Consider the following 72,089-nt stretch of genomic DNA (forward strand, 5'->3'; position numbering starts at 1 on the left):
TATTTCCCTCTCAACAATCCTCTGTCTCAAGGTCTGTACTGGAAATCTTCCTCTATTTTTAACTTCTTTGGACTCAGAACACAATGGAAGAGGAGAAAACATTTGCCAAGAATCTGGAAATTTTTTCCTGGACAAAAAACCATCAAAGCTGGGAGCGTAACACATATTAGCATTTTGGAATAAGGCTGATGCAAATAAACAAACAAACCAATCCCCCCCTAAACAAACAAACAAAGCTGTTTCCTGAAGGAGATGAATCTGGGGAAAAAAAGAAAAGTAGTTGCTGGTAGCATCCTACAGTTTTTTTGTATCCTGAGAGAAAGGAAACTTGTCTTGTAATAAAAAATATGGCAAAGCAAGAAACTGCCTTTGCAGAAAAGGCTGGTGATATCACAGAGTGGTCTGGAGGATTCCTCACAAAGGAAAAGCTGGGAACAAGGCCTCTTTTGTCAGATTTTGCAGGTCTTGTTAGTGGTAGAGAAAAATATTTATACTCAGACATGTTCACTGAAAGAAGAGTCCTTAGCTTACATTTGTCAACTCTATGTAGTACTCTTCAGAGAGAGATTAAAGTCTGCTTACTTGAACGTCATGAATTATTACACTGTTCCAAAACACATGAATGCAGAAATCAAAGCAGAATCATCAGGAGAAGACGATGTACCATTATCTGTAGGGAAACCTGAAATGTAATCAGAACAAGATAACTAAAAAGAGCTAAAGTTGGATTGGGAATAGCCAGCCACTGAGGACTCTAAAAAATGAAATAGAACTATATAAAATAGAAGTTCAATATGGCACTTCAACATTAAGGGATAATTTATTTTTGCTACATGACAGTATGAGATTTCCAGATTACTTGTTTCACAAATAGACATAAAGTTGGAACATTTGTCCCTTTTTTTACTTTCTTGTTCCCTAGTTTGAATCACAGAATCAGAGATTAATTTATGAGGAAAGGGACCTTTGTGGATCAATTAGTCCAACCTGTTGCTCAGGGCCTTGTTGAGTTGATTTTCAAGTGTCACTAAGGTTTGAGACTCCACAGCCTCTCTAAGCACCTATTTATGGGTTTGGCCACTCTCACACTGAAAAGGTGTTTCTTTATATCTTATTCGAAATTCCCATGACATGACTTGTGTGCATTGTTTCTTGCCCTATCACAATGCTTCTTGTTCAAGTGAACACACAGGGTCACAAGACAGATGACCATGTGCATTTTTAAATGAAGAGACTACAGATCAGAATTGAGTCTCTGCAGGAGCTGGAGTCTGCTGCTGATCCTGTTCTGCTGCAGAAGGTAAAAGACTGATTTTAGAGTTTTTTGAGTCCCGAACACAGGAAATTAAAAGGAGGGAACAAAATTTCTAGAATAGGTGTATTTCTTCTTTGAACTATGTGACTGCTGGAAGATATCTTCAATAGTTGTCTGCACTTCTATATATGTATTAGCTGATGTGCAAGGAAAGCTGCTCGTTACTAATCTTAACCATCATGCTGCAAGATTTCACTAAGACCGTGGAACTTTTGATTAACCAATGATACCAGTTTTAAAAGTCTGATTTGATTAAAATACAGGAAAATGCCATACAAAAGGAGATATGTGTACTTTTTTTCCAAGTTTCTCTACAACAGACATGCTGACTGGCAATTTAGTCCTGATAAATATGTTTACACAGCAAACCACTACAGCTTAAATAGCTCATTTTACAGACTCTGTGTGTGGAATCATGTAGGATGCATATAAGTGGTTTTAATAAAATTACAAAAACACAAAATAAACTGCCAACACAAATGCAATTTCAGAGGAGCAGTTTATCTCCTGGATTTGTCTTTTTCCACATGCAAAGCAAATGAGATAAAGCTTGCTGATATTGATCTCAGGGCCCAATCATAAAAAATTAAAAGTAAACTGTCAGAAAAGAAAAAGGAATGTTTTCCATTTTGCTTAGAGAGCTCTTGAGTGCTTGTGTGAATGCAATTTACAGCATTAATAAAATTCTCTTGCAAATATAATTTTATTTTTATTGTTTCTTTTTCTTCTCTGATTAAATAAAATAGTCTGCAGTGCTTGGTTGACTTTCCTGTCCTTAGATGTGCTGGAATATTTAACTACAAGTTTGCATATACATGTCACCAAGTCCAGGACACCTGTACCCCAACTGGTTTTGGTCTACAAGAAAGTGGACTCAGTGGAAGTTTCTCCTTTCCTTCAGTGTCCTTTGAAAGAGAAGGAACGGGAAATAGCACTCCATAAGTGTGTCAACCGGGACTTGGGCAGATCTCTGAGAAGGCTACTGAGTCAGGTAAGATTTACTTCTCTGGGTTTTTTTTAAACATCTCAATTTAGGAAATGTCTCTTTCAATGAAAATACTCCTTCACACATGGTGAGGAAGACAGCTGTCTAGAAGGTGATGCTGTTTCCAAGAAAGACAGAGACAGTTATGCATTGATCTTCATTAGGTTAATCCCTATACTTTATGTCCTATGATCCATGATAATGAAATCTGAAACCACTGACACTGAAGCTGGAAAAAAATTGTAACAAATCATGCCTACTGATGGTAAAATCATCTTTTTCAGAGGAGCAAGCAGGTTTCAAATACCCTCTAGGAGGGGCCTCAAGAAGCCCTCACTTCACACTATATGCATAAACACATCACTTACACAATACACAAATAGACCAAGGAGATAAACCTTTTGTGAAAGAAAGCACTGTGATACTGCTTTGACAGATATGTAAACACAGCTTACATGGGGTGATAGGAACAAAACAGGAGCTCTCTGGGAAACTCTCATTCCTCAAAAGCCTAGTCTTGCCTCACAAACCTAACCTCCCTTTCAGGGTCATTCAGGCATAGTACATATTACCTGAGGGTAATATGAAGAGCAAACCTTATAAGTTGATCTGCTTCTTCTTTGCTTCCCATTCTGGACTTACATATCCAGTGCTTGTTCTCCTGTGCATTTTGTTATCTCCTCCCTCTCCAATAAAATAACCCCAAGGTAGCCTAAGAAGTCGATGTGCTGTCAGATATTGTCATTTATATTTAATAAGGATCAATTGTCTCCCTGGCACAGTAGTTCTGCCTCCAGAAGTCTAACTGTAATGGCAGTATGCCCTTCGCCTATGAATCCAGAAAGTGTTATTAATCCTCATTGGTCATGTTTTATTTCAGAAACATGATTTAAAACTCTTTAATCACCAGACCACTGATTTAGTGTAAATACCTAGAAAAGCACAAAAAGTTGTGCAACTGTGGGGGTTCACACTGCTGGAGGGGTCATGGACACACCATGTAAGAGTAAGTCAGAGCCACAGTTGTAGCTGGAGGCTGAAAATTGCTGATGCAACTTGGTATAAGTAGATATTGGAAGACTTTGACAGACAGACAAAAGCACCTGCAGTACAGACCTGCAGGCTGGATGAGAATGTCTATCAGAAGACGGTACAATTACGTTTCTACTCTTGTCACATCACGGAACCAGCAGATCACAGAATTACAGAATGTTCTGAGTTGGAAGGGACCCACAAAGGTCATCGATTCCAACTTTTAAGTGAATTCAGGGATCAAACCCACAACCTTTTCATTATTAGCACCATGCTCTAACCAATTGAGCCAATCTCAGGGTCACAGCTACAATTGCAGCACAGGGAATGGACCTTGAAAATATTGGGGAGCCTATTTGCCCGTGGACACTATAATTTGCTTTAATGAGCACATAAAATTACCTGAGATTCCCTACCCTAACTCAGTGTGTTCATGCTACCATGAGCACTAAGAAGCAGTGTTGGTTGTGCTGATTTGTCAGACCAGTGGATGTTTTATCCTGTTGCAGATGCAAAAAAACTTATTGCTGTGCTCAGGTAGACTTTGTGTCTTAGTGATCACATTGTAACTCCTCCAGGTGAGATAATTTGCTCTTGCTAGTTTTGCCTTTCCAGTCTCTCAAGATTATCTTATTTTTGTCAAGTTCAGTTAAACCTAACTTTCCTAAATATGATGAATTTGCTAAATATTTCCTTTAGCTGCCAATATGTAGCTGAAGTGGTGTAGAAATCAAGCTGATTGCAGTTTTTGGGGAGACAGCTTACTAAATGTAGGTTACAATGCCATTCTGAACTCCAGCACTAATTAAAAAATGAACTATGGTTCAAATAATCAGCCGATGTGAACCTGTTGGGGACTTTTTGATGTGCAATCTGATGAACAGCAGGGGCACACTGTAGAATGAACAAGCAAATATGGTGGCATAACCTCTGTATTATTTCATTCTCTTTAATATGCAAGCCCAAGAAACTTTACCTTACTTTGTATGTATGTAAACACACTACAAAATGGTTTTGTCTTTTTACAGTTTAAATCTTCTACCTGTTGTCTTTTATTAAATATTTTATTAAAGCAAAAAGGCTAGCATACAAAAAAGTAGATATGTATTACTGCTTTACAAATTTATCACCAAAGTCTCATTACAGCAGTACACATATAAAGTACCTCACAGTTCAAGACGAAGTTCTGAAAGCCCACAAACTGGCATCTCAGTTGGCTGGCAATTCCAGCTAAGCTGATTAGCTTCTGACTGTTTCTGACAGCATCATCCTTATTCTCCAGCAATGTTATTTGCAAGAGATCTAGTCTGATTTGTCAGACATTCAAAACTATCTGGCAAAGTCCCAGGAAACCTGTGCAAACTGTTCTAAGTCAGCATTCAGATTCACTGACTAAGGGTGGGAAGGAGGACAGTAATTGCAGAAGCTGTCAGATCATTGTTGTTTTGGTAGGTTCTTTTTTTCCCAAAGAGCCAAATATAGAGCAGTGCCCTCTATTTAGGGGCAGCGTTGACAATCCACGCTTGTATTTTACCAGCTGTAAAATTTTACCAGCCTTGCACAGACTTGGAATTTTATCATTATGGTAAAATACCTTATTTGCTCAGCACTGCAAGAACTTGAGAGAAAACACACACAATATAGTTAAAATCCAGTAGAATGCCAGCTTTCTGTTGTCTTTAAAGTCATTACCCTGGGCAGCTGTATGATATACTGAACAGTGAGTCAGCTTGCTTTGGGGGAGGAATCTTTCCATGGAAATTAAATGCTGCTCAGAGATTTAGTTGGTATGAAGGTACTTTGGTTGCTGTTTATGAGACTGGTAGTAGTAGTGGGTGGGTGACATGCTACCCTGGCAGCAACTAGAGGCCAGAGGAGTATCTCAAATATCCCAAGAATCATTGTGCTTAGGTAACTGAAAGTCGTCACCTTGATATTCCTATGTCTTTGTAACCATAACTTCCTACATTAACTTCTGTATCACTGGCAAACTTTTAATGCTGTGGATCAGCCACAAGATAAAGTAAAATTTGTGTCACTAATTTCTCTTTCCAGGCTAGTGTAGTAGTTAGCCATCTCTCCTTGAAACTGCCGGGCTAGTGCCTTCAAAGGGCCATAAAGATAGACCTCTAATATCAAACAGGAACCCAACCAGACTAATTTGGAATTCAGATGGATTATTTCCTGAGAGCCACAGTAAATCAATCCTTATTTTGCTTTTACAGAACACTTATACTGAGACCATATGACTCGATGCCAAACCTGTTTAGGTTTCATGTGTTTTGTCTTGTACCCCATTGCTACCCATCAAGAACAGCTTGGAGCAGTCTTAATGCAGTTTTGCTGGCAACTGTAGACAAATAAGAAAGTATTGCAGTGCCAAAGTCATTCACTCTTTTCCTTGCTGCATCTTCTCAAAAAGCTTAATTGTTCAAGTGCACTCATAAGCCACCTGCCTACTGGGGCTTAGCAGAGGACTAACAAGTTCAGAGCTTTTACCCTGGCTGGATGTCTCACGCACTCACTCAGTCTCTCCCTCAGACAAGACACACAAATAATCTGCTGCCAGTCAGCACTCACAACTTAATTTTTTTGTTGTTGTAGTTGTTTTACTTACCATAGTTGTTTTTCTGTTTACATCATTATGATTTTCACTTGCATCACAATAAGGTCTAGAAATCCCCCACAGAGTAGGATAGGACAGCTCTTAATGGTACATTTTGTTCTTTACATCTTCAAAAGCTCAGGATGTAAATACGCATTAGAGGATCAGAAGAAAGGAGGAGCTGAGGCAGTGGTTTTCAGGACTGTGAACTTACATACAAAGTCTGTGTTTAACAGGAAATCAAAACCATTTCTGGTTTCAACAACGGGTTTACCTACAAGCAACGTATTTACTGTGTTCCCACATTTACATTGAAAGTCACATTATATATGAATGAATTTTTAATTGCCATATAAATTCCTGAGGGCCACAAATAAATTCATATATGTAACAATTTCTACCATGATAGACATTCACACATTTGCCTTTCAAATTGTTTCTTCTGTGTTTCTCATTTTCAGGTGAAGAAGCACCATAATTTAAAAAGTCAAAATCTGTAATATGAATGATATAATTACAGTCAATCTGCTCTACAAAAGGCCTAATGCAGAAATCAACATTGTTTCTTATCCTGTAGACTGTAACTAAAGAAGGAATCACTGAACATCATTACTAAGTCATGGGGAGCTCCAAATTTGCCTACAGCTTCTTGTAGTAAAGGAAACAATGATAACATCTACAACTTGACTAAATAGTAACAAAACAAGGACAAAACATGAGACAAACAAAAAAAATTTCTAAAATATTATATTATTTTGTATTATTTTAGATTGCATTAGATGAAATAATCTTTCAATATAATATGAAAATAAAAGCTTACATAGCTCAACATTTTCTCCAAATTTTAAAAGGACTCAAACTAAGCAGAAACAGCATTTTAAAAACTGCATATTTTCATTCAATCTTGGACGAGTCAGTTAAGGAGTTAAAACTAAACTTACCAAAACGACATAAACTCTTTCTTATAAAAGAGATCATGAAATCTAGCTACCTTGTGATGAACTATAAAACATATTTTCTACCTGCTTTTATCCTGTCAATTTTATTTGAATGACAATAAGTGCGATAATTGAGGTTTTTATTATGCAACGTAACTTCAGCACAGAAGCAAAATCAATCTGGGTTTGAAGAAATTATAACCCTTCTTAATATAACAGATGATCCATCAAAACTAAACAAGGAGTGGTAGAGGAGCTCGGGATGATTATAAATGCTTGAAATATGTGATGATGCTTCATTGACCGAGCAGTTCATCCATATGACTGAAAGCAGTTTGGTTTTTCATACCTGTAGATACACATTAACACACTGTCGTGTGATTGTGCTCTGTATCACTACAGACTTGCTCTAGAAAGATTATGAGTCTTTACAATAGAAGAGGAAAAAAATATGACAAAGCCTTCTTAATGTTCTGAGAATAGCATCATTTGACTAAAAATGGTAAGTTAAACTACTGCAACTTAGTGATAAATGCATAAAGGAAAGCATACACTCCAGGTGACCCACACCCTAAGGAATCCCAGAGGTCAAGAAGTGAGAGAGTAGACTTGGGTGGAGATTATTGTGATGCAGTGGAAGGAACAAAGGGAAGAAAGTGGAAAAATGCCATGGGCATGCCTGAAGCAGTTTTGCATGAATTGTATCTGCAAACCATTTCTATGAGAAAGACTTTTAAAGCATGAAGTGGAAGATTTAAACTGTAATAATGTCTGTCTAGGCCATTTCACTCTGTTTTAAATATGCTTGAGGTAAGAGATTGTGCTAGTGCAAGATAAAAGTGCCCTTAAGGACCTGGAGAGAAAAGGTCAGAGCATAGGAAGGCAAAAGGCAGTCAAGGGATCATTTTAACCCCTAAGTGTTGTATGTGTTTTTCACCACATTGTCCCAACACCACAACTACATTTTTCCTCTCAGTAGCTCAAGCTTAGAGTTTGGATGAGCCTTCAGGGAACAAAGCCAACTCTTCTTCATCAACTGTCCTTGGAAAGGTTAGTTTGCAACAAGTGAAAAGAAGGCAAAAAAGATTTCAGGAACTGTATGCTATATAAGCCTTCTTAAAAATGCTGGGAATTTTAATTTGGAAACTGTGATGGAGATATCACAAGACAGTTCATAAGTTCATAGGCACAAGACAGTTCATACAATGGTTTGTGTTGGAAGGGACTTTAAAGATAGAATTCTAGAATCATACAATGTCAAGGGTTGGAAGAGTTTTTAACGCCATCCAACTCAAACCCCACTGCTATGGATAGGGATGTCCTCCACTAGACCAGGATACACAGAGCCAGAGTCAACCTGACTTTGAACACTTCCAGGGATGGGACTCCCACAGCCTCTCCGGGGTGTGCCTCTCTGTGCCAGTGGCTCACCACCATCACAGTAAAGAAATTTTTCTTAATATCTAAACCTCCTCTCTTTCAATTTGAATCCATTCTCCTGTCACTACATGCTCTTGTGAATAGTCTTGCCCCATCTTTCCTGAAAGTTCCTTTCAGGTACTGGAAGGCCACAGTCAGGTCACCCCTAAGCTTTCTCTTTTCCAGGCTGAACAATCCCAATTCTCTCAGCCTTTCCTCATAGGAGAGGTGCTCCAGCCCTCCAATCATTTTGGTGGTCTCCTCTGGACTCGTTCTAACTAGTCCATATCCCTCCTATGGTGCAGATGCCAGGGCTGGATGCAGTCTTACAGGTGGGCTTTCACAAGAGCAGAGTAGGGGGGTAGAATCCCCACCCTCACGCTGCTGGCCATGCTTCTTTTGATGCAGCCCAGGATACAATTGACTTGCTGGTCTTCAAGTGCACATTGCCAAGTCATGTCAAGACTCTCATCCACCAGCACTCCTCAGTCCTTCTTGGCAGAGCTGCTCTGGATCTGTTCATACCCCAGCTTTTGCTGAACCCAGGGAAGTTGCCCTGACCCAGGTGCAGCACCTTGAACTTGGTGTCATTAAATATCACAAGATTCCCATGGGGCCACTTCTCATCCTTCATGTATGTCAACTGCAGCGCTCAGCGTGGTGTCATTTGCAAACTTACTGAGGGTACATTCAATTTTTTTGTCTATGTCATTAATGAAGATATTAAATAGCATTAGTCCCTGTGAGGACCCTTGAGGGACACCACTTGTCGTTGATGTAATTGCCGAGTACATTTTGATCAAATGAAGCCTGAAGAATGTGAACACAGGGCAAACCAGGGAGGGAGGAGAAAAGAACATATGTGTCTTTAACCACTTTTTTTTTTTTTTGTGAAGCTGAATGCTCTCTGCATTTTGTTAGGGGAAACAGGGCCAGTTTCAGCAACCTGAAAGAGGCAAGGCTGCTGCAGCTCCACAACTCCAGGTCTGACCAGCAACCAGACTGAGCATGTGTTACCAACGGGTACATGCACACAAGCCCAAGTATACACCACAAGTGTACGCAGCCAGCCACATGGATCAGCAGAGGCAAACGCACAGAGCAGTCATATATATTTGGGTGGTTCCACTGACCTCATTGGGTGAACAGGATGCACATCTACTAATGGGGAAACGTGCATGTGTGTATATAAACATAAGGTGGGTCCGCCCAGCAGCTGGGCTCAGATCTGTGTTTACCCTGTAGCTACCCTTTTATTTCAGTCTTGATAAACTTCATGTCTGAATGATGGAGCTGAGGCTGGTTGAGGCCCAGAGAGGTTGCTCTTTCCTCTGAGTCCGTAGTTTGGGTTGCTGGTAGCTATAACACTTTGCTGTAGGCATGCAAAGATCTTTTGTCACATAAGCTGATAGGTTATGCCACATTCAAAAAGATACAGCATTCACATCTAAAATAAGTAACAGTTGGGTTTGGGTTTGGGTTTTCATTTTTTTTTTCCCAACAAGAAGCACAGGCTGAAAACACACTCTCAGAGTGAAGCAATAGAAAGTGAACAGTGTATTTTCTGTTGTTGCTGAATCGTTCAGCTTTGATTAAATCTTTGGGTTTGCTTGCAGATTTGGGCATCTGCTCTCCAGTGATTGGGAATGGGGCTTTAAACTGAATAAAGTGGGATGGATTGCAAAAGATTAGTTGTCCAGAAACTTATTATAATCTTTTGTGCATCAGGTGCTGCTCCAAAGCTAGCCCAGAATGATAACTGCTGATAGCAAGTCAATCAAAGCTCTCTGTGATAAAAATTGGAAGCTGCAGTCTGTTTCTGGGCAGAAATTTACCTCAGCGGTTGCCCAGCACTATCAGACCTTGCTGGCACATGTGTGCTTCACAGATGTGTGATCAGCCTCTTGTTTCTGCAGACAGGAGTCTCTGTGGGTGTGCACAAGCCTTGAAAAGAAGCAGCCTTGCAATAAATGACTGGAGCTCTCCAGGCTGTCATGACTGTGCCCAGCACATTCACAGTTGTAAAAGCTGAAAATGCAACAGACTAAAAGAAGCAGTAGAAGTGTACTGCTTGCTAAGCTCTGAAAGCATACTTATGGCTTGGTAGATGAATCAGCAAAGGGACCGGAGTGTTTCTGTTTTTGCGGAAAAGAACAAGGATGAAATTCAAAGATAATGAAATGCTGGGAATGAAAGAGGAGAAATGTCACTGTACTGAGGGAGGCAATAATGGAAAACATTAATTATTGATTGTTCAAATATTTGAATGAACAATTGTCAGAAATTATTTCCTGAATCTCAAGATTTCGTCTCAAGATGAAAGCCAGCTTTCATCATGGCACAACACGTGTAGGGTTTTTTTCATGCTTTTTCTAGCTGATCTTCTCTGATCTCTTTACTAACTCAACACAATAAGTGTTGCAGTCCTTAACACTCGTACTTTTGCATATCTCTCTTAACCAATAGTGCCTCAGTTTTAGTAATTTACCAAAACAGTTGAGGAAAACCTGCCCTGTGCATAATTGCATGGAAGAGCCTTTGGGCATATCTTTTCAGTTTGTCATATTTCAGAATAACTGTAAAACAGATGTTATTTAGCAGCAACTAATTCAAATAGCTGGTAGCTACGGGGGTGAATTAGCCATTATAATGGATTCAACAACAAGAAATATAAATTGAAACTTTCTTCATCAGCCACCTGTTCAGGTGAGCTTTCAAAAAAATATTTGTATTATCATTTTTCTGGTTTGGGCTGGGGTACAGTTAATTTTCTCCACAGTAACTAGTATAGGGCTGTGTTTGGATTTGTGCTGAGAATGATGTTGATAATACATTAGTTGATGTATACATTAGTGTTGAGCAGTGCATAAATAGCATCAAAGCCTTTGCTGCTCGTTGTGCTGCCTCATAGCATGGAGCTCCCCAAGGAGTTCGGAGGGGACACTAATTTGGGACAGTTGACCCAAACTGACCCAAGAGATATGTGACATCATGCTCAGCACATAAAGCTGGGGGGATAAGAAGGAATGCTGGACATTCAGAGGCCTTTTTCTGCCCAATTCACCATTAGGTATGATGAAACCCAACTTTCCTGGGCATGGGTGAACACCTGCCTGCCCACAGGCAGCAGTGACTGAATTCTTTGTTTTGCTTTGCTTGCATGTGCAGTGTTTACTCACCTATTAAACCATCTTTATCTCAGCTCACGAGTTTTTTCACTCTTACTCCTCCAAGTCTCTCCCCAGCCCTGCCGGTGGAGGCATTAGTGTGGTGTTCAGCCGCCAGCTGGAGTTAAACCATGACAATCACAGGTAACAACAGCTTTGAACTGCTTACCACACCTCCTTGTCCAAATAAAGCCACATTGCTAAAAAATTTTGTCCCAAACAAACAAGGGAATAGCACACAACAGAGGAGTTTACAAGAGTTTCTGTGGAGTTGTGCAATTTCAAAAGAGAGAGAAATTATCAAGATGCTGGTTATGAGATGTTCAGAGCTTGGCCACCTGCTCTAGCTGCTTTAGCCTGGGGGTGCAGCCATTGGAGCCCAGCCTAGTGCCCTAGAGACCTGGGCCTCTGCCTGTGCTGAGGAAATGGGTACTGCTTTCCCGTTTGCAGGCTCAAATGTAGCAACTTGGCAGCCTGTCCAGCTACCAGCGAGTACACGTGGCTCCCACATGCACACTAGGACTGAGGAAGATACCGATGGTTCCCCTCCATGATCCTGACCCATGATCTTGCTCCAGTCACCGGCACTGTTTCGCACTCACCTCATCTGTGCCATTTCCCACCCAATAGCGGTTTTCGGGACACGCACCTTTCCTGCCCTGTGGCTGCAGGGTAAAGACCCCGACTCAGTCCAGTGACTGACACTGAGACCCCATAACTGACACCATGGGCTGGGGCACCTGCAGACTGACCCTAGGAGCTGGCACCCTATCCTGTCACACACAAGGATCTCACCAGCACTGATCATACTCATTCTACAACCAGCCCCCTTTTTACCTTTTCTGCCTATCTCTACTCTGTCCCTCCTTTTTTCCCTTCCCTGGCATGTCCTCTCTGGGTTTGTACAACTCTGTCAATCCCCTCCCCCTCCCAGACCTGTTTAACGGCCTTTTCCACTGCAATGTCTGGGCTGATCATCCTGTAATGGTACCTGTAGTTCCTTGATAGCTTCTTGTGAGTGGCAGGATTTGCCTGTTGTGATTTTCTCCGTGTTTATTTTACCACATCTCTGTCTCTGCGTATGTTGTCTCTGTCTTCCTCCTTCTTACTATCCCTTGTTGTATTTGCTTTGTCCAGATATTCTCAAAGGAGCTGGCACTCTCCTGGCACCGACATACACTTCCAGTGTCCTCCTTAAACAAGGGAAAAGTACTGATATACTCTGCTCATTAAAGAATTTCAGTAATTATGTGAAAAAATAATTTATTTTCCTTCTGTAATCCTTCAAAGCATATTCTTATCAGTGATAATCCCCCTTTTCTCTGTCAGATCTAGCCTTTACCTATGAAAAAAACCCATGTGATAGAACTTCTGTTAAGCTAAATAACTATGAAAAACATCAGTTAATGCTACCTACAATGTGAATGCAGAATAGGCACAAAAAGTCTACCTTTTATTTGGAGTTTGGGGATAAGGGGTAGGCAAGACAGTATCCCAATGCACTCTTTGAAACGATATAAATTACCACTTTGCAGATTTTAAGTGCAGATAGGTATTTGGTTTTAACTACCTTTGGTTTTGCCCAAGCAAGCATATCTCCTTTCTTTCTGATTTCTTCCTTGTTAGCAGAGTATTGCTTTGGTTTTTTTCCATCGCTTGAAGGCATGATGGCAAATAAGATCAATCCAATAAAGAAAAAGGAGGAGCTCTACATCAACCAAGTCTGCTGGTTGTTTTAACTGGAGTTACCTTTATGCTGCCACTGAAGCATGACTTTCTCCCAGTCCCAGTGATCCAATATTGGGCAGAGGATTTCTATCTTCTCTGTTACATTACCTGAAAACCATGCATCTGCAGAACTATATATAAAAGTTAATCCACACATGGAGTCCAAAAATGTAATGAAGTAGAGAAAATAATGAAAAATAAATGTGCTCCCTGTCACACAAAATAAATATTTTTTATTACATAGGGAGTTCAGTGTTTTGTATGTTTTGCAAGCTTACCCACTGAAGAGGGAGGGAGAGATGGATGGAGAGAGGTTGCTTATTTCTACATTGAAACAGTGAGGGGAATAACAAAAAATAGTTAACATACTGAAATAATTTCCCTAGATTTCCTACTACACCTTCATCTCTCTCCAATTAGCAACTTTACAGTGAAAAGACAGAAAGTTGACATCTGTTTTCATTTTAAAAAAAAAAAAGGTAAGCAGCTGAGCACCTTATTGATAACTGTGAATGTCTCAACTTCCACTGAACTGGTAACATACAGTCAGTGTGCTCTGTGGTGCTTTCTTTACTTCGGCGGTCAGGCAGATATATTCAAGAAATTGAATTTAAAAGTGCTTCAGATTCAAGTTAGTAATTTCTTTATCACAACTGGCAGAAATAAATTTTAAATCCTCATTTTTTTAATGCAATACCTAAATGTAGAAGCACACAAGCCATCTCAGAAGTCAAAACCAGCTCAGTATAATCCTGTTGCATTATTGTAGTTGCACCTGAAATATTCTAGATAATAATGAAAGAAGTTTGTAGGAAGAGATAATAAATCAATTTCAATAGCTGAGAAATAAAAAAATCCCAGCAATAACAACCTCTCAGAACAGGAAATTTTGAGGAAGAATTAACTACATAGCTGCAGAATGCAGAAGGAACCAGTTCTTCTGCTGGTAGATGAACCTTCACTACATCCCAAGGCACCTACATCCCAAAGTATTTCCTTTATGGGAATCAGCTGTGACACTTAAAAATTCATAACCTAGCTCATGCCTCACAAGCGTACCCATGTAGATAAGCCCTGAGGTTACTTCAACAAAGCCAGAGTAAATTCTTTGTTTAGAAAAAGGCCTTAAGCCTACAAATGAAAGACCAGATTTTTAAGCATCCAGCTGCTCCTGTTATAAAGAAAAAAAAATACTGTTTTTTTCCAAATCCAGGCAATGAGAGTTTCAAAGCCTCACAATAACTTTGTGTTCTTTCAGCAGCATCTGGTCTCATCTGATCTACATTAATCTTAACAAAAACATCCTTTTTACTTGCCTATGCAGTATGAAGTTATTTGTAAAATGTCCACAGGCCATGGAAGTATGAAAATTGAACAGTAATAACCATATTAGGGAAAAATAACATTTTTTCTTTAAAATAAAGATGTAGGAAGTACAAATATTCTTGAAGATTAAACAGAGAATACTTCATTTGTAGTGTACTTAACCCACTGTATTGTATTTAACCCGACAGATTACAACTGTGATTACTCTGTCTGTCCTTGTAGAATAAAACTGCTCAGGTCAGATAAAAATACTGGATATGAAAATGATGGATTAGAAAAACATCCCGTGGTAATTTTTTGTGGTTTTTTTTCCCAAGTTTGTTCACATTTTTGCTATTAACAGAGCTGCAGAAGAAATTATCAGAAATCTTATATAAAAGTTATTATGACAATTTTTACTCCAATATTAAATTGAAGTGCACTGCAAAAAGTTGGACACAGAAAGCTTGGTAAAAAACTTTCAGGAAAAGTTTCAATAAGGAAAGGGGTAAATGCTTAGTTTCCAAGAGTAATGGGCCACCTTATACAGTGAACATGGCTCTGATTTCTTCTAGGAAAGAGAAGGAAGACTGGCAAACTCAGAATAGGTGTCAACAGCATTTATTGTTTAAGACTGTATAGCAAGTGCCTTATGATAGTAAATGTTTTATTCCTCCCCAAAAGAAATTTTAGTATTAATTTTTTGCTTCAGATATCAAGCTGGAGCCACTGTATCAAGTAGAATATTTGTTCAAGGCAATGTGCACATGCTTGAGGTCACTAATGCCCTGACTAGCCACAGCTTTACCCCATTCTTAAGCAGTTCTCTTACTCAGAACACCTCCAGCACTTGGGTGATAAAAGGATTTCTGTCTAGCACATTCTTACTGCTTTAGTACAAGTAAACCTACAGATCTTGCTTTGCACTTCTGAACCATTAATCTTATTGTATAACTTGCGTCATGATTCAATTCCATCTTTTTTTGAAAATTTTGCTACATATATAATTGGGCATTTATTACAACAGTCTAACATCTCAACTCTAAAAAAAAATAGTCTCAAACTGCTAGAGAAAGTTAAAGCTCTAATAGTAATGTCACCCAGCAAATAAAAAGCTAGCACAGCATATAAATTAAAAGAGTTATTTAAATTGTGTTCTGGGTGTGTAATTATCCATGGCAAAATTGAAGTGCAGGACAAGAGAATTCAATTATATCAAAACAAATGTGGTTTCTAGTACAATGCTGATAACCATTGTTGTTTGACAGCATATTCTGACAGCACCATACACTCACCACTTCACACTAATGAAACAGTGTTTATAGCCAATGTTCTATGGAAACATTCTTTTTAAGTGCTATGTCTAAATATAAAATTAAGGTTTTGTTGAACAAAAGACAATTTAGTGAGACTAGCTTCTTGTCCTGACATTGGCCTCAGGGTGAACTAGGGTAATATAATGTAGTTTAGTCTAATCTACAGAAAATGATAAATTAATCCTATTCTAAGCAATGTGAAGATGTTCTAGTTAATGTTTGTTGTTATTATATTCAGCAGAAAGCAATAGAACATCAAAAGGAGAGATGAGAGGTGTGAAGATCTGAATGTGGAAAAGTCAGTTTTTAGGAGGTGAAATCTGAGAGAAGTCTCTGGGCTCCAGGGACCTTGCACTGAGGCAATGAACCTGTTTATTCCCTATCCTTGGGGAATTCTACCAATATTTGTGCTTCATTTTCCCAACCTTAAAAATAAGAACACTGATTATATTTTTATTATTTCCAAGACGCTTTTTTTTTTCTAGCCAAAAATATTCAGAAGAAGATTTGCACATTGTTTAAGATGTTTCAGAGCTGTTGATTCCTCTGATAAATGAAAAATAATTTCATAGGAATGAGAAGAGCTAGATAAGACAAATTCTTGTATATTGTCTTAGAGCAGCTGTCCATAAATGCTTGAGCACATATTCAACATAAGCAGTGTGACTAATTTAATTTATATCTACAGAATTATACACTGTAGAAAAGTTGAGCTCAGAGTAAATAAATATGAGACTAAACACAGAAATTTCCAGAGAAAGTATTCTCTTGCAGTGGGAAACCTGAACAGCCTTCCACAAAGCATGAGGGAGGGGAAAAATGCAAGGAGAATTCAATTTATTTTTTTCTTTGAAAACTTACCTTTTTTGTACGTTTTTCCTCACAAGTGTTACTACTCACTCCAGAGACGTCTCTGCATTGAAAAATCTTCAATCCTTCTCATGCTTAGTTTGAAGTCTTGCATTGCAGAAAAGAGATGGTTTAAGAAGTTTGTGGGTGAATTACAACATTTCTCCCTAAAAGCTAGATCCACACAGGCACCTAACTATCTTATTTGCCTGATAAATATATAATTTTGAATTAATTCTGAATGCCAAAGCTCCTCTAATCCCAAAAGACATGCATTCATTTAGCAAATAAGGCATCTATAACTAAATTACACATACAGAAGTTACATAGATACTTTTCAAATAGTATCCATCTGCTTCCTGTACCACTAGCAGGTTGTGGTATAGTACAGAAGAGTGTGCCCTGATATCTGTAATATCAGTGTAGAAGAACAGAAAAGAAAGTATCTCAAAAAAACCAATGATCACATGTCGAAGTGAAATCATACAAGACATGTAGGTGACTAAATCACACATCTACCAACTTATTATATCTAGGGATTTTGAGCAGGCACAATAATCTATTTTTCTGGATGTATACAACTAGGATCATAAACTTAATGGAATTGAAGAGACAGCTGCAGAGAAGAGATAAAGACATGTTACCACTTTAATATGGTATTACCTACCCACATACAATAGTGTGACAAAATTATACGGGATTATTGAAAACAATCAGTCATCAGCAACAGCTGTGTATCTACACTGGTACCTTAGTAGCTAACAGTGTCAGATGAAGCTTATAAGAAGGACAGGCCTTGTTTCTTGTTGAAACATTGTGCAGATTGTCATGGTTTTAGTAAGGCCCAAAATCCAATTCTGATTCCTAGCCCCCCACCCACATCTCAACCCCATGTGAGATGGGTTTTCCAGACAAAAACACGAGACTCAATATGGGGGAAGGAATATATTACAAAGACTATACACATAAATAAATACTATAATATATTACAAACAATCTTAACTTTATATCTATCTCTACCATGACAATAATATTTACAGTGGGCCAAATCTCTTCTCTCTCCAAATAAAAGTCCAGGAGAGAAGAAGAAGAAAAGACCCCTTCCAGTCTCTGAGCAACAGGTCTCTCTCTAGGCAGTAGGCTTTCTTCTTCTCTTTCAGGCAGCAGTTGCAGCTGGATCCTTGCCAATACACACGAGGGGGGTCTCCAAGCCCCTCTCGGCCCCTCGACGCCAAACGAAGGGTCTTTCCGTGGACTACGTAACCCCAGACAAGGTCGTTCCACCACGGTCATATCACGAAGCACGGGGGTCTTCGTGACAGTCTGGTATCTTCAGGGGAAATCAAGCCCCTTCACAGAGCTTCTGTGCTCTGCTTCAAAGATGGCTGCCAGCTTCTCTGAAGCTGCAGCAAAGGGGGGGGGAAAGCCCAAGGTCACCCCCTCCACACACATTCCTTTGGCCATCCTGGCTGAGCTCTCAGGAGGCCGGAGCTTCTTAGCTCCTCTCTGTAGTGCATACTGCACTTTAGGACTCCACTCAGTCCACCACCTCCTCCTCTTTCTCAGAGGGGTCTCTATCGAGTTTGGGGGTTTTGGTTTAAGCCAGTTCTTACCCTCCGAAACTCTCTTCCTGCTGCTGGCTCGGGTCTCTTGTCTTGTTGCTGCTTTTCCTTCTCCTCAGACACCTCTGTGTCTGCCTTAGCTGCATACCGGCTTGTGTTGCTCCTTTTGGTCCTTATCAGTTGGCTCTTTGCCACTGCTCTTCGGACGCTGCTGTCTCCGCTGCTGCTCTGTCGCTGCTCCCAGCGTCTCCCACTTCTACTTACAGGGGAGAAAACTCCCCCAGTTCCTAGCCGCAGGCACTCAGCCCAGCTTCAACACCATTCCGAGTCCCTGCAGCCCCCCAACCGGGGGCTGGGGGGGGGCAAAGCCCCCTAAGGGGCCGGAGCCCCTTCTCCTCGTGGCCTCTACAACATGGCCACCTCTTCTTCCCACAAAAAGTACCACTGCTTCTTTTCCGGTCTCCAGAGATATGTTTATATTTTGCAGGAGCATTGATTGGTCAAGCCCCAAGGGTCACCACCCCCTGAAATTACCACTTTCTTAGTTTCAGGGGGAAAACCTGGTTCAAACCACTACACAGATAAACAGATTTAAAACAGAAGCATGACTGGCAAAATATGCGTGAGATATTTGAAATGTGGCTCTGCAGCTGACACTCAGACACAGGGACTGAAGAATTCCTGTTTACTCCCTTGAATCAGCCAACACTAGTCTTCTCCATTTTAAACTCAAAAATCACTCAAATCCAAGAGTTGTGATATCTGATATTTTGCCATTTCCAACAAAAGACAGTTGCTTTACTCAGACAAAAAGGAAAGGACATAGTCTAGACTATTGAATAAAAATAAATGCCTGGATTACAGTGTAGACATTATCTGTGTCTGTATAGCCCCAACCACTGTCCAGAAATTTTAGGGAGGAGCAATAATAGTGCTGAATGTACAGCAGTTGAATGCATTTATTTAAGATACCTTTTACAGTTGAGACAAAGAAAAAAGCATAAAGAGGCAAAACATTAATAGCATTATTGTGGTACAATTTAAAGACTTAGTTGATAGGTTTTGGTTTGACTGTTCATATAGCAAAATCTTTAGGGCAAAAGAAAAAAGATATTCATACTTCCCCAAATATGCCCCAGTGCATCACCCAGCATTGTACTGCAAATATTCTCAGTTTAATTTTTTATGGGCTTTGAATACTGGGCTTTTTAAGCATTGCTTAAAATGCAGTGTTGTATGTGAGGAAATAGATAAAGAATACATTACAGAAGTTTTTGTTCTTAAACAGCATCCTTCAGAGGTAGTAACACAAAAGGCTTTATACCAAGAGAGTCTGTCATGAACTGAAGACAAAAGGAAAACTTCAAGGCAAGGTCTGGGAAGGATAAAATTACTTGGACAAGGACAGGTTTCTCTGCAAAGAGTTAAGAAGTTCAGATTGTTAATGTTAAACCTCTGGGGCTGCCATCAAAATCAGTGCAAGTTCATGCTGTCACATAGCCTCTCAGACTATGCATCTCACAGCTGTTAGACAATTGACAATAATGATACCTGAGATTATTAGCCTCAATCCATCGATTTTTACCATTAATTTTCAAGTACTTAACTCAGTCCAACCTGGGATGACGCCAAGACTCAGGGCTTTATAACAACACCAGCTTTGATATGGCTGGTGGATCTGATCCAAATCCAAGAAATTTCCAGGTAAGAGCTGAGAAACAAAGAAGCTGAATGACACCTCTCATAAGAAATATCTGAATCAAGCTCTGAATCAAGAAATCCTGGTACTCAGATGAAGTTTCTTGAGGCTCTAAACAGCTGACAGATGAAAAACTCTGCAATTTTCTGCAAGAGTATATTTGCTCTAGGGGAAAACAATACAAAGTAGGAACTCTATGATTACTTCATGGTCTGTGTCTTTTTAAGTCATTTTTGTTGCTGGTTGCATAGCAGGAATTTCACAGCTCCGTGACAATCCATGATGCCCCACATTGGAATCATCCTCCCACTCCTCCCACGTGTTTCTGAATGCTTGGGACTGCATGCAGGGTTCATCAGTCTAAGAGGTCATGTCTTAACATCATGTAAGAACCTTTTGTCTTGAGTCTGGAACTGACTCATCTTCAAGGTAAGCTCTTTTCTACAGAGATCCTTCATTCCTTTGCATCTAGCTAAACAAGCTTCAAAAATTGACACCTGAATAAAGATCAAACCCGCATCCACCTTCTTAAATCACTTTATACTGACTTCAGCATACACGAACTCAGAAAACCTGATCATTCAATTCCACTTTTTCTAAAATCAGACCTCTCCCACCTTCAGTGGTCAGGGTTCTGACAGTTCCTCTTGTAGATTTGCACCAACATTTGTTACAGAGCAAAGAAAAGGGAAGGATGTGGAGCTTCTGACTGAGAGAGCATGGAGTTGGTTAGGTAGCACAGAAAGAGATAGCAAGGTCCCTGCAAAGGATGTAACATTTCTGTCTAATTTGACTGAGACATTCAAGACCTTCAGTTTCAGTCAGATTATTCACACTGAGAATCTGAATGTTTACAAGCAAAACCACTTCCTTTTACCACTATCCATAGGTTTATTATTAGCACTGTATCTCATCCAATGACTGATTTTTAGCAATGGCTAGTTGCGGTTTATGAAAAATAAGAAACATTCTTTGTTCCCCTTCTCACTGTCAAAGAACTGATCTAGTGTTTAAGGGTCTTTCTGAACAAGTTATGCAAACTGGCCTCACTGAGGAGGAGAAAAAAATGCTATTGCTGCCTGGTGTAAAGTGGAGTAGATTACCGAGGGCAAACATTTCACAGAATATCCTGAGTTGGATCGTCGAGTCCAGCTCTTAAGTGAATGACCCATACAGGGATCGAATGCACAATTTTGGCATTATTAGCACCAGGTTCTAATCAACTGAGCTAATCTCAGGGTCACTCTGCAAGCTATTTTGCAGAATATTGGGGCTATTATAATCATAAAAAGCCAGGAGTATACACAGAGACAGATGGCAAGGTGGCTTGGAGGGGAGGCAGGCATAGTTTAGGTGTCAGAAATTAGAAAGCCACTGAAATAAAAGCTTAGAAGTAGGTAAGGGATTCATGGTAGCAATTCTAAGCCATGTAAGGAAAGCTCGAATAGCAGCATGCAGGAAGTAATGTTAGAAATACATGCATATTGAAAGAGTCAGAAAGGGAAAAATATTACAGAACATAAAGCCTCCTAGCATAACAGAAAAACGGTCCACATTATATTGAAAAAATATGTATTAATATCCCAGCAAGCTACAGAGAACCACTGTTTAATCCTCCTCCATGCACTTCTTATAATTATCTATACTCTTCACAGTTGATGTGTCTCTGTAATAAAATGATTTGGGGGGGGAGGAGTGTTTTGAAATAGCTAATCAAAGTGTTTGAAGGTAAAAGGCAATTTAAAAAATGAAGAAGGTGAAGAAATTAAACATTTGGTGTATAATATCACCTTTATTTTAGAGATGGGAACACAAAGGCATAGAGAAGTAAAAATGAGTGTCTGCAATCCCATATTTAGTCCATGGAATAAACTGGAAAAAATATTACCTGTTAAGTTTTTGTAGGCGCATGGGGTGGCTGAACAAGAAGCCTGCCATGAGCAGATTTTTTTTCATATTTATCATTTCTTAAGATATGCTAAGTAAGTACTCCATTAATTCAATATCACATCCATTTGGAATCACCTTCTGGGAAACAGGGACCTTAGCAACCAAAATAACCTCTCTGCTTTGTAAATAATTTTTTCTAGTTAAGGAATTAAGGCTGTACATCTAGGTGCTTGCTTTAAAAACAGACATTGAAAAGATAGTATAAGCCTGTTCAGTCCTTCACTTTACCAAGTTCTGTTTCTTGACATATGTCTAGTAATGTGTACATTTGGGGTTATACTGTCCTGAACTATAGCTTCCTGCAGTTTCCATTGGACCATTTTTCTATAGACAATGAAACACAACATTAAAAATGTATAGTACACCTTGCCCAAATTATCTTATTGCTCTGGCATTATAGAAAATGTGAAGCACGCATTTCGAAAGTAACTTTCTTCCTTCTCCTGGTATAACTATCCTTTATACCTAATGTAAGTTAGTTTGTGTGAAAGAAGAAGATTTCTACAGAAACACAAACAGTACTCTGGATGTACATAAAAGTCTCTCTGGAGAGACCTGAACTCATTTTTGTCTCCTCCTAAAATAAAGGCTTGTGTTTTTCAGCCCCATATTCAACTAAATGTTTTAAAGCAAACAATCAAAATCAACATGAAAGTGCCATCATATATTATTGTCAGTTGATGGATTGATTTTTGAATGTACAGAGCAGAACTAGTATTCCAATCCTATTGAAAGTCAATGAGCACTGAGGGTCAAATTCCAGTCTGAGTATTTCCTCCAAATTGCACACAATTACCACTTCCTAAGTTTTTCTTCCTCTTGCTAGAGTATAGTATCAGCAAGATTTTTTTCCCCAAGATAGATTTGTTTGTATTTTCCATCTTAGAATCTCATTTAATCTTCCACTCAGATATCTTATTTCATTATGTTGTCTTTTTATTATTTCTTTATTCTTATTGATGTTCATAAGTTTTACCCATTTATTATGTCCTGTGGGTTTCATTAGCATGTTGTTTGCCCCAAGCGAGAAAATAAGCTTGTGTAAATAAACGGTATTTCTCTCCTCACTTCAGTGCAGCTATGCTGATCCACACCAGTGAAGGCTCTATCTGACTGTCCCTAGAAACTAGAAGTAAGCCATTGATTGCATTATGCACTGCACAGAATCCCTACAATTATACCCTGATCATAATCTTTCAAATCCAGCTCTCAATCCCCATAAAATGCTCATGTACTGTCTCTTGAGAATTACACTGCATTAGTATTCTCTGCAAGAAGTCCTCATTTGGGATAAATTGATAGGATTTTAATATGTTTGAGTGAAGCTGTATCAGAAGACATTTCGGTTTGGTCAATCATATGCTATTCTAAACTGCATGCATCAGTGAATCATGTTAAAGGGATGACTAGCTTTAAGAATATAAATCTTTTGATGCACAGGAAAAAAATTGTAGGACCAAAATGACGTTTATTTTTACACATGAAATGAGTTCACAACTATCTGGATTGAAAGTAATATCTGGCTCTTATAATATTTTCCACCTAGATCTAAAGTTTTGTTCCACTAAAATGTTAAAAATTCAAAATAAGGAAGAAAGAAATAAGTAATATTCATGATCTTAATATTAAGACCAATACTGTTGTCTCAGCATCACAAATATCAGACAAATAGTTAATGAGCTGGCATATGAATAGTTTTAGATTCCACAGCTTGGAATTCACAAGATGAAATCCATGTATTTAATCAGTTAGCTACAGTGAACAGCAAAGCAAGAACGAAAGAGAAACTAGCTTTGACATAAAGTAAAAAACCAAACCAAACCAACAAACAAAAAAACCAAACAAAGGAAAAATTATTTTTACGCATGAATAGTCATTTAACCGACTTAGAGTGACTAACATGCAGTAAGCTGAGCCAGCACATTTTCTGTTTGAGTAAGGGCTGTAAGGACTGCCAAAACTACCCTCAGAATCACATCTTGTGAAGCATCCCATCTGATTCTGCAAGACTTGGTTGATTTAGTTTCCTCACAAGCCAATAATATCCACTCCAGGAGCAAAAAACAGAATGCAGAGTTCAAGTACATATTTCACATACAGAAACAAGACTGCAGGATGTTAAAATTTAACATGTATCAGGGCAATAATCTATCACAGGCATTTTTAGAAGAGATTCTCTATTCTTTAAATACGCAAAGAAATAATAAGGGTACTTTTTTTTCAGATAGCAGACAAATTGATGAGATAAGTCTCAGTTTCAAAACAGCTACTTTTAAGACTGCAGTTTCCTCTCTGTTAAATATAAGGAATGAGGTGAGTAGAAAGACATATGGTCAGCATGCCCTACAACAAACAGTGAGGAGTGCTTTAAAAGAGAAGATGGTTACAGGGAAGTGTATTTGGAAACACTATTTGCATCCCTTCTGTTTCTTCAGCCCTCAGAGAGCCCTCTTGATCTCGGTGTATCAATCAACCTCGAAAATACTTCCCGGGGAGGGGGGAGGGAAGAATTCTCCAGAGTGCTGTTTCCAGAGCTAGTTAATCCTATGGGTTAGCCATGGAGAGTGAAAGACCTTAGCACCAAGAAACATGAGTGTCCCCTGCCTCAAGGCGCAATGATCAGGAAGGACATTTAACTGTTACTCTGCTAGTAGCAGATGCTGAAGGCAGGGGAAGAGCTCTGGACATGAAGGGAAAAGGAAAGTGGAAAGGGAATGCTATGTGTGATTCTCAGCAATCACTACTGGGCCAATATAAACCAGAATTATGGTGCATGCTATTCAATATATCCCCTTACAATATGCTTAAGGCTACAATAAGATAACCCATCTACTTATGCCAGAGGTATAGGGTAACCTTTAGCTCTTATCTCAACATGTGTGCAAATAATAGTTTTTCTCTGCCAGACTTTATTTACTATTTTGGCAAGTTCAGGGCTAAAGACTTATTTTTTTTTTTTAAGATACTCTTTATTTGTGACTCATCAAGTTTTACATGACAGGGAAGAAGAAAATCTTGAGAAAGTTCAGGAAATCCAAACATCTCCCATGTGGTGCTGCTTCATACCAGCACCTCCAGATGGCTGGTTCTGAGAATGTGAGCAAGCTGTGCATTAACATTGAGCTTGGAATTGTACAATCATGGAATATCCTGAGTTAGAAGGGACCTACAAAGATCATCAAAATCCAGCTCCTGGACCTGCACAGGACAGTCCCAAGAATTATACCATGTACATGAGACATTGTTGAAACTCTTTTTGAATTCTTTCAGTCTTGGTGCTGTGACCACTGCCCTGGGGAGACTGGGGAAAGTCTTAAGATCCCCTTACCATAAGTAACAGAATACACAAATAAATTTTGATTACTGATTGTTCACACATGAAAACCTGCATGTATAAGAATGATGGGACTTCCACTCCCTCTCCATATGATTCCCTAGAGAAGCAGAGTTGTATATTTATGTATGCATATACGGTGAAGTACAACACTAAGATGGGCTGGGGGGTGGGAAAAGGCTGAGAGACAGCAAAGACTTTAACTTAGGTAAATAGACAAGATTATAGTATATATCCTGTGTGTATGTATCTTTACATACTATAGTATCAGGTTGCTTATGATTCAGAGACTGTGGAAGGCCAACACTATTACAGACACTTAATTTCATCAGCTAAGACTTGCTTTTAGATATATGAGGGTTTTGGAAAAAAAATCCTTCCAAAAGAACATTTTAGTAATAATCCTATTTAGAAACCACTGGATTTTTATTTTTTTATGTTTTGTAATTAATACATTAGAGTTCCATTATAGCTGATTGCACAACTAAAATAGGGAGAAATGAAATAACGATATGCATATGTTAAATACATTCTCCCAAGGGTAAAATAGTCCATGTTAGAGATGTGATAGGTTTTAATGTAGAAATAGTAATTTTATGAGCACTTTGGCTGCAAAAGTTTACCAATATTATTGATGACTGAAATATGACATTTTTTATTTTCAACTGGGACCAAATAACACAGAAAAAAAGTGAGCGAAGCCATTTGCCAGTAGTGTTTATTAAAATAAACATGGCAAAGGATATATTTCTGTACAGCTCTGAACTATGTGCATGCATAAATTCGCTGTTCAAAAACAGGTCATTTTTTCACAGCTGAATTTCAGTTTTATTTAGGAGGAATCTACTGCCTTTCAGAAAAGAGGAGAAAATTCCTTTCCTAAGGGATTTCATAATGCACATGGGATGAGTATGCTTATAAATAGAATTTTGCAGTGCAGTGTGAATGGTGTTCCAAGGGGTCAGCCTGTGGAGGCCATGGAGCACCCACTTCCCCTTTCTGCACCTGAAAGAACCTTCATCTCTTCTGGTCAAAGAACTGTTCCCATTTGGCACATTATCCTATCAAAGTTCACACCAGCATGGCATGGGGAAACAGAAATGAAAACATCTGTTTTGTGAGTAGGAGTGCATCTTTTTGAGATACAAGCCCACCCACAAAAGCTCTGTCTAGAGTAGTTTGCATCCACAATAAAGTCTGCTAAATTCCTCGGTTAGATTGTAATCACTGCTTCCATCAGGAAGTTTATATTGGACCCTGGACATTGTTACACAGAATAAGCATTTCTCTACCTAAATACAGAAGCTCTGGCCATTTGTGGCACAATGGCAATAAAAGTTTAAAGAGAAGAACACAGAAATTACAATTTGGGTATCATATGTGGTTAAACCCTGCTTTTCAGAAAGATTAAACTGCCATTTATTTCAGGTAGGGTTGTGGTGCTTCATCGTCTTTATTACCAAAATTGCAAAGCTGAAACTGTTAGAGTAGCTAACTAAAGTTAGGGCTTTGAATTCAGGCTTATTTAAAGCCAGGTGTTGCTGTGAGATGATTTGTAAGTGCTCTTGAAAATATTCTCCAAGTTAGCTGAGAGACCAAGCAAGAGCTTCCTAACTGAAATAGCAGAACAAAACAAATGAAACAAACCTCATCTAATGAATTCAAGTCCAAAAAGATTTTCTGACTTGAGAATTTACAGCACCAGGGTTGCCACTGTCAATAAGATATAGTGGTAGTGTTTTGGCAGAAAATACACAAAGCTGTATCAAAATTTCAGCACCGGTTCTTTGTCAATATCCTGACCAAAAAGCTTTATAGTGGCTTGTCCATTGCAGCTGTGTCATTGCAAATTACAGCGTAAGATTGTGCTCAGATAGTTACTGATCAGCCAACAAAAACACAAGTGTTTTACTGCTGTCGGTGGGTTAAAAGGATTCTGTTACTTATGGAGCTTTTTAGGCAATACAGCTGTCAAATAAGTCATCTGGTTTTATTCACAGACCTTGCAGAATTGCACTGAATTAATTTGTCTATTTAGTTTTTTTCAACATGTTGTTGCAGGATTACACAATCCACATCATACAGCATTTGGGCCATTGCCTGTGAGCAACGTTTTTGGATATAAAAGACAGAATTCATATCAAAGTGCAGCACAGATTTTTCAGTAAAACTGCCACCAATTAAGTCACTGCTCTCAGTAGAAATCATATTGTCTATCTCCCTCACACAGCAAGCCAGTGAGAAATTTACTGTTAACAGCTACACAACTACTGCGGAATCTGCACATGAAGATGTAGGTGATTTTAAAGAGTTAACAATGAGATGGAAAAATTAGGACTTACGGATACAAAAACAGGAAAAGAAAATTTCAGTGGAGACAGACTGAAAATACAGACTGCTGTGAAAGGGTGAGTGGTACAGTGAAAGGTCTTTTCAAATTATGATGGCTTTATCAGTGTTTTGCATGCAAGGGAAAGTCAATCTGACTGAAATCACCAAAGGTTGCCACTGTGTTTTGGGTAGCTGTGAAGGAGGGAAATGCTGCATTGGAAATTCATTATTATAGTGTAAACTTCAAACTCTGGAAGTAGAAGATGTGGTCCTCCAGTTGAACATAGTAATAAGGTAGTGTCCTCAAATAACCCAGATATGATAGTGGGACATATCAAGGCATGTTATTCATGAGAAAGGACTATAGGCATCAAGATGGACAGGAAAACCTCAAAGTTGAGCAGAAATAGTAATTTGGTGGCTGTCATGTTCTTGGGATGAAGAGTCACAAACAGTGTAAACTATTGTAAGACTCAGGTTTACCAGAGCCCAAGTATAAAATTTTAAAGATCAGGTTATATACCATGCTGACCCCAAGGCTCAGGCCAAGTCCCCCAGCTGCACTAAGGCAGCAATGTGAGTACCCAGATGAAAGAAAACCCTATACACATGCAAGGACAAGTACATTGTGACTAGTACATTGGCCTTTCAACAGCACATTACATAAAAAAAAAAAAAAGGCAAAACCTCCAAAACAGTAAATAAACAGCCAAACCAAACAAATCCTAGATTTATGTAACTACTTTTCATCTCCACCAAATGCAACTAAATAATATTAAAAGAAATTATAAGGCTCCTAAAGAGACATAGTACAAACATTCAGGTAGTGTAGAAATTAAGTCTGCATGAGCAAATTTGTTCTTTTTATACTGCTGTCTTACAATATATCAAACAGTTCTTTAATTTGTATGCTCACTAGTTTTGCTGAATTAGTTCAGAATCAGTTCTGAAGAGAGTTCTTGGGACTTTATGACTTTCTCTAAGCACAATGGCATCACCCCTTTAGATCTTGATTTTGAATGAAAGTGAACCAATTAAACAATGTGTCTGGATATTAGTGAAAATATTTTTTATGTGAGAGTCATCATGTAAGTGCAAATGGTTTGGGATTTTTTTAATAAAATCAACATAGGAAATTATGCCCATTGATTTGTGTCACATGGTGACTACTAACCTAATTACCACTTATACAAGCCAGTCAGTCGCATCTTAAGCCCTTCCCAAGTAAAAGGTATTTCTATATAGTACACGTACCTGTTTATGTTCTTCTGAGAGTATTACTTGTCTTCTTACTGAATCTCTTTCTAGTCATCACCTCTGTTTCTTAGAATCCAAAAAATCGAGACTCGAAAATTGCTTTTTTTGAAACTCAATAATGTTATGTTAAGTCTATAAGAGGTCAGTAAAGTCACTTTCTAAATTCTGCCCATTTTTGTTGTGTCATTACCTGGACTTCACAGTCTATTCTTCACATTGACTGTTTTTCTCACTAAAACATGACAAAGTTCAGAAAGAAAATGGACATGAGATCCAGTAGAGTACAGGTTTGGGGAGAACAGATTCATTGTTATATTAAATTATGCAATTAAAAATAAGAGAAAGAATAAGCCACAACACCTAAACCCAAATCTTAAACCTTGTGCATGCATAAGTAATTACCTGGAAAACAGAACTAGTTGTGTTATTTAAATTATACTCCTATCAAAGGAATTTTCTGAATCAGACCCCTTATACATACAAATATGACATTTTGGAACTAGAAACCAAAATCAAAGTAACAGCTTTTTTGTTAGGTCCCTTAAGGAGGGAGCTTTTACCTCAGCCTTTTTTCTTACTCTGTTAAGGTACTGAAAAATTTGTGTTGCAAAATATGATTGTAATTCTATCTTGCATGGTGTTACAGTAATTGGGTAGCATTGATTTATTATTTTTAAACAGTTTGAAATATTCAGAGAAAACTCGTATCTTTATGCTAATTTTCATTGTAAGTCTAAGAGTCCATATCTTCTTGAACTAATTGGCAATGATGATCATCAAACATAAACAGCAATGCAACTGCCTGTAGTACTACTTGGGACTTAGACTCACGTCTTTGCTTATCCTAAAGTTATGCATTGTTCCCCCTGGTCTCTGATGTATCAGCAGAACAGAGAAGATTTCTTCAGAATTTAACAAAAAAAAAAAAAAAAGCTTTTTTTCAAGTGAAACAATGCAAATGCTTTCCAGGGAAGTGTAAAGTACATGATGTTCAGTTTGATGTGCAATAATCAACCAACGTATTCGGGTTTTATAACTTTCGTCAATTTCAGATTACAAAATCTGAGTTGTGAGGTGTAGAAAAACTAATTAACACAAAGTGCCATGATTCAAACACTGTTGAGTCTTGCATTCATGCTAGAATGACACTCAAGTGGGCATCAATCTTTCCTTCCTGCATGTTACTCTCTGGTGGAAGGGAGACTCTTGCTTGGAGGTGAGAAGTTAATCCTATGACTTAATAAGGTCAGCCCTTCTCAGATAGCTTTTAATGTCCCATAACTGCCTAACTGCTACAGTACTAGATTGTCATGATGCAAAATAATCTGATCCTGAAAATAGGAGACCCTCCATCCTTACAAAAGAATTTTTTTTTTAATGGAAAAAACACTTATTGGGATACACAGATAAACTGATGTAAGCTATGATAAACTAATGTCAATTATGCCTTTCATTCATCCCGTAATTGGCTCAGAGCGAAGAGGCTCAAGAAAACCTTGTATAACCCATTATTCTTAGCTATGACCAACAGGGGTCAAAAAAATCTTCCTATTAGACTGAAATGACAAAGACTGTAAAGACAGAGGCATAATGCTTTTGGTCAGATTGCCTTTGGAGCAATTTGGATGCAATAAACTCCAGCTACAGAACTATTGCAGCTCACAATTGTCATGCCATCCAATCTAGCAGGAAGAAAAGGAAAGCATTACTACTAGTATCCCAAGGGTATATCCAGTATAATGGAGATGCTACATGCAAAGGTGACACAGAAATACTAACTCCTCCCCATTAGCCATCTTTAATACTAACCAATTATCCAGCTAGAAAGGGGTTCAGTACAAACCAAGAGAAAAAAATCAAGAAAGCATTTAGCCTTCTGCCAGGCCTGTGTTACATCAGACACTGTAGATGTATCTGAAAGTGGCACTGGAATTTAAAAAGAAACAGTTAATCTGAATCAATTCCTTTGTAATTAGCCCTTCCTTTCAAAAAGCTCTTAGATTTAGGTAGCCAAATGACAAATCACGAGAAACTGGGTGCCTTATTCCCTTGATTGATTTTTTCTTTTCTTTACTTACAATTTTAAAATGTTATGAGTTACCACCAGCTTTCAGCACAGTAATTTTTTTAATCATAGTTTTTATTATATTGCTTAATTAATTTAAACACAGTAATCTTCAGAAAGATGTTCTGACAGTCAATTTTACATAATAAGGAACAAAAAAAAGAGAAAGAAGTCATAGATAAATATATGAAGGCCATGAGTTCTGTTCATTAACACAATAAAGTCATAATTAAATGTCAACAGTAAATGCTTTTTACCTAGCAAAAATACATTATTTCAGAATAATTAATATTTAACATAGCTTGAATTCTCACAGTTAAGGTGAAATTAACAAATAAGTGGGCTTATAAAGAAAATGGCTACTTCATTTATTGTTTAAATAATGTTTTGTCATACATAATAATATTTGCCTGGTAGTCTCTTAAATTATTTGTGCTCTTTCTTGTAAATTCTGTGTATTAGTAAAATGTAATATTTCCAGCTCTTCTGTGTGATATAGATCTGAGCAGAAGAGGACACTGACAGGCCAGATTATGTCATGCTGATGAGCAAAAGTAGAAGTAAATAATAGTATGACCTTTAAAAGAGTGGTCTGGTTGTCAGTAAAGTGAGTACATATGTTCTACCCTCTAAAGAATATAAAACGAGTATGAATAAGTCTTATTAGTTACCTGGATAATAAATACAAACTGCTTTCTACTCCCCTGTAAGTCATTTTGCTGTGATAAAGCTCAGCATTTTTGCACACCAACTTCATGTCCACTTGATGAATCTCAGATAGAAAAGCAACCCAAATCTTTTGATAAAGGTGATTTGACATGTAAGGGTATGTCACCAAATGTTAAATTTGGCATAGCAAAGATCATTAATAAGTATTCCAGTTTACTACTTCAGATGAAGAGCCAAGACAAGAAGCTATACTGTTCCTGGGTCTTGTAGGAGAACATGAAAAGCCAAACCTTCAGGTTGGTTTTCCTATTTTTTTTTAATTTAATAAGGTGAGGAAGCAGAAGCTATGATTCATCCCCCAAAAAACGCATCTTTCACAATGTTGATTGAAATGGAAAGATCAAATCATGGTAATAAACATGCACAATATTGTAATGTTGTTATATTGGCCATCAAGTCCGGTACCATCCAGTTTACTGTTCACATAGAGTAAAATGGTCTTACTTGCAATGGTATTTGAAACTGCAGCAGCAGTTTGCAAATGTGAAGGATGGTATATGCCCCATATTGTATACAAGTGCCTACATTTGGAAAGGGAAGTTGTTTCACAGGGATTTGATATCCCCAGGTGGAGAAAAGAGCTTTTGCAGTTTACGTGTGTACTCAGTTTCTTATTTCAAGCCAATTCAGAAGAGAGTGTGTGTACATCACACGGCATTTCTTAGGGTGGCTGTTTGCGTAAAAGATTTCATCTTGGACATCCATAGGCCAGTGTACTTGAAACAAATCAATAGTTTTCTAAATCCATTCTGAAAGCATCCTTCCTCTCACTTTTACAGTGAGACAATGTATTTTAGTAAGGATACTACACAGGTTTTCTTATGTCATATGGATGCCTAATTTCTTTTCTTGCATTCTCATTCTTGAGTCAATATACTTTATTTACTACATTTTATGCTGCTGAGAAGAATAATTTCTTGTAATTATGGTGTATTTTTCTTTTGGTCTCTTGAAGAGAGGTTGAAACACACCTACGGTGGTGTGTATATGTGTGTCTAGGAATTAGAAAGGGAAAGGCACAACATTTTGCAGCACCTGTGTGAAAATAATGAATGAATGGCATGTTTTTATTTTGCTTGAAACATTATTCTGACATCTCTACTAATTATATCACAAACTCTTTTAAAAACAGCCTTTTTTAAAAACAGATGTATGCTGTCTTTCTTCTATACGTTGATTCCAAATCTATCACCATTGCATTGCTTGGTTTCAGCATGGAAAAGAATTATGACAGATAAAAATGGTTTTAGCTATTCATGGCCAGAAGAAATCATTTTCTTTGACTCTTCCACTGTAATATCATTTCTATTTGAAAAAAAATATTTGTTTTGTGGGAGCAAGTTTCTTTCTTTGTTAGCTTCACACAACCCTTATTTTCTCTGGGTCTACTTTCTTTCCAACCTGCATAGAGGACACTCTTCCATGTAGAAATTTTGTTGACATACACTCCATGCTATTTGTCCAGCTTACAGAACATAATTAAATTGATGTTCATTCTGAATAACATCAGATGTATTCTTTATGTATGAGGATTTCAGTGACTCCAACAGGCTTCGCTTCAGCTTTTCCAGAGATCTACTGTAATTTCAAAACTACGGCCATATTAATAATCTTGTTTTATTTTTTAGGTCTTCCCCACATCAGTTTAAAAGAACGTATTGAAAAATATTACCTTTAAATAATGAAATTAGGAAAAGTTTTGTCTTGATGGTTTATGTTATACTTTGTAATATGTCAATATTGTCTTTTCATCTAAGCTCATCCTTATGTCAGCCTTGCTTGGTGGACTCAACAGAGAAGTGAAGTAGATCTTGTACAAAGAAAACATGATATTGTTCCTGAACCTAAGTTTCAAGAGCCTTGACAACATTTATCAGTCAAGTTCAAAGTTTTCATAACTGAAGTCCATTACAGATTTGCCAAAATGTGTAGTTGAAGGAAATTTTCATAAATTGGTTTTTTTGGGGTAACAAAGGAAATATCTTAAATTATCTGCTTTCAGTTAAAAATATTTAATTTTTAAATGTACTTATAAATGTTTAAAACCAAACATTAAATTAACATTTGAGTCATTGTTTTCTTTTTTATTTAACTGGAAATATGAGGAAGAAGGCATCATTTCACAGTTTTGACATCCTTTTTTTCCTTTTCTCAAGGAACATGATGCCGTTATTTCTGCATATTCATTTGTCTTCCAACAAGACTAGAGACAAAAGAAAGGGGGAATGATGTGATGTTTTATCAATTTCTTTGATACCTATTCCTCATATATTAAAAAAAAAAACCCACAGAAATCTGTTGTGAATTACCAATTATTTTACCCAGTAGGTAAGATCCCAAAACACGTAATTGTCAAAATGTGAGTAGTTCTAAAGGATACAGTTTATATGAAAAAAGAACAACAGAGAAAGAGTCTATTTCTCTCTTATTCAAATTCATGAGAACATCGTGACCAAAATTCTATAAAGGTCAATGAAAATGGAGAAGTTTTTTATATGAAATCATCAGAAAAGACACCTAGAAACTTTGATGGCCTTTGCATCCCTGTACATCACACCTCTGATGAGAGAGAGAAGGCATCTTCTGAGTTTTATTTTAAACTGTTTCCAATGTAACTTTGGTCTTGCAGAGATTCACCAGAGCAAGTCCTTCTTTGTCAGATGCCTGAACCTTCAATGGAATCTGATGCCAGGGACAATGGTGTTGTCAATAATTAATATGATACCTAACTGAATGCCTACAGTGTCCAGCTGTCTTCTATAATACAGCCCTTCCATTGTATTGTGTGGGATTTTTTAGGTTTCTAGACTAAATTTATTGGTTTCTGCTAAATTGTCTTATCTAGGCAATGCCATGGCATGGCTCTCCATTCTAGGACATTGAAAAGCCAATCTGACAGATCCCTATGCAAATGGTTTCTCAAAGAAGCACATTGAACCACAAAACTTCAATCTTATAGGTAGAGTTGGCATAATATGTCAGAAAAGGACTGTGAGCTAGACAAAACAGTAGTGAGTAGGTGGCTAAAACTTGCATTACCTCTATCCCTATTTTGGCTTACTACTTCAGGGTAAATAAGTTTCATTATATAATTTGATTTTGCAGAAGGTCTTGGAAATCTTTAAGCCATTTCTAGAGGTGGGGTTATGATGACTCCAAAATAATAACTGATTCATTGACAATTAAAGGTAAAATCAGGTTTTATTATCATGCCTGAGGGGAATAGCAGTTCTTCTCAGCAGTATATGTTAGCCTGACAACCTTCTACCACATAAAGGATTCATCTGCCTTCATATGGAGGTTTGCAAATACTATCTCTATCAAAAAAAATTATCATGTGTGTCACAGTAAAACCAAGGAAAAAATTCTATTTTCTTTTAATTTTAACTGTAATTCATAGACTGTCATTAAATTGTCAGCTTAGTGTTCCCTTCCTAAATCATCAACAGGATAAACAAATGCTACATCCTGCACTTGGAGGGGAACAAACCCAGTATATGCAGGGGGCCATCCAGCTGGAAAGCAGCTTTGTAGAAAAGGAGGTGGGGTTTCTGATGGACACCAATTCAAATATGAGGCAGTGATGTGTCCTTCCTGCAAAGACAGATAGCAGTATCCTGGGCTACATCAGGAGGCCCACCTCCTAATATGTGGCCAGCAGGCTGAGGGAGGTGAACTTTCTCCTCTGCTCAGTCCTAGTGAGGCCACACCTGGAGTGATGGGTCCAGTTCTGAGCTCCTTAGTACAACAGAGACATATTGGTGCAGTGATGCTCCACAAAGATGCTAAAGGGACTAGAGCATCTCTCACATGATGAAAGGCTGAGAGAGATGGGACTGTTCCCGCAGAGAACAGAAAACTCGGGGGTATCTTGTCCACCTGATCAGGAAATATAAAGAAGAGTAGATCAGACTTTCTTCTCAATGGTGCCCAGTGGTAGGACAGAAGGCAATGGACACAAATGGGAAAATAGAAAATTAGAGGTTTTTTACTTTGTGATCAAACTCTGGAGCAAATAGCCCTATAAGGCTGGGGAGTCTACAGCCTTCAATACCTACCTGGACATGGTCTCAAGCACCTGATCCGGGTGATAATATTTTTGAAAAGTACATGAATTTAACTGCAAAGGGTTCAAGTTTGAGACTAATCTGCCTAGCACTGGGTAGCCTCAGAACCAGGTTGTAGTTGAGAATCCTGTCATGTTAAAATAAAGCAAAAACAGGCAGGAAAAAAAGAAAGATATAAAAAAAGCAAAGGCCTACAGAAGAAAAAATGCACAAGAACAACATACACATCAATACACAACAATTTTTCCATGGAGATAACAAGCTTTGTAACAATTACAGTGAGAACAAATGTTTTTTCTCTGACACATAGGTACATTTTAAGTAAAGGAGGTAATATGGTGTCACAGCTGCCTTCCTGCCTGTATTGCAGAGATGTATAAGTTTTGTGAGCTTCCTTCACTTTGACAAAAGTCAATCTGCAGATTTCAGAGGGATCATAATGTACTTCCTACTAATTTGACTTTGTACCCTGGTCTCTGCAGCATTTATATAGTACCATTAGTCCCTGTGTTCCCTGGATACAAGAGGAAAGCTTTAAGCATTACTTTACTTATATAAAAAGTTACAATTCTTTTCTACATCCAAAAAATACACCTCTTTTTCTGTAAAAGCATACAGTTTATTCTTTGTAAGGGCAGTAGGAAGACATTTTCTATGCTAGATTGCATTAGACTAACACAGAGTGACAGAAAATATATAAAGTCCATTGACGTGAAATACATGTGGAAGGCGTTTTTGTCACTCAATAATAAAAACATAGAAAAGCTGGGAAAAGTAATATTGTGCTAAAAAAAATAAATTATGTTTTATGAATAGTTTGTTATTAGCTTCCAAAAAAAGACATCAATTCTCACAGAAGTGACTGTAGCATCATTTGTTTCACTGCGCCTCTGCTAAAAGTAGATGTACTCTGCCACAGGCCTCAAGGGCTTATGATATAGACAAAGGGGTTTTGTTGTTGTTGACTTTGGGGGTAATTTTTCTGTTTTGGAGTTGTTCTGTCTTTTTTTTTTTTTCCCCAGAGAAAATTGAGGCAAAACACAGCTGATAGTGACTGGAAAGAGAAGAAATTCTAAATATCACACGCATCGAATAAGAAAGTCTTTCCATTCAAAACAATTAATGTTGGACTAAATTATGGTTCAGTTATGAAATATGCATTAAGAAATATATACAGTGTGTTTTTCTGCATCAACCTTCCCTCAATTAAATACATATTAAAATACTTAGACTGAGACAAAGTTATCACTGAACAGGGAAACTCAACTGTCAACTACTAAAAATGTTCTCCCTGTACCCTCCATGAATCTCTGTCACCAGAAGCTGAAAGTTCTGCAAAGCCAGGTTTGGCTGGCTTTTGCAAGCATAGATACCCTGGAGAAGACGCATGAGAACAGTTCCTCAAAGGACTTTGTAAGCTGTGTTTCAGACATACTTGACCACAGTATGTCAAATATATATTCCTTTAGATTCTTAAGATGGCCTACAATTATGTCCTTTTTTTTCACTCATATGTTGCACTTTGGTAGATAGGATTTGTTTTGTCTGCACTGTTGTCCAGACATAAGGTGACTTGACTTAAATTTTCTTAATACAGCTTTTCTTAAAAAAAAAAAATAGATGCCTCTTCTTATACTTTTCTTCTTATATTCATTTTACTTCATAGTCAGCTGTCTGACCTAAAATACCCTTTTGAAAAGTAAGGAAATTCATACTTGAATTAAACATAAATCAGCTCTGTCTTTGCTCTCAAAAATGAAGGACTCATACAGTTTTTCTACATGAAAATCCTCTTTAGACTAGGAGACTGATAAACAAATACTAGATTGAAGTTATTTGGTGCATAGTCCCCTCCCTACTCCCTTTTCTTTGCAAAATACGAGGGCAGTATGTTTTATCACATACACAACTCCATCAGCAGCTTCTGCAAATGGAACATAGTCATAACAGCAGGCAAAAAGAAAGCCTTGGAGAATTATCTTAAAAACAGAGCATTCTCTGCCCAACCAAAGAACAGAATTAACAGGATGCTGTTTAGTCGAACACAAAGGGTAAAAAGTCAGATGTAACTGAGTTAGATAAGAGCTCAGTGGGACCCCAACTTCAAATTCCCTTGATACCCTTTTTCTAAAGGTCAAACATTCAGGGTGTTTTCAAATTGATTTGCTACAGATGGATAATTTGCATTAGCTGAATTGTAACTTCTTCCATGGATGTAGATTCCTGGCTCTCCCACCCATGTTTTTATACGGTTGACCCTAACAGTCCATTGTGAAATTTCACTTGCTGTTTAGCTTTATAAGAATCTTTCTGATATCATATCAGTTCAAAACATTCAGTGCTCAGAGTCCCTTTTTTTATGCTTGATTATTTCTGTATGAGAAAGGTATTGCTGTCTCTAGGAAAAACAAAATGGATAGCTGGATAGTCTTTTGCTGGGTCTCATTTTTTCTGAAAATTACCTGTCTTTTCTTAAGCAGGCCAATTCAGGAGTACCACAGACATGGTATTTGTTCTCAGACAACTGCAAGAGAAGTGTAGGGAACAGAACAAAGGTCTCTATGTAACCTTTGTTGATCTCACCAAGGCTTTCGATACTTTGAGCAGAAAAGGCCTATGGCAGATTTTGGAACGTTTAGGTTGTCCCCCCAAGTTCCTTAAAATGGTCATCTCACTTCATGAGGATCAACACGGCCAAGTCAGATATGGCGACGAACTTTCTGAGCCCTTTGTAATAAAGAATGGTGTGAAACAAGGCTGCGTTCTTGTGAACGCCTTCTTCTGCAGCCTTGTGAACTCTATTCACAATCTTTTTCAGCATGAAGCTCCAAAAGGCCACTGCAGACCTAGATGATCAGGACAGTATCTACATTCGGTACCGTACTGATGGAAGCCTATTCAACCTAAGGCGACTGAAGGCCCACACCAAGACCTTAAACCATCTTGTCTGGGAGTTGCTTTATGCTGATGATGCCACCCTTGTCGCCCACACAGAAGTAGTTCTGCAGCATTTAACTTCTTACTTTGCAGATGCTGCTGAGCTCTTTGGGCTGGAAGTCAGCTTAAAGAAGACAGAAGTTCTCCATCAACCTGCACCTCAGGAAGTCCTCCATCATCCCCACATCACCATTGGTCAATCAGAACTCAAATCAGTCCAGCAGTTTAATTACCTAGGCAGCCTCATCTCCTCGGATGGTAAGATCGATGGGGAGATAGACAACAGGTTAGCAAAGGCATATAGTGCTTTTGGAAAACTTCATAAAAGAGTTTGGCGAAATAAACACTTGAAGAAAAGTACCAAGATCAGTGTTTACAGAGCCATAGTGCTGTCTACTCTCTTATATGGTTCCGAATCATGGGTCATCTACCGCCACCACCTGCGACTCCTAGAACGCTTCCATCAATTCTGCCTCCGTACAATCCTAAACATCCACTGGTCAGATTATGTGACCAATACATCTGTTCTAGAACAAGCAGCAGTCACAAGTATTGAGGGCATGTTGCCGAGAACACAGATGCGTTGGGCAGAGCACGTCTCCAGGATGAAGGACCATCCACCGCCTCCCTAAGATCCTGCTCTATGGTGAACTTGCCACCGGCTGCCAGAAGAGAGGAGCCTCGAAGAGAAGATACAAGGAGTCCCTGAAACAACATCTCAGCCTCGGGCATATTGATCACCATAATTGGTCTACTCTGGCCTCCAATCGAGAGGTCTGGAGACACACCATCTATAACGCTGCTGTTTCCTTTGAGAACGCACACAGGATCATTCTCGAGGAGAAAAGACAATGCAGAAAGAACCGTGCCTTGAAGAATATATCACCTCCTTTTGCAATCGGACTTATCTATCTCGTATTGGCCTTTTTAGCCACCAGCGTCCTTGTAGCAAATGTGGGTAGAGCCCTTCCCAAATCTTCATTCACAAAGCCTAGTCATGAATGAATGATGACTCAAACTCTCTTATATTTTGTCTTTGCAGCTCAGTATTTGAAGATCAAAAGGAATCTATGAATAGCAGCTTTTTTATATGGCAAAGCACAGATGCTACGTATTCCTTCCTTCCTCTAAACAAACTGCTCAGGAAAACTGGAAGAAAAATATTATCACTCAACAAAATGGAGGGCAATTGCCCTTTTCATGAAAAGTTCTTATGAGCACAGACACAGAGATAAACTTTCTCACCAAATTATTGTTCCATAATCGACAGTTGGTACTTAGAAATTTTCACATGACAGAGACAGTAATTTTTATTTCTTAAGAATGAATTTTATTAGGGTGAAATATCCAAATGAAATTAAAGGTAATTTTGAAAAAAAAAAAATAAGAAAAAAGGAAGTGCATCACTTGAGAAATTAACAAACAAGTGTCTTTGACATTGCTTTAACTTTTGGTTTGGTTTTCTTCTACATCTACTTCTCAGAGAAATTAACTCAGTTTTGGACCGTGTAATAGAACATGGCCCTCCTAAACTTTCTCTAAGTAATTATCCAAAAATATTAATGATATTCTCAGATTCACGAAGCTTTGCTAGCAGCATAACAGCAGGTTTCAGGAATTTTCTTTCCAGCTAAACATGACAAATTTTCTTTCCTTTAAGCACAGATCAAACCAGAATCCAAACCAAGTGCAAAGGATGCTAGTTGTGCTGGATAGGAAAGATATTAGCTTTTCATAACTCAGTCACTGTAGCTAATGGCTATCTCATACAACACTTAATGTATATCACACAGTTTGCAAATTTGGTAACAAAACAGCAAGGAAGTCTCAGAGGAAGTTTAATTAGCTACATATCACCTCCAGCCTAGTAAGCTAGAGCTCCATTAATCACTGTCATACACCTCATGAAGCTATTTGTACCTCCACTTACTCTTCTGTGTAAAACATTAGGGTAAAGCAGAAGAATGAAGAAAACACCTGTAAGCCTCCTAGCAATGTAGGATGCCTCTTCTTACTCATCTTGGGAAGGGCTTGCATAGGATATGATACTGAAAACCACCAGCCTCCAAGCTTTGAAAGTTCACTAGATGCTGGCCTTATCTTTTAAACAGAACTAACAAGTCATTCATTTTAAGACAAGATGAAGAGAGATATGAAAAATTATACAAGAAAAAAATATTAGGCCATGTTTGAAGGGAAACTCTCCTTCCCTTGAATATCTGTATAGTTAAAGGACTGATCTTATCAATATTGGAAATTATGGGACAAAGGACAACTGATTCTTCTTTTTACAACTGATGATTTATGTTCCTGTCCCTCAGGTGTGCCCACTAACCCACAACTCTGCTCAGATTTTCTCATTTTTCTCATTCTTCTCCATGGATTAAGTGGTCAAACAAACATACAGAGGTAGAACAGGATTTCTCAGAGTGAAAAATATACTGAATTAACACACCATTAATTCTGCTGGCTATGAATCTCAGCTTTGCTTTCTTGCCACAGGAGAAAGCATGCAGTTCTGAGAGTCAAACAATTAAAAAATGTATTATTTATTAGAAATTCAATAAAGGAGGCTGTAGGCTCTGGGCCAGTAAAAAGAATGTTGCAGGAAGGCTTTGACAGAATATTTTACAAGTGTTTGGGGTTTTGGAGAAAGATGCCTATGATCTGGGGAAAACAGATTTATTAGATGACTACAAAGATTTCACAACTTCTACAGAGCCAAAGTCCATTTTAAACAAATGTTATATGTAAGGGCTATCTGTGCCCTAATATGCCATGCTGTTATCAGGCACCAGTCAAATTTGTAACTATTTAATTAGCTTTGGAGTTCTTTGTTTTTTGTTTTCTCTTGACTATACACAAGACAGCAGGGTTGAAGCTGTAGACCTCTGACTGCTCTTAAGTTGCACGCCTTCCTGTGAGAGATCTTCCACTACCACCATGACAGTGCCTGCAGGGACCTGCTCCCTGAAACCTCCCTGCAAGCTGTACCACATGGAGATGTGGCTTGGAAGGGAAGAAGCAGTCTAGGTCATCTACATGGAACCCTGAAGCTCCCTAGAATTAACAGAAACACTGCAAATTAGATCTAGAAGAAAGGCATGCTGCATGCCTCTTTCTCTGTTTCTCATTTAGCACGAAGGTGGATTGTCACATCTCCAGTCTGCCCCACCAGACATGGGAGTACCACCATGAACTGAGCCTAGCTGTCTGCTCAGGTCAGCAGGCACTAAGATGTGGCTGATGTTTGGAGCAAAGTGATTCCAATCAACCTTCAGGAGTGCATGCACTGGGAACTTTGAATACTTTGGACTTACCTGTCCCCACTCGATGTTCAGCCCACAGGCAGCCTACTGAGGGCTGCAGCCCCCAATGGAAGTAATTGAGAGCACAAAAGCTGTAGCATCCAGGTGCATGTGTCAGGTATGAGCTTGGTTATAACTCTACCCAGAGAAACTAACCATGTGTGACCCTGCTTATCTTCAGACTGTCAGCCTGCTTTTATTCCTGACAACAGCACTTTTGACAGTTGGCCATATTTTTAGGGAAGAAACCTCAAAAATTTCAAACATCCTTGATGGAACATAGTTTTTGCTTGGAAAAGACTGTGTCCATTTATTTTGGCAGTCTCTAAAGGGGAAGGCCTGAGTCTTCTGCAAGTGAGACTGTTAAACATAAAGAACTTTATTTTCTGCCTCCTGGTAAACCTCACAATGGTGCAGGCATGACAATGGCAATATTTTGGCTTTTAAGACTCTAGAAGACAACCTGTGATACTTTGTAAGAGTTTTGGTACCTTATTTTCGAAACTAGCAACAGCAAGAAAAACACTATTATGTTTAGATATGTAAATGTGTTCTTCACATTCCAGTTCTACATTTCTTAGGACTACAGAAAACATAAAATCGGATTTTTAATCTTCAAATTATTCAGTCATGACTAGTATAAAAAGTATATCCTTAACTATCCTACACTAGGGTGAAATGGATACAATAAATTTGGATTTGCAGGGTTTCATTTGAATGCATTTTGGTGATTTTCTTTCCCCCCCCTTGCCTGTCCACTTTGGAAAGGATAATATGTTCCATGTGAACACTCTGGCTCCTGTTTGGGCTAACATCTGTGCCCTCATGTAGATCTGATACACCCACATGAATTTGATTATACTACAATAAAAAAAAAAGAAAAATATATAAACAGCAATAAGTTTGCAGTTATCTTTAAGGTCAGCTATTTCAGCAGGTGTTAAGAACTTTTTAAGAACCAGTCACCACCTTTACTATTTGAATACAAATATGCATGGTTTGCTGTTAATCATATTTTTTAATTCAAAAAAATCTTCTCAATCACAAACTAATTGTGTTACCCATAAAAATAGATACCGTGTTTCTGTGCTGGTTTAAAAGTAAACTGGCAGGAGAAATTAACACAACTCAAGAGAGACTACAAATCAGAGTTACAATTTACTAAAAAGATTACAATAAATACAATGATATAGAGAAAACTGGTTTTAACCCACAAAGACAGATGTATAACCCACCACCCTGAAATAGGAACAAAATGGTGTTCATTAGCCCCTGTGCTGAGCACCACATGGACCCCTGGGGGCAAAGTAAAAGGAGAGAGAACCTGTTGGTATGGATGGGGTGTCAGGTATACCCTGGGCAGCTGCTGCAAACAATCCATCATTAACAGTCCATCACAAATGACACAGAGGCTGTAAAAATATACAGTTTTGGTTATACTCACACAGTGATAAACTGGCTCCCATAACTAGGACTGTTTCTAACTTGGAAAATCTGTTTAAAGAATATTTCTAATGTCTGCATGCATGTGTTCATGTATACAGTGAAGTTGTTACACTTAAAATGTATTTTGAAACATCATGTATTTATCACATTGAACTGACTAACTCATTTTAGTATTAACTAATAGGTTGACAGAGAAGGTTTTGTCCTATGAGAAGAATATGTTCCGAAGTCACTTATATTTGACTCTGAGGTTCTAAATACATAATAAAAAAATCATTTTCTTCTCTTCTCTGTGGGAATCAGCAGAGACTAATTTAAGAAACCAGTGAGAGTATCAATAAGGAACTATCCCTGCCCTAGAAAGGAGGTGTTTCCTCTCTGAATTCTATCAAATCACTCTATCCTTTCAAATAAGTGATTGATTCTGTTAATTAAATAGGCTGCAGGGTATCACCAAGCTTTTTCTACATCATCTTTTCTGCTTCTGTTTCAAAAGTAGTTTTTCCTCCTCCAAATTCTACATGATTGTGCTGTAGAGCAATAACGCAATTGTGGGAAAGCTCAGGAATGGGTAGCAATGCCACAGCAACAAACACAAAGAGCTTTCCAGCAATGGAAAAGTATCAATAACAGAAAGAGTTGGTGGTGTTCTGTTTTACAAAGCAATTTTAGGAAAAATAAAAGTGAGCATCCAGCACAAACAGCAGGAGGTATAAGCTTCAGAATGGGAGGTTTAGTAATGGGAGTAATTTCTTTAGCTATTCTTATAGTCTTAATCAGAGTTCTATATCAACATTGCTAATGTATTTACTTTCTCAGCATCTCTCTTTATTATGGGACTGCTTCGCAGAGGAGAAGCCAAAGTTCTTTGGACATTAAGGACTCTAGAATAAAGCAAGCTTTGCTTCAAATACTCTATGCTTCCAGAATTATCTTTGAAAATAATGAAAGGATAATGACTCTTTTTTTTTTTCAATATTTCTGGTTTATTCACTGAGCTCCATCTTTTAAAAGCACTTTCACAAACATCCCAATGTTTAAAATTAGGAAGTCATAACCAGTGAATTCACTCCGTGAATCTCCCTGGAGCCACAGAGCTGCTCATCTCCCTCCAGTTGTGGTTAGCAACCACATGGAAGGAGCCCAAGGTTTCTCTTCCACCTGGCACTTGCCATTTGTAAGAAGCCAGACAAGAGATGTGACCCTTGGAGAAGAGTATTAACTGAGTCTGTATGCCGGGAAGATGTTTGCTCTCTCTGCCTCAATCCCCTACTGTAACAATAACAAATAACAACATTTATCTTCTCCTTTCTTTTGTCTTTCTGTAAAGCCAAAGTCAATAAACTCTTCCACACCAGGCTGCCTCTTCATAGGCATGTGTTCAGTGCCTAATACCACAAACATGGTCCCTTCGAGACTTCCAACAAAGCAAATACACATTATCTAGCTGTTTACAAGCAGGCTGGACAACCTAAAGATATTAATTCAATTCTGTGGGGTTTAACAGCCCATAATCCCCAGAGCCAAGCAAGGGATAAGTTATTGCTATCCTTAAATATTTCCTAAGTAAACAGAAGTTTACAACTATTTTCTGTTTCAAGTGGGTCATCTGTGAGATCTATCCAGACACATCTGACAAGATATGAAAACTCTTTCACTGAGGATTTATTGGACACTTTAAAAAAAATCTCCTGAATATTAATTTCCAGATAAAAATGGATCAAAAAGTAAATTGAGATTAAAAAATATTTTAAAAAATCTGAGATAGGTACCAACATTTCTTAAGGGTATTTGACAGCAGTTTCTCTCTTCAAACTGACACAAAGTAACAAAGGTATGATTATGGTTTCTGAGGCTGTCCTTGAAAAAAAACAGTTACAAGATGAAAGCAGACCACTATTTGCAGCTATAACCACAAAAAAAAATTAGAGTAAATAACGGCTCTTTCTCCTGACACTTGCCACTTATAAGAGAGACAGTAGACACAGCCTTAAAAAAAAAAAACAGAAGAGAAAAGAAAAGAAGAGGAGAGAAGGGAGGGGAGATAAGAGGTGAGGCGAGGAAAGGCGAAGCAAGGAAAGAAAAATATTTTTCTCCCTCTGAACAGCTCACCAGCTCCTATGGTTTCTCAGGTGAGACGGAAACACGTGGAATAAATATATTTTTAATAAGACACCATTTTCACTCCACAGCAAGGCAGAATGAAGCAAAGGAGAGCTGCATTTACCTCCCGGGCCCGGTGACACTGATGAACACTTTTCAGTGTTTATAGCTGGAGCTGTTGCTCAGAGATGGAAAACAGACCTCAGAGACTGACTTGAAAAGTCACAATCTGTAAAGCATGTTTTAATTAAACAAATTCTCAGAAAAAATATTGATGCGAATATCCTCAACACAATACTCCTAGTAACAGCAGCTTTTTCCAGCTATTAAGGAATTTTGCCAGCCCAACTGCATCTACTGTGGGTGAAAATGGATTTTAAAATCAAACAAAGCCCATGAACAATTAAAAAGCAGGCTTTACAGTGACCCATGCCTGGTCTGTTTTCAATAGATGCACTTCAATAAAGTCCCAAATGACAGGCTTAGGTGGTAAAGTCAATACCTTCAGGGTACCCCTCCAAACATGTATCTTTTTAAGACTTTAAACTGCCACCATTAGCAAAGTGTCTGAGATTCTTCCCTAAGAAATCAATAGCAAAATGACCAACAGAGTCCTATGGCTTACCATATTTTCTGGTGTCTTTGTCTGAAAATCTGTTTAATCTCCCTGTTATAGGTGTGAACTTTCATCATAGGTATTCAAGTACCTTTCTTTAGTTATTGATAATATTATCACTAATGTACCACTGTTTTCAGTGACAGGTTCCTCAAATGAAACATATACATACTCACCTAGGTAATATGCTTAAATCTCAATAGTGCCTATACAATGAACAAATTATTCAGAGATGCCTGCTGTCCTGAGAGATGGAAAAATGTCCTCAAAGTACCACAGTAAGTCATGAAAAATAAAGCAAAATCATCACCCACTCCAACAACAAGCCCACCTCATATACCAAAACTCCTGCTCACTTCCTGAAAGATAAACTGGGATAAAAATTCATTTAAAAAAAAGAAAGAAAAAATAAATAATAATAAAAAAATCCCAGTCCATATCCATGAAGTTGACCTGTATACAGTGAAAACGAAAAATATTTCTGAATTTGCCCATAAAATGGTTTCTCTGGAGGAATCATTCTAGTTTTCAAAATAAATAAATAAATAAATTCATTTCAAGCTCTCAAATGCAGTTCTCAATTCTGACTTTTTTATCCAACAAACATAAATTTCAGCTAATAACTTTTCTGTCCTTTGTTGAGGAAAGTCTTTGTTTAATGTACTGTGTTAGCTCTGACCTACCAGGCTTTAGGCAACTGCAACTATTATCTTCAATAACTTGTTTATGGTTAGAGAGGTTTGATCACATTTTCTCTTATGCCTCAGGGTCTAGGCTTGGCAGAAGCTATAGCTTCAATAAAATCTATGATAGTCTTTGTGTTTTAAATCTGCACAGTGACCCACTAATGCCTTTTATCTCAGAACAGCGCAAAACACTGTCCCAAGTGACACTGTCAATACCACTGCTATGCTTCCGAAATGCCCAGGGTTAACCATGAAAACACAGGTCAAGCTGCAAAAAATGTGGTGTTTTCTCCTCAAGCAGACTGCCTTTTTGTTCATACTAAACAGTGTAGCAAGTTACTCTCTTTGGTGTTAATGAAGCGGATTTTTTTTTCCTGGTACAGAGGGCAGGAAAAGCCTCATGGAATGCATGACAGAGTCTTCAGAAGAAGTGAATTCAGCACGATGTCTTTCTAAGCTGAGTTCAGGAATACCGAACACATATGACCAGGGCCTCCTTATCCCCCAATTTTTTTTACGACAGACATATTCGCCACTGATCTGAGTATTTCCAGTCTCAGATGGTGTCGTTCAAGACAGCTGTCAAGTATCTCCGACATCCACTGATGTCCTGGTCCCTGTAGCTGTGCAACTGACAGTTCAGACTTCCCAGTGCTAAGCTTACAACTGCTTAATGCCTAAACACTGATAAGATTCAGGCACAGAGAGTAGCTGCTGCCAGTATCCTAGGGGAAGTTCAAGCACACAAAGAGCCTTCAAAACAGAGAAAAATACAGCCAGAACCTGAAGTGATATGGTCCCCATGCAGAAAAGCCTAGCCAGCAATGTGCTGCACTGCTGGAATTTCAGCATGGGTTTCAATTGCACTACTAAATAGTTTTTTTTCATGAAATATGTCAGTGTTGGAACTTTATTCTTTCATCGATTCAAGTTCTGGAACATGCAGTTAGAAATCTGAACAATTGCTAGGAAGCAATGTGTCCTAGACTTGAATCTGAAAATGAGCTCCTGCAGCAAATGTACAAAAGTCTCTGTTGTCTTTATAAAATCTGATTTACAGCTGCACTTTTTTCGAAAGTCAGCAGATACATATTCACCTTGCTTGCATACCTCCTTGCAGTGATGGTGTTACCCAGTGGTGTTTAGAAGACAGACTTTTAAATGAATAATAAATAATTCTTCATTTACCAAGTCTACGAGGGAGCTGTAACCTCTTTAAGAGGGTCAAAACTCCTTAGTTATCCCCTTGTATTCTCTCAGTAAAGGTAAAAGCCTCATCTGAGTTAAGTTCTTCAGTAATATGTGACTGGAATATCTTCTCAAGCTATTCATCATAAGGATGCTGGTAGTGGTATCAGTACATTTCTTATTCTTTAGAAAAATGCTTCTTATTCTTTAGAAAAATAAAGTTTTCAGCAAGAAGACAGAAAGTTCCAGATGTCCTCAAAAATGATTATTTGTAAAGACATTGCTTTAGTTAAGGAAAACTTACTTTTCAAGTAAAGCAAATGAAAGAATCTGCCAGAAAAGACAGTACTTGAAAAAAGTTAATTTCTCTGAGCAAATGGGAGAAATTAAGACAACACATTACAAAATACATACAAAATGTATGAATAATATGAAATGATTACTGTAGGATATGGAAGCTAAAATCTTGAGACTGCTGAGGTCAAGAGCACTGTTATCTCCCTGTCTCTGGGATATCCCCTAAGTCTGCAGGGGACATACTGCAGTGCAAGGGTGAATCTAAGGCAAAGGAGTTAAACTAGATCAGCCAACTTAATAACACGTGAAGGATTTCCATCTGAGAAATCTCCAGCCACTTCATAAATAACCATATGAAATGGCAGTCTGGCAATGTGATGCAGCTTGTCCAGGGACCAGGAGATCAGACATGAGGGTGGTGTCAAACCCCTAAAGATAAGGGGCTAATATATACGCCTCAAACATCAATAGCTGGATGGCCGTGGAGCCAACCCAGGATTGTTGGCAAAAACAACCAAGGACTGTTGGTAATAACACACTGTGAGAAAGAACAGGATGTAGGAGAAGGGAGCCATACGGAAGTAGGGCAGCACTTATCTGGGGCTAACATCCTTTTTCTAGCTACTGGAGATAAACACAACACAGTACAGCACAAGCACAGGAAGAAGATTGAGAAGGGGGCTTGATCTGGACTGTAGGAGAGGATCCAGACCATCAAAGACCCCCAAACCATCCAGTCCATTTCCAGAAAGGTCTGGAAAATTGGACTGTGCATGATAACTATTTTGCATAGAAAATGAGAAACTTATCTCCAGGGTGAGGAAAACTTATCTATAAAAGGGTACCCCCACAAAGCCCAGATGTGCAGGCTGGACGGCCCATTAGCTGGATCAACACTGGAGCCAGGACTGGTGATCTCTTTTCCTCTCTTTCATTCTTTTCTTTCTTCCTCCTTCTCTTTAGTTTCTATTTGTCTCTCTTCCTTTTTATCCTACCCCTTTATCCCAAACCCACTTCCATGTGATTATACTGGGATGAGGGGCTAACATACCAATTTCCGTGCCAAGCGTGCAATAAGACTTGTTAAGCTTTTGGAGACCCTCTGAATTTTGTTGTTTCTTTCAACCATAAACATCTACAAATCTTGGGTGCTCTCTTCCCCTTGAGGATGCAATGTCACATGTGGGGATCTACATAAAAAGGGCCACTCAGGATTATTTCTCCCTCTCTTTTCGTTTCAGCTGTTTAGCATCTAATCATTATTACAGGATTATTTTTCTAATACTCACTGAATCACATATGGAAAAATAACAGCATGCTGGCTAACTGACAGCACCTTTGTAAACTTTGAAATATTCTTGACATGCATGTTTACTAACTTCTTCAAATTACATTTCTCTTTCCTACTTATGTTGTGCCTATATCCGTGTATTTACATGCATGTATACATACATACACATGTATATGTATACATCCACACCAGGGACCTATGTTTTCCATTCTTAATGTAAAGTGAAACTATTCTTTCTGTTAAAAAACATCCTCATTTTAATGAGAAAGAAAATAAATAAGATTTTTAAATACAATCGTCTGACAGTGTCTCTCTGCTGATGGAAAGTATATGGTATCTTGTAGAGAATGAATTATTGCATGGGCATGACCATCAGAAAATTAGATTTGACTTCTTAAGAAAGACCACTGCACTGTACCCACAAGTTCAGAAAGTACAAAGCAGCTTTTATGATTATTTGCTTTCTTTATTTTCCCAGAAAAATGCAAGTGAAGCAGGCTTTCTGGATGATGCAAAAAATTCAAGTGTCTGGAAATGAGGCCCATCTAACCAAAGCAAAATATACCCTGAAAAATTTACTGACAGAAATATAGTAATGTTCTGCTATGCCCCTCTGTCCTGTTCTCTCCCCCAAGGAAATACTAGAGTTAATATAGGCTTGGGGTCTTGGGTTTTTTCCACATTTTTGGGTGGAAGAGGAATGGGGATAGTCAAGGTATTAATAAATACAAAAGAATTCAAAATTTAAAAAACACATTGTATTTAGCTCTCCAACTGAAAATCAAACATGCACTTCTTATCACCATGAAAATGACCTTGAAAAAATATCCTTGTTTGTTAGGAAAACATACACTGAAAAGCATTTTCATGTAAATATGTGTCCTTCCAGAAGGATTGTAGATTTCATATATTGCAAGTAGTCTTTGCTGTCGTTTGAATGACATTAGCTACTCTGTGGTGACATGAGGAAGCTTGCTATCTCTCACATTTCATCACGAGGCCTTTTTTACAATTAGAGAATACAGATGATGTGAAAGCTTCATCTATGTACTTACACAAAACAAAAAGCAGCACATTGGCAGAACAAAGTGCACTGTCACTTATGTCAGAGTAATGGAGTTGTTGAAAACCATCAAACACAGATGATGGGTGCAAAGTGCAGCCAGGATTTACAAAGTAATGTATGGAGAAAAGTAAGTTGTATCTGATTAAGTGTCTCGAATTCCGACATCTGCTGCTATGAACTTGTTGCACACGGGGATTGTGGCATCCCTGAACTACTGCTGCACAAATTGTCTACTTACTGCTGGCAGCATAATGTCTACCTTTACAATTTCAACATAAAGCAATTATTATTAGATTTAATTTTTAGCCCCTTGCAAATTTTTAGCCCCTTTCACAACTTTCTCCGCCAGAAATCATATATTCTGAACAGTAGTGTAGACAAAGTCATACACATTCTCAAGAGCAAAAGTAATGCAACAAAAAAAAAAGAAATCCCACCACTCTTCTCTTTTCAAACTTGAATATTTTACTGGTTTCAACAACCTTGATTGTGCTTTGTATTTGAAGTGGGTTTCTGTGCAACAATAAAGGAATAAACAAATTAACATTCTTTATCTGCCCATTGTAGCAGAAAACAATTGCCTTTGAATGTTACTCTCTTCCTAGGACACTTTATGAGTAAGAAAACAAGGAATAATAAATAAAGAAACATTATAAATAAAATTACATCCTGAAGTCTTTTAATTTCCTCAGAACTTATGCAACTAGACTAAGAGAATCCACAAGGAAAGCCACCACCCCATTCATCACCTCTCTCTTTGTGAAAGATGCTTGAAAGTGAGACATATGGAGGAGAGCCTGCACTTGAGGTCTAGAAGAAGCCTTCACCCTCATGACAAGTCCACAGAAGTGGCTGTGCATAGCCCTACAGAAACAGTCTGGTAACACAACCCAGACTTGAATATCTGCACTGATAGCATGGTTTTGCCATCCTACATATTCTGTCACTTCCCAGTAGTCTACAGCTGTGTGTGCAAACTAATTAAACAAATGAACAAGCAAACAATCAAGCAAGTAAATTAAACTTTCTTCACTATAAATGTGCTCCATAGTCTAACTCTCCACGTTTGCTTATTTGTTTATTTGCTTGTGTTTAGCCTAACTTTAACAACTCAAGCAGCCTTTAAGCATTGCCTCCAGTCCAAGGAAACCATGTCATGCACTGGTAGCAACTTGGGAAAAGATCTAAGAAAATTAAAAGGTAGCACAGTAGAAAAGTATAGGATACCTCAATATAATATTTTGTATTTCATTTTATTTTGCATAGAACCTTCATATTCCTGTTGCTAGAATAAAGGTGGATTAACAACCTGGCAGATCAAATGGCACACAGTCTGGATATAGAATATATATATATATAAAAAAAATTAATACTTCCTAAAGCACTGTTAGACACAGCCAGACTCTAGCTGGAGAATGAGGCCTCATAGTTATGCTGGGTCTGCTCATCAAAAATGGCATACAAAGAGTATGATAATTATTTTAAGTTCAACAGTTTTGTCATCTCTAATAGCCAGTCTGTTTCTGGGAAGCTGAAAGATAGCTATGACAGATATATATGTTATAATCCAGATAACATTGCTCCACAAAGAATTTCTTATTTTAGCTGGACTTGCTGAATTCTTCTAATGAGTATATGTTTTTTCCTTAAGCAGACATATGTGAAAAAATTATACTTAATGAAGTATCTGAACAGCATTTTGAAATTCCATACAGAGTCCCACAGATACAACCGCAAAAGATATAGACAGAGCAAAAAAGCAAGATGTGGGAGTGTGGAAAATAAATGCAAAAAATTTTTGTGAATTCTTAGTAAATCAGTAAAACAAACTGTCTGGGAAGAGTTTATATCACAGAAATAAAAATAAGTTCCAAGAATAAGTTCCTGAATATGCTCATCAATATCTTCCTTCATTTCTTACACATAACTTCATTCACTTGCAAAAATGCATACCTTCTGAATTAGTACTCCTAGATTGTTATCTGTTGAGTGACTTCAAAGAGAAAGAAATAAGAAGAATGGAATTTAACTTCAAAAATGGATTTCATAAGACTTTTTTTTTTGTTCAAACAAAGAGTTCTCAGAGCAGTCTCTGAAACCATGTCAATACTCTGATTAAGCAGTAGAAATAAAATGCAGTTACGGGCATGAAAACTATGTGATTGATTAAACTTTAGTACACATAAGCATATGAAGAAGTGAGACTGGAAGAGCATTTGTTCAGTGAGACACAGTTATTTTGTTTTACTTTATGAGGCTTTCTTTTCTCTAAGGTTAAGATGCTCAAGGGAAAGATTTCATCACCAGTCTCTTCTAGCACTGTTTTCCTGGTCCCACAAAGTCCTTCCTCACATTCACACAGACCATTCTCTCATGCAGATGCTGCTGAAAACCAGGAGAAACAGGAAAATTAGTTCCAGAGGGGCTGTAAAAATGGTGATGACCAGTGCAGGCAAGAGGACAGGAAAGAAGATGCTAATGAAAAAATAAGCATAGTGTCTGCTAACCATGTAAAGTATTAAAAGAAGACAGCTCAACTTTCAGAGTTCATTCTTGCTCCTGTATCTGATGTCAAAGACAATGCATTATATAGTCAATAGATCTAAGTCATCAAAAAGAGTAAAAAGGAATAAAAAAGAGAGACTTGGCTTAGATGGGCAGAAAGGACAAGCATAAATCAGATCTTACAGGTCAGAATTTAGTGACAAAGGGAAAGCAGTTCTAACAAAATCCAGTGTGTATTGTAAAATATAACTGAAATGTAAACTCTTCTATCTAGAACTTTTGTTTGTGGATAATGAAACACCTAAATGAAAATGTCCACTGAGTTCAACAGAGATTAAATGAAATTATATACTAAAAAAACAAAACAACCACATAAATAAATTTAAAAATAAATATATAAAACCACACATGAATAGCAAATGGATTTTTTTTTTACAAATATAAATTCTTCCTCTGCGTTTATGTAGTTGAGTTATGAATCTCTTTTGAATTCTATTCAATCATTGCAAAAAGGTTAAAATTAAAATTTTTGTGGACTATTTCACAGTGCAAAAGGAAGAGAAGAAGTCAATTAGAGTGGGAAATGAAAGCACATACAGAAAGAGCAGAAAAAGAGAAGCTAACATAGAAGGTTCCACTGAAAACAAACCTAATATATTAAAATTTCAGCTCACCCAGCTTAGCTGTTGGCATATATCTCAGCATACTTTTCAACTAGAATTTTTTTTTTTATGAACACATTTAGATTTCCTTTACCTAGTGAGGGAATTAAGGATTTATAAATTTAGTTTTATGAATCTAAATGAGAGGGGTAGTGGGAAATTTGGAGCAGGGAAGATTGGGAAGCACATTTGTGAAACATGAAAAGCTATGCTTGAAGGCTTGAATTTTATACTGTATAGGGCAGGGAATGAAAGTGGACCTTAAAAGGAGAAATTATGTTTCAGGAAGACAAATTTTGCCAACCATATTTAATATAGTTTTGTAGAAAGAATTTAAGCCTGTGCCATAATTGCTGCTCAGAATTGGCTTGTGGGTGCATCTGTGGGTGCTTGGCACGACTTCAAATAAGATTCTTCCTATAGGAATATACATTTAGGCCCATGAAATCAAACACACTAGTCAAAAGGAACAAGCACACGCAATAATTACATGCTAAGCACACACAGTGATTACATGCTAAACACACAGAACTAAAAAACAGAATCACAAACATTTCTGTGTATCCTCACATGCTGCTTTAAGCAAAAGCCACAGATTGGTTTGAGTTGGGTTTTTTTACCATTTGCCTGAACCAACTACCACTAGAAGCAAAGCTACCAAATACTGCTTTCATGCAAATGAGGAACTTAAATTATCACAGGCCTGCCATGAACAGAAAGAACAAAAATTGAAAATGTCTGTTAGACCTTGAGGAAGGCTGCTGTAAATCAGTCATTTACGTGCTACTTAATCAGACTTTGTCCATATAAGATCCTGGAAAATAAAGTACTTTCGGATTAATGTGTCTTTAATTTTAGATATTTTAGCCTTCATACCAGATAGACATTTATAATATTAATAATGTTTATGAGTTTTCAAAACTTTTTTGTTTTTATAAACTACCTTATGGTAAACAGTCCTTTGACAGCCATTTGGCTGTTAAGAACAATGTCATAAGAAAGATTTGGTTTCTACATACCAGAATTTTTTTACAGCCCTTCTTCTCTTTTCATCTCAGGCATGTTCACTACTTAAAATATTTTGTTATCTTAACTACTTTGGTTAAGAGTAAAATTACTATGTACCTTCCTGTGTTTAATTGTAGTTCAACACAGCAGTAACATCAAAAATACTTACATACTGATTTTTTATTTATTTCTGACAAATATAACTTATTTTCTTTGAGAAGCTATAGCAGCATAAAAAAATTTTTAGCTTGCAGAGAGAATGGCATTTGACACCTCTCAGCATTACAGTCAAGGAGGTTGTAATAGGGTCACTGCATTATTCTCATTTTGCCTGATTATTATGCTAGAAATAATTTTTGCAGTACAGTGTAGCAGCTTGACACACAGGAAAATTAGCTTAAACTATATTTATTATGGTTGGGGGATAATCTAGGGAACTTTTGCCATTACTAGCCAGCATAAATGACTTCTCTGAGAGCTGGGAAGCACTATGAGTGAAATTCATTGCTCTGAGAAGAGTAACATACAACCTGTTCTTCACTTCAGTGTCCAACATAGCACTTGCACACACTTTAGGCTTCGATCAGTGATGTGAACAAGACTGAATTTTATTCCTTTGTGTGGAAAACTCCAGATCAGAAACCTAATCATCTCAGTAATGAGAGAGGGTAATTGCTGTGACTGTGAGAACGAAAAGGTATAGCAGTTTCAACTATGTAAGAGGGGGGAGAAATATTGTCTCAGATTAGGCCCCATCTTGGATGAAGAATTTAAAAAAAAAAAAAAAGAATTCCCTAAGCCTTTCAGCACATAAGCAGAGCAAATAACAAGCTACCTCTGTCTCTTGTGACTGTGCAAGATCGTGATATGCTGAGGATATGTCTTCACTATTGCTAGCCGTATCCAGAGGAAACAGAGGATACAGTATTATATTTAAGTGTCTAGAACTATTATTCTTGTTCTTATTACTATTATTATTTGATTTGTCATGATGTTTTGCAGCCCCGCTGGTAGGTAAAAATGGAGGGAATAGAAACTTTCTCATTTCAATACTCAGTCTATAACTCAGTCCAGCATTTGTTTTATTACGGTGCATGTTTGGTGTCTATACGTTTTTCTGTGCAGGGATAACTTACTGTGTAATCTGGTACAAATTCAGAAATACTTCTGACGTAACCCTACAGCTGAAATTTAATTGACCCCCTGGAAAACAAGACAAACATGAATGAACAGTCTTCATATAAATCAAAGCAGAATCATTCTGAAACACCTCATTTGCAACCTCTAACTTCAAACACATTAAGAAAACTTGGGTACAATAAGGTTTATAAATTAGATATGAAGTGAGTGGGTGTATTCTTGTCACAAAGTGTACTTTCCTTGAAACACTTGGAAACATTGAGTGCGCTGAAAACAATAAAACCAAGTTCCACATCACAAGCTCAGAGGAAAAGTAGCCAGATGCACAGGACCAGTTTAGTCATCAGAGACCGTGACTAAGCTGGGTCTGAAAGACCCATGGCGGAATACAAGGAAAGACTAAAATGTCAGGTGTCCTGAAAGACTATACGTCATTTCCCTACTTTCCTTTTTTGTTGCCTTTTGTTTTCTTTTTGCAGTCAAGAACTCAAAAATATACCTTTTAACTGAAGTGTATATTATTTACTCCAGCATTTTGGCTTGTACTAAGGATAAATCAATGGGAATGAATTGTTTCTCCAGAAGCAATAACACAAAGGAGGTATGGTGTGGGCAGATGGGTAAGATCTTTGTGAAAGAATGTATCCTGACATTTAGAACCAGCACCCTCTTTCAAAGCTTAAAAAGGGCAGAGCAACAGGCAGATCCAGCTGACTAAACTTGCTGCAGAGTTTCACAGCATTGAAAAGACTGAAAACAGAAAAATATTTGCCCAGTAAATTCTTCTTTTGCTGCATTTGTAAAAGGGTTTATAGAAAAAAAAACTCAGGAGAAGTAGGATATATATAAATGAAAAAAAACCACAAACCACAAACACAGAGGGGCAAAATAAAGACATACCAGGTACCTCGATCATAGCATGGTGCCAAAATCCCATGCATGAAGACTGGACTCCATGGTCTTACAGATTTGGAAGAACACAGTAGTGTTTAATAGATCAGCTGTTTTTCTACTCAAATCCAGCCATATTGGCTAACACCCTCATTTTGATGGGAAAAAAATAACAAAAACCAACAAACAAAAAACCAAACAAACAAACAAAAAACACACACACACACACAAAAAAAAAAAAAAACACCACACCTCAGCCTGTTTGGCTTACCTCTTCAGCTAGAAATGACATACTGAAAAGAAAGCCCACTCCAGACTATGGGTTCTCAAGAAAAAGTGTGCCAAAACAAACTTTTGAATGCAAAATCCCTTGAAACCCAAGTAATGCTGCAGCAAAATTAGTTGACAGAGGACACAAATGATAGGAACAGTGTACATTACAGGAATACAGCATCTAATGGAATGTGTGACATTTAACATTGAAAAACAGTACACCCAATAGTAATAAACTATGAGACAACACTACTGCTAAGGGCTTGCATAATCCTGGAAGAGGTAAAACTTTCCATGGATATTGATAGAAGAGTCCTGTGCTGACTAAAATGGATGAGAGATCACTTATGCCAAATGAAAATCTGAAAATAAAATTAGGAGCTAAGATTAAATCAGAGCCAGACATGGTTGGAATACCAAGATGAGCCTAGCAAGTGTGGAGTACAACCTTGTTTGCGTGGAATGGAGGAAGCATAAACACCCAGAAAGTTATTTCAAAACAGCAACTAAATACTACTTCTAAAACGTTCCCCGCACAAAATCAGGATGTGGCACAGACACAGAAAGAGGAGAGATTATGATGCTAACAAAAATATCACAGCCAGACTTGTGGAATTTATACTGTAAATGAGAAAATGGTATGAAAATCAAGCCTGCCATTTTGTGATACCTGTGGCACAGCTGGGTATCAGTCTGTGGTACTCCCAGTACATCCAAGCCGCTAATTTGGGGGTGGCCCAGGAGCTCTCCAGCAGGTGATCGGCAGAGGTGAGACAATGATCTGGCTGGAGACAATGGACACACTTGGAACTGTGTGACTGACTGAACTTTTGGCCATCTGCACAGTTCACAACCTGACCAGCTGGTGCAGAAGCCCTCCTGGTGGAAATCTGAATGATTCTGGAGACTCCTTCAGGCTGTGTAACACTCAGCCTGGGAAACGACTCCCAGAGACAGTAGTTCCTGCTGTAAATCTGGTCAGTTTGAACAGCAATAAAATATTTGTCAAAAGTATTCTGAAACTGCTGATACAGAAATGATCATGTAGGAGTCTTCTGTACAGAGGCAGTTAAAATTAATTTTTTATGTGGTTCAGATTGACTATAATGAGGGATATCAAGAAGGAAGAAGTGTGTTTGTGCTGGGGTGCTTATACAGACCTACAATTAGCTGAAGAACTGAGGCAAGAAAGGCTTTGGGAAGTATTTCCTACCTAGCCCTACAGGGGACCTTGAAGCAGAGATTCCTATAGCCATCCATGCAGTTGCTAGTCACCTTGCTTGGGAGATTTCATTTCTCATATGGATGTTATGCTGTGTCCATATCCCAGTAAAGTAAGTTTTAACTATAAAAATAGCACAGTCCATGAGAGTCTGTGTAACAAGATTGAATTCTATACTTTGGACTGTGGATTTCAGAGCATAACAGACTACATTTCTAACACATTAGCCACCTTGGTTTGGACTGACACCTGGAGATACTTGAAAGGACATTATTTTATAGAAGCGGGTATTCTTCACTTGTAAAAGGAAAGGTTCTTCCATATCACAAATTGGCGATAAAAAATACAGTAACTGCTGTAGAGAGTATGTATAGTCCTTTGGCATACACAAGTAGAAAAACCTTAAGAGCACATTGAGGTCAGCCTATCTACTGGCGGGAATCTAAAGTGGAGAATTTATAGCATTTTCATGTAATAGCAAAAAACGTTATAATAATGCTTTTAGACAGGCATGCTGGAACAAGGTATAAACAACACAAATAACCAAGTTGCATCACAGACACATAAAACTTCACTATAAATGCATGATAAATTCAAGGTGACATAGCTCAAAGATAAAAACAGAGCTGCTGAAGTTCTAGCAGGAGTAAGTATACAGTAGAATTCTTTGTCCTTTTACAAAGTTCAACGGACAAATGGAGAGCCAATACATCTCTTTCTTGCATAATTGGCACACCTTTCAGTGAAATACCCAAATACAATCAACAAACAATACAACAAGTAAAGAGGGAAGCGAAACAGGAAACAGCAAGAAACAGTAGACAAAAACTGTCACGACAGTCTTAGACAAGAAAATCAGTCTCTAGCAACATATATGTACTAAACAATCTGGTTCTAGAGAGAAGGTCCAAATAAATTTGGATGTCTGCCACATATAGAACAAAGCACAGTCCAGCAGAGAGGATAGGATGCAAGAACAAGTATCAAAAACAGCTCCTGGGATCCCAGTCTGTTGCTGAGCTGCTGTTTAAGCCTAGGTGATTTCATTTCACTTGTATTTCTCCTCTTCCCTTTTCTCAGTCCCATCATATTGATTTACAAGCCACTCGGACTGTTGGCTGCGTATTCAGCATCCACCATGGTGCATGCCTGGAACACGAGAAAGGCTCACACACGTTTATTATCTCTTGTGAAGAAGTCATTCTCATACAACAGTGCAGCATCCTTTTCCACATGCACAAAGAAACAGGTCTCTGCACTGAAGTTTGCAATCTGTGCAGCAAAGGTGCTGTCATGGTTTTAGTAAGGCCCAAAATCTAATTCTGATTCTTAGCCCCCCACCCACATCTCAACTCTATGTGAGATGGGTTTTCCAGACAAAAACACGAGACTCATTGTGACGGGGGAAGGAATATATTACAAAGACTATACAAATAAATAAATACTATAATACATTGCATACAATCTTAACTCTATATCTATCTCTACCATGACAATAATATTTACAATGGGCCAAATCTCTTCTCCCTCCAAATAAAAGTCCAGGAGAGAAGAAGAAGAAAAGACCCCTTCCAGTCTGTGAGCAGCAGGTCTTCCTCTCTAGGCAGCAGGCTCTCTTCTTCTCTTCCACCAGAAACAGTTGCTGGCTCTCTGCCAGCACACACGAGGGAGGTTTCCAAGTCTCTCTCGGCCCCTGTCTCCAAACAAGGGGTCTTTCCATGGGCTGCGTAACCCCAGACACGGCCGCTACACCATGGTCATATCACGAAGCACCGGGGTCTTCGTGACAGTCTGGTATCTTCAGGGGAAATCAAGCCCCTGTGCAGAGCTCCCATGCTCTGCCTCAAAGATGGCTGCCAGCTTCTCTGAAGCTGGAGCAGGGGGGCCAAGGTCACCCCACACACACACACACATTCCTTCGGCCGTCCTGGCTTATCTCTCAGGAGGCCATGAGCTTCCTAGCTCCTCTCAGCAGTGCATACTGCACTTTAGGACTCCTCTCAGTCCACCACCCCCTCCTCTTTCTCGGAGGAGTCTCTAGCGAGTTTGGGGGTTTTGGTTTATCCAGTTCTTACCCTCCGAAACTCTCTTCCTGCTGCTGCTCGGGTCTCTTGTCCTGCTGCTGCTTTTCCTTCTCCTCAGACACCTCTGTGTCTGCCTTAGCTGCATACCGGCTTGTGTTGCTCCTTTTGGTCCTTATCAGTTGGCTCTTTGCCACTGCTCTTCGGACGCTGCTGTCTCCGCTGCTGCTCCGTCGCTGCTCTCAGCGTCTCCCACTTCTGCTTACAGGGGAGAAAACTCCCCCAGCTCCTAGCCACAGGCACTCAGCCCAGCTTCAACACCATTCCGAGTCCCTGCAGCCCCCCAACCGGGGGCTGGGGGGGCAGAGGCCCCCAAGGGGCCGGAGCCCCTTCTCCTCGTGGCCTCTACAACATGGCCACCTCTTCTTCTCAAGAAGTACCACTGCTTCTTTTTCGGTCTCCAGAGATATGTTTATATTTTGCAGGAGCACTGATTGGTCAAGCCCCAAGGGTCACCACCCCCTGGGGGTTACCACTATCAGCTTCAGGGGGAAACCTGGTTCAAACCACTACAGGTGCCATCAAAATGTTTGCAGGAGAACAGTTTCCCTCATAACCATCTTGAAAGATGGTCATGAGCCAGCTTGAAACAACATCTGTTCTGTACGCATCAAAAATCAGTTTGTATGATGCAGGGGGCTTGAAACAAATGGAGGCACAGAAGATCAACAAAAGTTCCAAGGAACTCAGGGACAGACAAAATTCTGAGAGAGCACAGAACTCACGTTTCAATGCCAGCATTTTTTTTTCTTTTTAAGTCATCTCAGAAACAGGAAGATTAAACCATGTCTTTGACAGCAAGCATTTAAACATTTTGCTTGAAAGGAAAAAAAAAGGTACTAAAAGAAATGCAAAGGTTTCTCAATATATGTAAAAGAATAACAGTAGATATTATTTATTTGGATTTCTAACAAACCTTGATGAGATCCCTTGTACAGTGGAATTCTTAAAGTGCTGCCAAGGACTAGAAACAGGTGGTGAAATTTGAATGCTACTGAGGTGAGAGGAGTTCTGTCATTGAATTCTATAAGGTTATGCATTTAGCCAGAAAAACCCAGTGGAAATGAATGGTGGTTTTCCAACTTGGCAAAAATATCAGAATGCAGTAATCCATGCATCTCTGCTATGATTTGTTTTGTACAGGATACTTATACAAATAGAAATCAAACCCTGAAAACAAGGGTATGACTGAGATGCCAGAAACAGCAGCACAAAGCAAGTTAGTCAATATTTAATAAGACTTTGTAGAAGCTACCCAGGATAGCAGAACAAATTTCAGTAATAAATGCAAGGTCATGCTTTTTATGCACACCACTCTGAACTATTGATCAATGCTGTTTGACTCTATATTTACTAGCACAATTTAGAAAAAAAAAAAAACATGGCTTGCCATGTAACTAAATATTTATGAAAATTTTTGCAAAAGAGAAACCACTCAATTTCTGTTTGAACAGATGTCTGGATTCATAAGCATCTCTTTGCTCAGGTTCTTCCTCCAGTTTAGCAGAAATGACACATCTGCCATCTCTCTACTCCCAAGCACAATAATTAGATACTAAAATTGCAAAGCCAGAAAGTCAAACCTAAGTAACAGAAACATATTTGCAAATAGACTTCCAGTGTAGCTTGTAACCTTTACCTCATCAGAAAGCACAAACAAAACTTTTCAGAGACTTATAATTCAACTATTTACACAGATGAGGGTCAGGATCAGGGAGCAGAGTAACATGGGTGGCATTGTTATGGATATCTGCTGTAGACCTCCTGACCAGGAAGATGAGGTAGAATAGGTCTTCTTCAAACAACTGGGTAAAGTCATATGGTTGCAGGCTGTGGTCCTCATGTGGAAATATAACTATCCCAATATCTGCAGGCAGGACAACATAGGAGAGTACAAACAATCCAGGTTTCTGTAGGGCATTGTTGATGATTTCCTGTGGAGCTAATGTGGAGAGGAACACTATTGGACCTCCTACTGACAGCAAGGAAGGACTGGCTGGGGACTTTGGGGTGACCATGAGACAGAGAACTTCAGAAGACTGAGAGTCTTCGGAAATCCCAGACCCCTGACACCAGAGTGAAGGTCTAGAACAAAGAAGATTTACTGTTAGTAGAGGAGGATCATCAGGTTAGGGAGCATTTAAACAAAGCTGACATACACAAGCCCTTGGTGGATTGCACCCAGGAGTGATGAGGGAGATGTCTGATGTCATTGCATAGTCTGTCTCAATTATCTATGAAAGATGGTAACTGGGAGAGATCCTGGTTTGCATTACGAAACATGTTTCCAGCAGTTCAAGGGAGATGATCCTCCTTCTCTGTTCAGCCATGGTCAGACACACCTGAATTGTTAGTTCCTTTTCTGGTCTCCCCAGAACAAGAAAGACGTGGACATACTGAAGCAAGTATAGTGCAGGACCACAAAGATGATGTAGGGACTGGAGCATCTCTCATATTAGAGGCTGAATGAGCTGGTATTGTTCAGCATGGAGAAGAGAAGCCTCAGAGAGGATATCTATACATATTTAATATATAAACATATATTGAATGGTAAATGTATATATTTATTTTTTAAAATTATTTTTATACCTATAAAAATACCTGATGGAACCAGACTCTTCTTAGTGGTGCCCAGTTACAGGACAGGAGGCACCACTGAAACACAGAAAATTCCAAATAAACAGAAGAAAAATAGGAGGGAGGGTTGCTGTGAGAGGAATAAAACACTGTAACAAGTTCCCTAAAAAGTTTTCGGAGTCTTCCACTGTAAAGATCCCAGAGGGACTTCAAAGTCTTATCTGAAAGCAATGAAGCCCACAAAATTAGTACTTCAATAGGTTTAACACTTCTTCATATATGAGCAAACAAGCTAGTTTACCCTAATCTTACACACAGAAGTGTCTGAGCTGTTAGAGTTGAAGGTTGCAGCAGTGACCCAATATGTAAATGCTCTGACCAAAGCAGCAAATGACAAATGGATCTTATAAAGCAGATATTAAGTGACCTTTAACTGAAAGTTCTATCTGTTCTACCAAAAATGTTCAGTGGTGAGGTATACTGGTATATAGGGAAGGTTCAGTTGCATCCAACTGCTCTTGTAAAGTAACAAAAGTATCTGAGTGACAACCATGGTGTTCCTTGGAGGCCGCAGGTTTCTTGCAACATCTGGGCGTGGCTATTTAATATGGATGTTACTGAAAATACACAGAAAGTCTCAAGAACCATCACACAGATATGAGGAGGGCAAATACCTGCATCTGTCTCCTTTTCAATGATAGGGACATCCATTGTCAGAAAGGGAATAAAACAACACTTTGTTACTCAAGACCATATCTCTATCTCACCCTGCAAGACCACAATAGCTAGAGAGCATGCACACGCAGGCCAAACTGTGTGAGTTGTGTGACTATCAATTAGGCATGTAATTACAAAACAGGGTCCAAATATCTGTCTCCAGATTCAGAGGCTCAGCATTGCCACTCTCTATATTGCAGCATCAGACTTCTGAGCACAAAATTGCCTGAATGAATTAAATGCCATTTTATTTCAACTAAAATTATGAGGCCATATTTCAGCACGACAGAAAAAAAGGGTTAAATTAAATCATTTGGGGAAAAAAAAAACCAACCACAATCCTTTTTATTTTGGCTGGGGAAGTCTTAGGAATGGTAGAAATATGAGTCTATTGGGAAGACACTGTCAGCTGCAAAACTTTTTCTGATTTTAAGTGGTTTGTTTGTAGGGTGAGAGGAATCAGCTGCTGACCTCTCCTGATGATAATACTTATTTCATACTGAAGCTACACAGTATTGTCTGTAGCAAGATGGTTGTTTTGGTCATTGTAGCTTTTTTGTGAATAGACCCTAATATTAGTAACCCTGCGTGTGTTGAAGTCGTGCTTAAATCAGGCTACCTCAGCCGAGATGCATTCTTCTGGAACAATTCCTTTGCAGCTGAGGAAAATGACAAAGGGCCACTAATAGTTATTGTCCCTAAAGTGACTTAAAGCCTGTAGCTGGGATATAAAGGTTATAGCATGGCCTAGCTAATGTTAACAAAAGCAGAAAGAACGTGCAGAGAGTAAGTTACTTGAAGTTTGCCCCTGAAAGGTACCTCCAGCAGGTAGCACATTTGTAATGGTGCACAACATCCTCAGTTAGCAGAGATGTAATTAGAAATTTTATTATTAATCGGGAAGCTAAGGGAATACCTTAACATATGGGTAATGTTTTTTGGAAAACTTCAGCAGTGCAGTTACATGGCAGATAATACTAGTGTGTAGCAAGGCACTACATTTTTTTACAGACAAATATGGGAAGAAATATTTTAGAGAGCATTTTCAAGGCATTGAATGTGTTGATGCCTGGCCTGCCAGGTGGAGAACTGAAAGGTGCCACAAAATGAGAATATTCTGTCATTTCATTTCTCAGCTGAGGATTGGTAACATGGAAAGAGGGGAGAGGAAAAATGAAAGTATTGTAGAGGTTCATTTTCCTAATAGCCAATTTGGGAATGTTTCAGGCAATTAACAGGCAGTCTGCTGATTCAAGAACATATGAAAAATTGTTATACAGAATATGCTCATTTGGGATGCTGGAAAAAGTAAGTCCCCAGGTTATTCAATTTGAACGTTTATATGAAGAAACAGTAAACGCAATGCTGATAACAACTAGTCTCCTGGCTGGAAAGTTTCATTGAGTGAAATTTCTGCATTAATTTTAATGCTTTCAGAGAACAGTGCTGAGAATGAGTGAAATATTTCATCTCTGAATAAGAACTGCAACAGTAGATAAGTCCAGCACACAGGATGCTCATATCAGTCACTTTCCCTTTTTACCCAGACTGATAACAACTTAAAACATGGAGTCCCCTACCTAGATCTGTGCTAAAAAAAAAAAATCACAGCATAAAGGTTTTATATGTCTGTTCATTTTCATAAGTAGTGTTGCTCTATACTTAAACATTACAGACTTTTGTCTTGTTTATTAACAATGTTTATTTTGTAATTGGACATATCCAAGCATGCCACTTACAAAATCTAAAATATCCCACTGCTGATAGATTTTGCTGCTTGATGATTACTCCCCATGTCCCATTTTCTGGGAAGCAACTATATGTCCTCACTGTTTTTGTACTCTGAAATCTGTATCATGAAATATAGGCTTATTATTAACAAGACCAATTCTCTTTTTTTTTTTAATATTTCCCTAATAAGGTAATATGCAATCCCATTCCATAATGTTCCTTACATTACTCTGCTTTTAGACTGTAGGATACTTAAATATCTGACTTTTTAAATAGTCCCATTCTTCTGCCATACAACCAACTTGAACTACAAGTTTATTCTCTGTTAATATATTAGATTTTATGTTGGTGGTATTAGAGATTCATATTGTAAAATTTTTTCATGAGATGAGATACATTCTTGTAAAATAGATCCTGTTTCTTTAATCACTTTCACCTCATACCCTCTAATGTTTTATTAGTCAAACAATCTAATCTGTAATTTGAGTATGGCAAAATAATTTTGAAAAGTCCTGAACCCTAGTAAAGAGAATTAAGACAAAATTAGGAATGTATATTCCATTTCCTGAAATTTATATACCAGTTAGCCACTGGCAAACTTTAATCTTGTAACTCACACAGCAGTGTCCAAAAGCACTTAGTTTTTCTAGGGAGCTCAAGTTAAAAATGTAAGAATTTTCCCTTGAGTAATAATACATATGGAATAAAGAAAGAATGGAAGGTTGAAAGAATAAAGAAAGTTCAGATAATTTTTCTCTTCTGATCCACAAATTTGTAGTAACAGATCTATTTATTTTTTAGATTGTTGTCTCCATTTGTGCTGAACCTGACTTTATCTATTAGTGGGATCCATAATAGGAAGAAAAGAATTTACTCATGAAGCAATGTTATAAAAGAATTATTTTATGCTGAACAAGCTGCATGTGGAGAGGATCATCTGGCTGTGGAAACCAAGTTGAACTGCAGTAATAAAAATCCTGTGGTGTGTTGAACTGCATTGCTGTATAATGCAGTAAAACTGTATTGATACCATGTATTACAGTTATGTTTTTTATTTCAGTTTATAAGATTGTAAACTGCAGTTGTCAGTGAATTTCCTCACTTCACAAGGGCTTCCTGAGCTGCAAGAATTTAATTCAATTTCAAGGCTGGATTGTACAACATGTTGCTTATCCACAAAGCAAAAGACATTTCCTATTCTTCAGAGCTCAAAAAACCAAGTGAATAAAGAATATAAGAAGGAATGAATCACCCCCATTTCACAGATGAGAAACTGAAACGGGGAATAAGGTTGCTCTGAGCACACCAGCCCCAGGAACTGAAGGACAGGCCTTATGGATATACTCCTATGATAGAACTACAAGTCATCTCTCTTCAAGTCTACCACGTCCGTCATAGTTATTTACAAAGAAAAAACGAAAAACCACCCAAGAGTTCAAGAAATATGGTCCTATAAAACTATCATCAAGGTCTTTTTCTATATCTTGAATATATAATCAGAGTTTCATTTCAATTATTTTATTTAGAGCTGTGAAATTTCTGAAGCCCATTGACCTGTGAAATGCAAATGGATTTCCCTATAAACTGTCCTTGGGAAATTGTTACTTTCCAAACAAAAATCAATTATTTCATTTATGGCTTACTTGTTTCTGGATGGTGACCCAAAGTGTTTGCAACAGTATGAAATAAGAGATATAATTTTATCTGTAGGAAGTGTGACGATCTGTTCGTGTTTTACCATTTAAGTGATAGTTAAGGGTAGGAATCATTCCATACCATTATTTTCTGTTTACAGTATGCTAGGAAAGAACGCCAAGAGTGGATTTTGACTCACACTGGTATGCTCAGGTGCGGGTGAAAATATTGTGCTTTTTACTAGGAAAGTAGCAAGTATTCCAGTTGTAATCAGAATATATTTTTGCTGGAATTGAAAGATCTTCTGCATCCTCAGCAGCATATATGTAAGGATGTCCTGTTTGCCACCACTCTCCTTTTCATCAGGAGTTTTTCTAAATATGTCAGTGCTATGGCTCAGCATAGTTAGGGTGCTCTGAGGGGCAATTCAGTAGGCACATTAGGAACAGCTATAATAAACAACTATGTGACGGGTCCCAGGTATATTTGCTGTTCTTTGCTCCTGAGAGTTGTCCCTGAAAGAATAGTCTTCCACTTCCAAGAAGTCAGACTAAGCATGGAACTAAATAAATGGCAGCTAAACAGCAGAATAATAGCTCTGTACTAAATTCAGCCAGGCTTCCTGCAGAACTTACCAAACATTTCCAACAGTACCTACTGTTATTTTGACACCAGAGAAATCAGAACAATGCTAAGGATGAGACTTAATTTTGCACAAGGCTTCACAGTATAATTAACACCTTTAAAACATAATAAGTCACTGTAAGAGGCCTGGTTACAGTATGCTATTAAAAATGAAAATTTCCTGAGACTCTAACTGGGATAATGATTGAAAAATGTCTGTTACCCAGAGGGCTCTGCTGAAGGACCAGCGGCATGCAAAAATACAGTTAGCTTGCAGCTCAGGCATTTGTAACCCTATCAGCTCAGACCATTGCCCTCACAGCCACCCACTACAAAGCATTAAACACATGGCGAAAAGTCCTCCACATCCAAGACAAATACAACAACATGAAAATTATAGCCCAAAAAGAAAGATTTTTGGTCAAATATAGAGTTTGATTCTCTAGGTTAGATTTTACTGACATTGGTACATTCAGTTTGCTTGCCTGAATGGGGCATGATGTAGAGATACTTTTTCTAATGAGCAATTGTGACCACAACCTGGAACTCGTCGTTCACAAGAATTCGTTTGCAAACAAAATATCTGAAAGCATAACATAAACCACACATCACAGAATTACTATGGGGAAATGTGCTATTTTGTTGTCTAAATTTGCCCCATGGTTGCCTAGTCAGTATGTCAGCATCTTTACATTCAGAATGTGGACCTTAAGGGCCTAAACTTGTACCAAAGCTATATTTCACACCCTTGCAAGCTGTGAGTTCCTGCTGTTGGCAAAGATGCCAATCTCATTGTAAACGTTTATTTATTTGAAGGGAATGAATTGCATGATCTGAGATTTGCTGTAAATGCAACAATATTTGGCTTCGTTTCAAAGAAATAAATAAATATGGATTTAGTTAATTAAGAATGCTACACACTATTTGCTGTTGAGTTTGGTCATATTAGCAACAGCCCATGACACTACAATGAAGTGTATGTCAGTGTGTCCAATATAAAACTTGTTGTTTAGTGTTTAGTACTCAACCAGAAAACCTCACTCTGTGGTGAAATGTAGTGTATAGAGTGTTTGCCCTTTACATTTCCACTGATGTTTCATGTTTGGCTGTAGGTTTCTAACATGCAAAGCCTTGAAAATAAAAAATATAACACTGGTGAATGCCAATTTTTATCATTTAGGAATATCTTATAGTCTGAAATTCAACTGTGATAAACCCTATAAAAATATGGAGGAAACAGATGGTTTTCAGTTAAATTTTAAGAACTTTTCACATGATAATGAACTTTTTTATAATCACCTTTTCTGTATTGGCTGATTACCAGGACATCCATTGTCTTTCTTCTTTATGGCAGTCATCCTTAGCAGCACTCCCATTGGTGAGAAATATCTGTACCACTTCATTTATTAACTAACAGCAGCATCTGCTGAAGAGCAGGGCACATAATTGACATATTCTAAATTTACTGGTAAAACTGGTACAGAAGGAAAGGAGAGCAAAGGATGTTTTTTTCTATTGAGGACTTAAAAAATGTATATGAGAATTTTTTTTCTGTATGAATTTCTGCATGTTTCAAACTAATTATAACAATTTGGGATGACAATATCAGTTACTTTTTCCATAAGAAGGAAATAAGTCTATGACCTGAGCCAAGGTCAATGTGTAAAGGAAATGAACCTACTGTTCATCAAGAAGCTAAGATTTTGTGGTATTTAATCATGCTTTTCAACGCTAAGTAGGAATTCTAGAATCTTGAAGAATCAGTGTTTAGAGAGAAGTGAGGCATGACTGCTTTTATGTATGTTACTGAATTAGGGATTCGTAAATAAGCTTTGATATGTGATTATAAAGCTTAATTTGTGTTTCTTTCTATGTTTTTTTGAGCTATGAAATGTCTCTAGGGGTAACAATTTCCACACAGGAATATTTTGAGAGTGAAGTTTACTGCTGTATAAATTTTTTTCACAATAACTAAAGCTGGAAATTTTAACTTCAAATTTCTTGGTCTCTCAATGAAAATGAAGAGTTCTTGTATTAATTTTCCTTAGATATATTACATGGGGAATTTTCTATATTTAAAAATAGATCTGAGATAGACACTGTAATTTTAAACTTGCAAAATAGATGCCAGTTTTTTATATCTGGCATTAAACCTTCGCAAAACATATTTTAGTAGAAAACATAAAATGTTTCCTGATAAATTTCACAGAGGATTTTGCAATACTTCCATGTAACTCACATTTTAGTCACTAAGATCTCATTTGATTTTATCTTCAGCTCAGTATTCATAAAATAAAGGGTAAACCTGCTTTCAGCACTATATAGTGTTCTCTCTTGCTTTCAGAGATTATCTTCATCTAATGTAATCCCTCTACATATCTTTTAGCAAAATATCTGCCTTAGTTGCTTTGATAAATGATGCATTTTAAAGAGAATCTACAAGCATTTGTTAAAACCATAAGTATCTTTAAGAGGAAGTTAGAAGATTCAGAAAGATATTCTTCAAATAAATGTAGGTATAAAAGAGTGCAGCTTAAAGATTGATAATTTATTTGCTTAAAAAATCAAGGTGATCTATGTGTAAACTTATACTCAGCCATAAAAAATAAATGGCACATTAGATCCTTGCTTACCCTCTGTGGCTCCCAGTAACTGACTAATTGTTCCTTTTGTCACCCACTACACTGAGTTTTCTGAAGTTTATGAAGAAACTCCGAAGTCTGACGTAGGGTAGCTTTAGACTGGCAAAAGGAACACTTATTTATTGTAATTCTATATTTCAATGACAGATTCTGCTTTTCTGCCAGAGCTTTCCTCTCTTCAAACGAGTTTCCAGTCACTCTGTAAGTTTTCCCCAGTGTTTTGCAGTCTCCAGAAAAAAAAATATATCTTTTCAGCATAATGAATGTCACAGCATGACTTTTCAGCCAGGATTTCACAGGGGAAATTAGAAGTGAGATTACTGAAAGGAGAGATGCGCACCACCTATGGACTTAAAATTTACAATTTATTTATTAAGTAGGAGTATTGTAGTGGGTAGATAGAGATTTCGGTCTAGAGCTTTACACCTCTATTCTATGACATTTGCCGACTTCACGGTCACCCCAGTCCAGCCCAGTGCCTCACCTTCCCTCACATCTCCCACTAGAGCCAATGCCCCAGGTGACTGGGTGTAGCAGGGTGCTTGCTCTGACCTTCCAGCATCTTGGAGTATGGAGTGAATTCTTTGTGGACTCACAATTCTGCATGCTTCTGTATGGATGGTCCCCAAGAGATGGACAGATACAGTGAAGGTCTCACCTACTTAGGCGTTGCTTTTGTATAGCCTTCACCCCATGACAAAGGCCATAAATTCTTTGCAGATTGGATAATCCCCATCTGTTGTTGTGACACACAATTCATCAGTTTTTACAACAGTAAAATAGACATGATGCATTGCAAGCAGGCTGCTTCCTTCCCACCCATTACACCCCACTCCCCACGCCCCCTCCCCGTAGGAGCATCTTTGCTTTCCAAGGCTGAGAAGTTATCCTCTTGCAGTTGCTAAAACTTTTGCTTTGCAAGGGCCAATGTCTTACCTTCAATTGTGAGAGAGGAACCTTCCCTTTAGGAACTCCAGCAGAAGTATGATAATGAGACAGCAGCCTGCCAGCACATTTCTTACTGTTTACCTGAATCTCTCAGATTCTGGAATAAGAAGCCACATTTATTGCATGAATTGGTATATGGGGTACCCCAGCTTCCCTTTTTTTCTTCAGAACCATTTGATTTCAAGTACTGGTCCTCTGAGGCAGCTTGCAATTCCACAAGGCTCTAAAATTATATATATCTCAGCTCTTTCTGTGCTTCATGGAAAGTAACTGCTGCCCTCTAACTCAATATAAAGGGAGAGGATTAACACTTTGTAATTGCTTTTGATTGCTTTTTAGTTGCTTCTTTTACTGGTCTTACTGGCAAGATAATTTCAATGCTTTGCTGAAACAGTGTGTGTATTTTTTCCCTGACAGTAAAAACACGATGAACCACAGCCTGTTATTCAGTTGTCATGCAGACACAGCGCTTTCTGCAGCACATTGATTTGGTGGAGAGGCTGTCAGAAACATGCCAGCTTGTATGCTATATTCACATAAGCAATGGCATTGGTACAGAAAGAACAAACTGGTTGGGCGCAAGTCACATAGATACACTCAGGTGTTCATGGCTCCAGCTCTGCACAGCATTAGTGTCCTTCCTCTGGGGATTACTATACCTTGGGTTTGCTCATCTTTTTGTCTGAAAAACGCATGATGACATTCTAGCAATAACACAACCTATAATCCAGACACAATGAATTCCAGGTAGCATTAGGTAAATGGAAGCTATAAATCCTTCCTTGAGTTCACCTTTTCATCGAACATATATGGTAGCCCTGCTAGTTCTGTACAATCACACT

The sequence above is a fragment of the Neopelma chrysocephalum genome, unplaced genomic scaffold (genome assembly GCF_003984885.1).
Source record: "Neopelma chrysocephalum unplaced genomic scaffold, ASM398488v2 Primary Assembly neopelma1_96737, whole genome shotgun sequence".
NCBI lineage: Eukaryota > Metazoa > Chordata > Aves > Passeriformes > Pipridae > Neopelma > Neopelma chrysocephalum.